A 72,089-nucleotide genomic window follows, 5' to 3' on the forward strand; every position below is an offset into this window, starting at 1 on the left:
TTTAAAATATTCAGATTCCTTGGCCAGATCCCATTTTTCCTAAATAAGAAAGTCTCTGGGTTTTTCTAGGGAATAAGTGTGTTTGATGCATTACCCAGGTGATTCTTATAATCAACTAAGTTTGAAATCCACTCCCGTAAATATCAGCACACAGTTAAATTGTACAACCATGACTGCAGGATGGTGCATTCTTCCTCAGCATAGAATCCATACATAGGTTATCTCCTTATACTTGCCTGAACTTTCCAGAGCCACAGTGTGAGGACTGAATTACCAATTAAGGTGTCCACAGTTAGCTCAAAGCCTCACATAGGAATTCTATTCCTCTAACTCCAAGAGATTTCCTTGCTTCAACACAGCAAAATAAAGATCTAATCATATCTCCTGTCTTCTTGATGCTAAAAGCTGATTGGGACAAACTTCCAATTCTTCATCCTGGCTCTCCCATCTGGAGAAGGAGAAAAACCCGAGAAATAATGTCACTCAGGACTGATAAGCCAGCTATTGCCACCAAGAGGTTTATATTGTTAGGGATCATGAAAAGGACTGCTGTTTTAGATCAATCCACCAAAAATTCATTTCCTAAAGTATGCCCCTGATTTTCCCAAATTGACTGATGTAACAAAAACTTTGTAAAAGTTATTATCAATAGCTGTATTCTCCACTGCATTTTGCTGAAAGAACACCACTGTGTCACCCTTTCTGCTCCTAGGCAAATGGCCTCCCTTCAAGTTCCCTTCTCCATTAGCACATGCTAGAGCCCTCCCTCCTCCATATGGCTCTTTTTCTCTTGTCTTTTCGGTACCCACAGTTCTTTTTTTTTTTTAAAAGATTTTTTTAGTTTTTTCCTTTTTCTCCCAAAGACCCCCAGTACATAGTTGTATGTTCTTCGTTGTGGGTCCTTCCAGTTGTGGCACGTGGGACACTGCCTCAGCATGGTTTGATGAGCTGTGCCATGTCCATGCCCAGGATTCGAACCAATGAAACACTGGGCCACCTGCAGCGGAGCACGCGAACTCAACCACTGGACCACGGGGCCAGCCCCACCCACAGTTCTTCTAAGATCTCCTAACTTGGACACAACTCTGACCCTGCTATTATTGGAAGATAGAGGACTGCCACACTTTAAACTGTGTTTAACTCCATCACATAGTTGATCATTTAAGTATTCATTCAATTTAAAAAAAATCACACAGCACCTATTAGTTGCTGGAAGGGGCACAGAGATAGATATAACACAAGCTTCACTGACAAGAATTTTCATTCTACTAGAGTAGATCTGTTTACAGATAAATAGAAAACAAAATAGTAAGTACAGATTGTCATAAGAGAGGTGCTGAGCAACTTTTATGAGAGCCTGGAGGATGATATTATTTGAATTATGTCTTAAATAAGAGTTAAAAATGGAACCCACAAAGATATCTGAGTAATGACCAGTAGGACATAGAAAACAAAAGCACAGGGGCACAAAAGCTGTCCAGGGAATGTCAGCAAGTTTGATTTGCCAATCACAACAAAGGGCATAGAAGAGGGACACAAGGGAAAAATACAAAATATAATAATCGCCTGAATTGAGGAAAGGTGAAACAAAAATATCTGAGTGTCTCTGGGCCTGTCAGGGGGAGAGTATCCTGCTGGCTCCTACAAGTCTCCCAGTATCATTGAGATGTTTTTTTCTTAGAGTAGAGAGCATTCCAAGCCCTCAGACTGAGAATCAAATTACCATGTACAGCTCCCCAAATTAATTCAAGTCCTTACACAGAATTTTTGTTTGTCTAACCCCATGATATTTCCCACTGATAAATTAAAAAGAAGAATGAACATCTAATCATGGCTTCCTTCTTCATGATGTCAGAGTCAATTCACAGAATGTGCCCTGGCATATCTCTAGGGCTCTGACTCCATACCAAGCAAGCAACTTTGACTTTCTATAATGCTTTCATACAGCAAATGCCAGCATAATGGTCTGCTTGGCTGCTATGGGTCTCATTAACTTTGTACCTGAGCATCATGTTTAATATACTATTTTTATGAGTATGGTTAGAGTTGCTCAAACCTGAGAAACTGAAACTGAGTATATTGATGCAGCAGAAACTCTGACTTAAAAAACTGATGACCCATATTAATAAATTAAAAAGGATAGAAATCATACAAACTATGTTCTCTGACCACAGTGGAATTAAAGTAGAATTAATAGCAATAGAAATCAATATTTGGAAATTAAACAATAAAAATTAAACCAAATCCATGGGTTTTTAGAAACCCATATGTCAAAAAGAAGTTACCAGAGAAACTAAAAAAAAAAAATCTTTTGAACTATACAAAAATAAAAATACTACTTATCAAAATTTGTAGAATACAGTGAAAGCAGAGAATAGAAGGAGATGTACAGCATTAAATGTATACATTAGAAAAGGAGAAGTATCTAAGATCAATAACCTCAATCTCCGTTTTAAGAAACTAAAGAAAGAAGAGAAATCTAAGCAAGTAATAGGAAAGGAATAAAAATGAGAACTTAAATCAATGAAATTAAAAACAAGAAAACAATGGAGAAAAAACTTGTTTCTTTGAAAATCTCAATAAAAATGACAAACCTTTGTCCAGGCTACCCAAAAATAAAAAAGGAAGCTACACAAGTTACTAATATCAGAAATGAAAGAAGGATCATTACTACTGATTCTATAGGCACTAAAAGAGTAAGAAAGGGAAATAATGAGAAAATTTATCCCCACAAATTTCCTAACATAGATGAAATAAACTGATTCCTTGAAAGACACAAACTGTTAAAATTCACACAAGGAGAAATGAATAGAAAAGATTGGAATATCTTTGTATCTATTAAAGAAATTGAATCAATAATTAATAGCCTTTTTGAAAAAAGGACTGGGCCCAGGTGGTTTTACTAGTGAGTTCTACCAAATTAAAAAGATAATAATACCAATTCTCCACAATCCTTTGCAGAGAATAGAATCAAAGGGAACACTTTTCGCCTCATTCTATGATGTCAGAATTACCCTAATTAGGTAATTACCATTACCCTAATACCAAAACTAGACAAAGACCTTACAACATAGGAAAACTAGAGACCAATATATCTCACAAACATGGGTAAAAAAATCTTGACAATATATTAGCTAATCAAATCCAATAATGTTTAAAAATAATTATACTCTGCAACCAATCAGGATTTATTCTAGGTATGCAAAGCTGGTCCAACATTCTAAAAACAATCAATGCAATACGTTACATCAACAGATTAAAGAAGGAAAGTCATGACTACATTAGTTGATGCAGAAAAAACGTTCAGCAAAATCTAACATCATCCATGATAAAAACTCTCAGTAAACTAGTGTTAGAGGGGAACTTTCTCAACTTAATAAAAAATTCTACAAAAATTTACAGCTAATATCATATTACTGGTGAGAACTCAGATACTTTTCCCTTGAGATCAGAATAAGACAAGGACATCCTCTCTCACCACTCCTATTCAACATCATACTAGAAGTCCTAGCTAGTGCAATAAGACAAGGAAAAGAAATAAACAGTATACCAATAAGAAAGGAAGAAATAAAACTGTTTGATTTGCTGATGACAGGATTGTCTATGTATAAAATTGCAAGGAATCTGAAAAAAAACCTCCTAGTGCTAGTATGTGAGGGTAGCAAGGTCACAGGATACAAGGTCAATATACAAAAAGCAATTTCTTTCCTATATACCAACAATGAATAAATGAATTTGAAGATAAAAATAGACATATATATACCATTTATAATAACACTACAACAAAAAAAGAAATAATGTAGGCTAACAAAATATGCACAGGATCTCTACATGGAAAACAATGAAACATGATGAAAGAAATACAAAAAGATCTAAATAAGTGCAAAGATATTACATGTTCATGGATTGGAAGATTCAATAATGTTAAGATGTCAATTCTACCCAATTTGATTTAGAAACTCTACCCAATCCCCATCAACAATCACACTCCCAGAAAACGATTGTATAGATATTGACAAACTGCTTCTAAAATTTATAAGGAAAGGCAAAAGAGGGGGCTGGCCCGGTAGCACAGCAGTTAAGTTTGCACGTTCCACTTCTCAGCAGCCCCGGGTTCACTGGTACCGATCCTGGGTGCAGACTTGGCGCTGCTTGGCAAGCCATGCTGTGGTAGGCGTCCCATATATAAAGTAGAGGAAGATGGGCATAGATGTTAGCTCAGGGCCAGTCTTCCTCAGCAAAAAGAGGAGGATTGGCAGTAGTTAGCTCAGGGCTAATCTTCCTCAAAAAAAAAAGGCAAAAGACCTATAATAGGCAACACAATTCTGAAGAAGAAAAGTAAAGTTTGAGGACTCCTACTATCTGGTTCAAAACTTAACATAATGCTACAATATTTAAGAGAGCATGGTGTCGGGGAAAGGAATAGATCCATAGATCAATATAACAGAATAGAGCGCCCAGAAATAGGCCAACACCAATATAGTCAGCTGGTTTATATATATATATATATATATATACAGTCAGGTGCAAAGGAAATTCGATGGAGAAAGGTTAATTTTTTTTTAACAAATGGCATGGGAATCATTGGCTGTCCAAATGCAAAATAGTCAATAAATAAATAAGGCAGAATAGACAAATCTCTCATGCAGAAGAATTCCAAATTATTTATATGAAATTATACTTTCAATGAGATGGACCAAACTCTCCACTCCTTTAGTGTGTGCTGTGCATGGTGACTTCCTTCCAAAGAGTACAGTGTGGAAAGGAGGGAAAAACAATAACTTTACCATAGAGAAACCTGATATGTCCTGTTGATGGTAGATATCCTTGATAAGATGTGATGAGAATGGCATTTAACCTCTGTTGTCTTCTTTCCCAAAACCTGTAACTCCAGTTCAATCACAAGAAAAATCCTCATTGAAAGGCATTCCATAAAATATCTGACCAGTGCTCCTCAAACTTACAAGGCCATTAAACAGAAGAAAATCTGAGAAAATATCACAGCCTGGTATAAAAAGGATAGTAGATTAAAAAAAGTTCAAAAACATCTCATAAAGTGTAATTTTAGTTAATAATAATAATGTATCAGTATGGATTCATTCATTGTGACAAATTTATTATACAAAAGATGTGACTTATAGTGGAAACTGGGTGCAGGGTACATGGGAACTCTCTGCACTATCTTTTTAATTTTTCCATAAATTTCTATTCTAAACATCAGAAAAAAAAATTATGATGAGAATGCACTCTCTCCAAGCAAAAGATTAAATTATGTTGTGCTTTTGTTCCCTTGACCAATATTATGAAACATTCAATTGATTTATTTTTTCTCCATTGAATTAATTAATTAAGTAATTAAAAGAAAATTCTAATTTTTTGAAAATTTGCTAATGACCAGACCCTTAACCATGATTACCCAATCAGGATATTGTTCATTAGAGAGCCTTTCTGAACAGCCAACTGGTTTCCTAAATGTTATCTTTAGCACACAAAAGAAGCAAGATGTACTTTCTTATTTTTATCCAGAAAACCCTGCATAAAACCTTTCCTCTTCAATAGATTCTATTTTTTATTATAACAAAAATGGGGGAAACTGGCATCCAAACACATTACGTTTACTAATAAAAAACTCGATTACTATATTAAAAAACATGAGGAAAGACAAGAGAAATGTTATAGACAAATAAGAAAGCACGATTGCATTGTATCTAGTCTTTTTCATGCCCATTACTCCGTTTCAGGAATAACTTAGAGTATTATCAGGGGCTCTACTGGAGTTGAGAAATTTTCATCAACTTGGTCTGGTCATTGAAAACTTTTCCATTCACTAATAACTCAGAACATGCATTCATTCATTCAACACGGTTTCCAGAACACTCATTATGATGCAGGCACTGAAGTTTGCTCTTGATATTAAAAACATTGAACCTATCAAATGCATTGGTCTCAAAGAGTTCCTGAGTATAATGCACTCAAGTGCTATAATATGCACAGAAAAGAGGACCAAACCCAAGTCCAAAGGAAGTGATGAGCTTGGAGGGTAAGCAGCTGTTTGGTCAGGAGGTTGAGAAAGGGGTGGGAAGAGAAGAGGACCTTCCAATTGTATGACGTTACCCCTGCTTCACATGGTGCTCAATTCCTCCTTAGCAGTAACCAGGTACTTGTGTGCTGACCGATCCCTCAGGGAACTTTTCTGGCTTTTTCTTTACTGGTCTGGATCATAATGATGGAGCAGAGAGTCACCTAAAGAACTTCTGGCCCTCAGACAGCCCTGATGATCAAATACATACATTTAATTCTTAACTCTGTTTTTTCTTTCTCTACAGATACATCTTCTGAATGAAAAATGTAAATACACTATCTATTCAAGACACCATCTGATGAGATTGCTTGTACCAATTGTGAATTTCTTGAATAAAAGTATTATTAGAGGTAATATGTACAAAACTTTTTCTAAGTTTGTACCCGGTGACATAAGTGTTTTGCCACTAAAAAATTATTCTCTGGAATTAAAGGTAAACATTTAATACAACTAGAAGACTTAGCAAAAATATTGTTTTAAAGCCTAAATTTTCAACTTGAAGAGATTAATTATATTATTATCCTGTATCAAGAAACTCATCAAAAATCTGATTTTCAAAGAATATTTAAGACAGAATGATATACCAAGACATGATGTTAGATGGAAACAGAGGAATCATGTACACTTTGATTTCAAACACACACACACACGACGTAGCAGAAGAAAATGCACCAATAATTGAACTATAGTTCAACGGGTAACGAGCAAAGTTTCTAGCTTATATTTTCATAGTCAACTTCTATTTTCTAAACCTTTCCTCTTGAACAAGAACAAACTAAATTTTCCCCAGAATGAAAATTTTACATGTCTAAAAAAATCATATTTGTTATTGCTTTTAAAAATCACATTTACTCAAAAGAAAATAATTATTCAAAATTAGGATTCTCCTATGTGGTTGCAATTATCAAGAACATTCTTTCAATCCACAATGAAGAGACCAATGTTTGGGGAAAATACCATTTTCTTTTTAAAAAATATGAATCCCTGCTCCATTTCATGGGTAGCATTGCCCGTGAGGACCAAATGTGGTGAATGTGTCAGTCATTTGGAAAAGTAAAATAATAAGTATTATTATTGTTATTAACATTATTATTATACACTCACTGTAAGTGGAGCTGCTAATATATGTCCCCATGCATTCTGAACCAATGAGATTTACATATTTATTATGCATTCTGTTTAAATTACCCACCTCACTTCGATTAATTCCAACTGGTTTTCCTATATTCATAGGAAACATTAAAAGAAAATGTTATCCTGTTTCACTTTTGATTAGTTGTTTTCCAGGTGGCAGCAAACTTTATGAGTGGAAGGAAAACAAAAGGATGGGCAAGATCTTTTTTCACAAGTCTTCAGCTCTGACAAAATTGCTTGGGGGGGCCAGCCCAGTGGTGCAGCGGTTAAGTTTGCACGTTCCTCTTCAGCAGCCCGGGTTTCGCCAGTTTGGACCCTTGGAGCAGACCTATGCACCACTTGTCACGCCATGCTTTGGCAGGCATCCCATATATAGAGTAGAGGAAGATGTGCATGGATGTTAGCTCAGGGCCAGTCTTCCTCAGCAAAAAAGAGGAGGATTGGCAGCAGATGTTAGCTCAGGGCTAATCTTCCTCAAAGAAAAAAATTGCTTTGGAAAACAAGTTTCACTTTGTCACCACTCCTTTTTTTGCCTCATACCTTGGCCAAACTTCACATACTTTCTTTGATCTACACTTTTGAGCAAATCCAAAGTGAGATGGTATTTAGAAGGAGAAATTTAGTGAGAAGATATTTGCCAGTGAAAACTGTCTCCAGAACATGGAAACCCCAAGCACAAACAAGACCGTTGCTCATCAGGAGCTCTCAGAAAAGAGGAAACACAAGCATTGACCCTCTGCAGCATGAACCTTAATGGCTACTGGACCCAGCCCATTGAATAGTTGGTTAGAATGTCACATCAGAGTCAATAACAGAACTGGGAACATTTTTTTCAACCTGATATTATACAAATGATACTCATTAATAAATGCTTCCATTTTTCCAGAATGTATTTTCACATAGACCTTTATTTCATCTGTCAAAGGTTGGATTATCTCCACTTTCCAGTTGAAGTGCTCGAACTGGCACAACTTGAAATGACAGGACATGGAATTCAGACTCAGGCTTGTCTGACCCCAAACCCCCTATATAGTTGAGTTTCCTATTGAAACAGCCTTCTGTGAGGGGGGAATGGTAATTGATGACCATCTCTAGTTCTCAACCCTTTAGCAGGCTCTATCTACATGGGACAAGGAACATAACTGGGTGCTGGGTGAGGGGCAAGGAGAGGGATGCAATGCAGCTGGAGGCATGCAATGGAGTCCAACTGCATTGGAGATCAAGAGTTCAGAATGTGGCTTTTAGTGTGTATGTTGTGGGATTCAAAAGGTTTCTCGAATTGTTCCTGGAGAAATGAGAATTTCCAAGCTGTATTTTAGGTAGCTGTGTGGAGAATTGCTTAGAGAAGGAGGAGATTAGTTTGAACAGTAGAGTAATCATATGGCTCCAAACTCAAGTCATCTTTGTGGGAAGGAAAGCATAAGACAAATGAAAACAAGTTACCAAGGAATTATGGATAGGAATCAATAACAAAGTTAATACAGTATTGGGGCTAAGAGATATGTAGGAAACAAAGGGGATCGCTGAATCTACATAGCAATAAAACTAAAATAAAAGTAAAAATATTATGAGATAAGGAAAGTAGGAGGTTTTGGTGGAGAGGTCATAATTCTGTTTGGGAGTGGAATTGAACACTTTAAAAAATTACAACTAAGAACTCACCGTCTAAAGACCAGTGAGTTGTAGAATCCTTTGAAATAATCTTGGTCGTGTTCTATAACGATTTTGATTTACTGGGGAAAATATAACATTAGTCATTAGAAGAGAACCTAATTATGGCTAAGAATAGTTCTAGGCTCATGGTGGGATTAAGCAAGAAGGACACTATGTGCTTAACAGTTAGACATAGCTTCATGGGAAACGGCAAACACTTGGGAAAGGACAGAGAGAAGCAAATCCTTGGGGATACAAAATAGGATCAATGAAATTTCTTGGTACTGCATTTTTAAAATCCCAAGAGGAAAAGGGGATAGACAGATGGTTCCTTAAAGCTTAGGATAAACCTTTTTTTCATGTAAGAAAGAAAAACTACTCTTGCCCTTAATTTACCCTCAAATAAATCCACAAATAGAATAATGCTGCCCTTTACTAGAGTAACATAGTAATATTTAAATTTTAATTTCTTGAATATCATCCTAACGCAACAAACACATCATTCTATCTGATATGGTTTCCTAAGTGATTTGAACAAAAAGTGTAAGCAAATAGCTTGGTTAGTAAGGTTTTTTTCCAATAATAATGAAGCGTGTTCACTTGATAACTCTGTATATATATTTTTCTTAAACAGATATACATTAAAAACTTTGCAGTAAGTCAATATGATACATTAAAAGCTTTCTTGTGGAGATTGTACTGATTGGCAGAATCAGAATGCATAGCATTGCCTCCCTTTCAAAAGCATTAATTCCTGAAGTCGGTGTGGAGTTCCAAAAATTCTCTTTCTCTGTTCTATCAAGTATTCCATATCCAACTCAGTAAGAACCTCATAAAACAAATGTAAACTTGAAAGAACCATATCTTCCTAGAATCGTATCTTCCTAGAGTAGGCAAAGATCTACATAAGTACTGCATACACCTCAAAAGTGTTGGTAGGTTCTATTTCTGTATTTTTGATTAATATCTGCATTCATGGATTGCTAAATTGACATGTGCATTTGTTCAACATGTGGCCATTTGCTCTATGCTTATGAACAGGTATTGTTCTTTGAAGAGTAGTTATGTAGCCGGTTGACAAGCCAGTCACTCCTTCTCATGGAATTTGTAATATCAGAGACTTCCTAGTTTTATTCAAATTCATTGACTCAATAAAAACATTAATTCACCAAATATTTATTAGGCACACATTGTATAAAGCACATCAGACAAATTAAGCTTTTAGATGACTTACCCAGTTGTTTGACCAAACTCACTGGAGGGATTTGTAAAAATGGTTAAACTAATTATGTGTGTAGAAACAGCAATGTAATCAATATCTGAAAAGACCTAGATGTTTAATGTCAGCGGAAATAACAATCTGGGAGTTTTAGCCTGATGATCAAACGAGTTTCAGATTATTTGTTGTCTTGAAGACAACTGATGTAATATGTCAATAATAAATCAGCTGTAGAGTAGGACCTGGGAAGGAGACGTTTGCTCTTGAATATATGCCTTTGGTGACGGGGTGGGCTTACATCACTGCTCTGTTTTGACGTGTCCTCCAACCATTTGTACAACATACTCTAACAGGCTTACGCTGCCATATGGCAGGTGAAAACTGCCTTCCATAATAAATGCCACCAACACAGAAGATTTCTATTATATAATAAAATATGCAAAGTGCATAATACATTTTCTTTAGGTGAGATTATAATCGCTGCCAGATTCATATGGTTTCTGTTTCCACAGTTCCTTTCTATTATACCTGTTAATTTCATTTATTTATTCAAATATTTATTGGCACATACTACAATCCAGGCATTATATTAGGAGCTTGGGATAAGAGGATGAGAAGAATATGGGAGAAAATGATACCTAAACAAATATCTAACCTGTATGCTACATGCTACATTGGAAGTTCACAGATGACATTGCAGGAATGTGAGGGAGAGAATGACAGTGCCAGGGAACGCCAGGATGCCGTTATATTCCCAGAGGTCCTTTTAGAACTAAGACTTTAAGAACATAGTGAATCACTGGGGTGGAGGAGAGGAGGGGGAAAGTGAAGAGACGCAGCCTAGGCATTTCACAGGGTAGTTAGTGACAAAACTGCGACTAGGACGTAAGCCTGAGACTCGGGCATCCTGACTTCAGGTCCAGTGTTACTGTCACTAAACCACATCAATCTAAAACTACTGAGAGTGCTGAGTGCCTCACGTTATATCTATCTGATTTTGCATTTAGCCAAGGTTTTCAGTGTCTTAATCCAAATTTCTTTGAAATTTTTCTTTCCATCTTTATCCCCAGTGCTTTGCATAGTACTGGTCATAAAACATAAGCTCAATAAACTTTTGTTGAGTGAATAAATAAACGAATGGACTGAGTAATGTAGGTACAAAGCAAGGCTAAGAGAAGGTAAGTAGGTAAGCAGCTAGATAGATCAATAAATAAACATAGATACAGATATGCAGATAGAAATCAGAAATGCTTTTTGGTTTCTCTCAAATTATTCCGGAAAACCAATTCTAAAGTTGATGCTGCCAGAGGTGTTCTGATATTTTCTTTTACTACGTTCACTCAAGATCGTAATATACTAGTCAATTTTAACCCTTGCTGCCAATCCCCATTGCCCAATTAAAAAATTAGGAGCTCGTCTCTTGTCATCCAGATATTAAATTCCAGATTATCGGGAATAATCCAGAAAAGTCTTAGCACCAAAACTTCTTGGCAGAAGAAAGCCCACAGATACATAAAGCTAAAACTATGGATGAAAGGGCAATATTCTGCATGGTTACAATTATTATATAGAATGAGATACTGAGATAGACTCAAGTTTTGCACTTATAATCATATTTTGGGGCAGTCAACACATATTTTTAATATTATTAAATTAAACACATACAAAAGTCTCATATAGTGTTAAGATGATTTCAAAGGAGTAACTATATCAGGTCCTCATTTTCTTCTGCTCAATACAGTTGAAGGAATACCAAAGCAAATTCATCAAACTAAGCACAGGAAAGAAAGAAACTTCCCTAGGAATCTTGTGCCTTCTTCTTTTAGTGATCCTATGGATTGGAAATTACAATCATAGGAATAAATAAATTATATTTTTCAGATTTGATGTCATTGGCAATATATCCTACTTCAAGTGAAATTTTGATTGACCTGTTACATTTTTACTTTTGTAATAATGTGAAAAAATAGTTAACTGCTAAAGAGAACATTACTTTTCTTCACTCTTTACGTATACATGTCATATGTCATCAATCACATTCTTTTCCTTTACTTAAAAACAAAAAACTTTGATAATGTTTCCAGAGACTCACAATATTTTTCTTATCCCTCACTCCTAGGAGGAAAAAATGTTTAAGTCTCTAGCTAGAATTTCTTCAACTCACTTAAAGAATTTCACCTTCTCAACACCCTTGCATTTAACTTAATGTTTTTCAGATTTCCAAACTCTATTAGCACAATGCTAAACAAATAACTAGGGTTCAAGGGTCAGAGAAAGGGACCTAGCGGGTGAAAGGTTGAATAACTTGAAAGAAAAGTCTTACGGCTTTAAGAAAGAGGTTTAACAGGTTTGGGACCTTTCCCCGGCTGGCAACAGTCAATTCGTTCTTATTTTGGCTCTTCACCACCAAGGTGTTAACTTTTTAGCTGCTGGGGATTTGAGCTTTATTACGTTTTCTCCTCCTATTTACTTATTAAGTTAGAGGAAACATTACTTCGTGGCCAAAACAATATTTCAGATTTAATGAATTAGCTTGCCTTAGGGAAAAACCAAGTTAAATTTGCAGCCTAAATTTGTTCTCATATTTATAACCAAATTAATTCTGTAAACGTGATTCTTAAGAAACACATTGAACCATTCAGGTTAAAACAGATGTTACTCATCCATGTGAAAACTCAAATGTGATTCTTTACATGTCTATCCACTCAGAAGGAGAAGAAAAGCAACCAAGCATATACCAGGCAGATCAAGGGCATATATAAAGAGTTTTACTATCATTTTTAGGTACTTGTTTGCCTCTTTTTTCTCTCCTTGAGAGTTTGGTAAAGAGGAGAAAGAAAATTTTGCTGAATCTGTTTTCAATGACTAGATGGCCTGCGCATGACTTTGTATGAAAAATAACTAGCTAGTAAATTATGAGGGAACCTTAGACTAAATAGAGAAATGGGGAGCTGATAGATTTTTACAGAGATGAGAAGATAGCCATTTGGCGCCGATGAATTCGTTCACTCCTTCATTCATTCAGCCGTACATTCATTCAACATACTAATTGAGGCCCCCATATGTGTAAGACACAGGGCCAGGTACAAAATGTGACATCCACTAATGAAAGAGCCCTTGCAGAATGAATGAATATAAGGAGAGGATTTATTTCAGATGGTTAAATGGCAGTGGACCCTAAAGTTCAAAGAAAGTTTACCCTTCAAGTTGTATAAAACTGGGCTTTTAAAAAGAATTACACAAGCACTATACAGGTTAAAAAGGATGTAGAATGGGATTTCCCAGGTTAAACTGTGGCCTAGGTGTGTACATATATGGATTTGGACCCAGATGTTCATCAGCTGTGCTGACTTCTACTCGCGGTTAAACTAAGGGCAGCCAGTGGCCACTCCCCAGCCTCACGATAATTCATGGAACTATGTCAAAGTTACATAGCTAAGTCATAGATACATTTTCATTATCCAGTGTAACAGTGAGAAAAGTTTCTCTCCTCCCTAGAGCTTGAATTTTGCTTTGAGTCAGATGGGATGCTGAGGGTAGGGTTCATTTTATCCACCCAGGAGATATTTCTAATGTATCCAGATTTTTGGAGACCTTTGAGTTGTACTTTACATATCCTTTCATATTCCATTTTCTCACTTTGTTCTTCATATTTTTGAGTATGCCTTTCTCCCCTTGAATAAGTCTCATTTAGATCTATCAGCTGGTTTAGAGCAGACACTGTCTTATTGGCTTTTAGATCCTTGAATCTCAGCATATAGTAGTGAGAAGAGTTCAGTATCTTTAACTAAATATGCCCCAGAAGAAGTTGACCACAGCTTTATAACTGGCTGGACCATCCATGATAACTTCAGACTGGAGCTGGTCTTAGGTGTATTTATAGAACAGAAATGGAGCATGGTCATGCCTTTCGAATTGAGTGGAGCTAAAACACAGACCTATATTCACAAAGTTATTCTAGAACTTATCACTCCCCAGAAGGCTCTTGCTCAACTTGTGCTTGGCTGACACTCGCAGGCTTTTACTACAACCAGAACATGTGTAAATGGTGTTGGTAAAAGTCTTTTTAGATAGGCCAATCCAGGATCAGACCACAAAGAGGCAGGGCAAGGAAGAATGCAGTCTTTCCAGCACTGTCTCTTCAGAGTGGCCAGGGCCCCTCCTAACAGAGGAACTTCCAACAGTAGACATTCCTCAAGAACCATGCCCAGCACGTTCAACTTCACTGCTGGAAGGAAAGAGCAGCTCACTAAGTTTACAAGCAGTTCTTGTATTTACCATGAATTATGTTCCTGGAAAAGGCATTGTAATTCAAAATGATGTAAGGGGAATCTGATTTTCCCATTGAAGCAATGTTGTAACAGGGGATTCTGTGTCTGTCCGAGGGTCTGTTGCTTGATGACTTACAGAAATGACAGCAAACACCACATTTAATTAAATGCGTAACATATTTGAGTGCTATAAGGTGTAAAGCTTTCCAAGGTGTGTGGAAGGCATTTAAACCGGGAGCACATCAGTTCTTTATCAAATTGTCTTTCTTTCAGAGACTTTCTGAAGAGGATAAGAGAAAAATGTGAAATTTAAATAAAACGTTCAAAGCTGGCATTGGGAGAGATGATGCACGAGACAAGCAGAGACGAAAGCATGTCGCCATGCAGAAAAACCGAGCAATATAATGGACACAGTGTCTGCGGAAAGAACCGCAATTAGTGTCATGATGTGGTCAACAGAGAGTGATGCACATGCAAATCACAATCTTAAGCTTAAGTAAGCTGTAAATAAAATCATAAAACATTAGCCTATGAGCAAGCAATCTAACTTTCTAAGATCTCAAGTTAAGAACTAGAGTGAGTGAGAAAAATGAAGGAAGGAAAGAGAGAGAGGGAGAAAGAGGAAGAAGAATGGAGAGAGAAAGAGAGAAAGAAGGGGAGAGGGAGGAAGGGAGGGAGAGAGGAGGGAAGGAAGATTGATTAGAAGGGCTGCTGGCCCAGATTTACTGCCTCTTAGCAAGGATTCCTTTGCTAGTATTTCAAAAGGAAGAAGTAAATGAAGTGTGGGCAGAACACAGAGGTGTCAGATACATTTCTGTGAAGCTGCACATATTTTCGGAGTATTAAGTTTAATGTGGTGAGTACAATGAGACAGAAAAGAATTTTAGTTATTAGTAAATAAAAGGAAACAAAAGGCCAAAGAAATTCTTTGCAAATATGGAGAAGACAATTAAGAGAGATCTCTCATGCTCCTTTATCCCCAATGTGGTTTTAAAAGAGTGAAAGGAGTGGGAGAGAATCCACTGGATATTTCCTATAAATTCCATTTGGAACAGGAATCAGAAAAGTGAGTAAAATAGAATTCTTTCTTATAGTCTGATTGAAAAACAAACCAGTATTTGTCAAAATTCTTTGAAATAGATGATTTTTTCCATTAAAGAAGTAGAATCACAAATTCTAAATATACAAAAGAGTAAACACTAAAAAATAGATACAAATACTATGATTTTAAGTTACTTAATTAAAAAACATTTCACCTTTAGGTTTAAACCATGTGTGTGTGCTCTCTCACAGGTATGTGTTCATGTGTGCACATGTGTGAGATAACTCCACCTCTCACTACTTTTTTCCCAGTCATTTGAGAAGATACAAAGATTCCTATACAAATGCAGTTTGGTTTCTGGATCCAGAAGACCCAATCTAGGGATGACTTTGGAATTAGTCTTCTACCAGCACAAAAAGATGAAATCCAGGGACTTCTGGTAAAAGTATGGAAGATACTGATTTCCTCTTCCTCCTTGACGCACCATTTGATGCACAGTCTCCATTTCTCTACCTCCCTTGAAGTTGGGTATGGGCATATGACTGTGACTACACCAAAGGAACGGCAGCAAAGTGATGTGAGCCATTGCCAGGCCTGGCCAAGAGAACCCTCTCAGGAACAAGTCTCATGCTCTTTTCCCCTTCTACAGCAACCTCAGTAGCCACATGCTGAAAAAGCTAGAGCCACAAGATGGAAAGAACCTGGGCCTCTGCCTTGCTTCTTGGAGGTCACCCCTTTGCAGAAATGCCCAATTGGAATTTATGTGATAGAGAAATAAATTATATTGTATTAAGCTGCTGACATGTAGGAGAATTATTATTTACAGCAACCATGATCAGCTTAACTAAGAGAGTTATCCCATTACTTTTATCCTTTCCCACTTTTGTACCACCAGAGGACTTGAGTCCCTGGGGCACCTGGATCTGAAGAACTTTATGCAACCCAGCCTTACCAATGTCATATCTGCAGCCAGGTACTCACTGGGATGTGTGATATCAGTCACATAGTCACTGCATGAAGGCAGCTAAGTTTTCAAAGTCCCTGGTTTGCTCCAGGTACTTTCACAGTCCTCCCAGTATCCTCACGATTATCATTTGAAGACTAGTGAAATAAGATGAAGAAAAGTTAGGGGCCATGCCCTGTGAATCTCTAGAAGGCACAATTCACATAAATTCCCTCTAAATTTGCTCAGCGTGCAACATGCAAAAACCAAATGTAAATTGATAGGTAGTATCAAGAGGAAATCAATTTTTCCCTCGTGATATCTTTTCAGTCTTCAGTTCCTGACAGTCTTTCTCGGCTTTTTCCTTCCTGGAATCTCTCAATCCTAGGGAAGTTTCAATCCCTTTAATGAGCTTTGTGGCACAATTCTCTTCCCACTGTGGACGCTATTTACCACTGGGTTGCTAGATCAGCTCTCCCGTGCCATTTACAATTCACTGAGAAATGGGGTTTCCCATTTTTCCAGCCATAAAAATTATTTTCTGTTTCTCTATGCAAAGATTTCATTAGGGGGTTTATTAATAACTCAGATATAACCTAGTAATGATCTGTTAGATAAAGACTGTGGAGTAAGCGGGAGGAAAGCACAAAGAAATTTTTAAAAGCAAATTTGTCTCCATTAAATTATCAAAAAAATGAAAGAAACAAATGGAGGCCTGATTTATCTGTGTTACATCACCTTCAGTTCTAAGGCAACTGAATTTCCAGTTGTCTTGTGCAGACCTGGCCCATTACAAAATTTCTGGAAATTTTCCCATCGGTTGTAATTATCCTCAGGGCATTATGGCCATGCCCCGTTGCAAACTTCTCCTACATGAATTGAGAGTTAAAGGGGGAAAAGATCCACTCACATAGAAAAATTAAAATCTGCCAGCTTAGCATTTCATTGCAGGCATTGCACAAACAAGCATTTTACACATTCCAACATAAGTTGAAAGGTTCTAATGATTTTTTTTTAATTGCAATGATTAGGAAGGTGTAGTTAAACAGAACCCCACTAAGTGAGAGTATAAGCCATAAAAGTCTCAAAAAGAGTCATCAGCCTGGGCCTCCTGCAGCTGGAAAGCATCAGGGAGCAGCAGCTCCCATTGAGATGCTCCAGCACCACGCACAGCTGTGGGAGACTGCCAAAGTGACAGGTTTCTCCACAGCAATCTGTAAAATGCATAATCTGTCCTCGGAGATCACTAGCGAGAACTAGATGGACTGCTGAGCCTTCTTCTGGGTAAAGAAGTACTCCGTGTTTCATAATAAAAAAAAAAAGGAAATGCATGAGAAAGATGAAACGATCATCTTGTTTGAAGAGGAGAAACAAGGCTTTATATCAAATTCTCGTTTACGTGTGTTAAGCCAGTAAGATAATGAAATATTTTTCCCTCTGCTTCCTTAACTACCTGACTGAATTACCAACATTTACAGAACACTTACGAAGAGCCAGATAGTGCACTGAGTGCTTGATAATTATTATGTGATTTAATATCAGTCAACCAAATAATATTTATTGAGAACCTACTATAGAAGAGAGAGATAAAGGCAAAATGCTAAACGGAATACAATGAAGACATCTTTTCAGCTCTCCTAAAGCTTGTCAACATAATTGGGGAAATAAGATGTGCAAGCACACACAGAGAAAAAAGTACAAATTAATATGTTATCTAGTGATAACGATTAGCAGGAGACAGAGGGAGTGATCTGAAAGGATGGGCTGGCCAGTCTAGGGAAAGTTCCAGACTGGACAACTATGGAAGGACACGTAGAGCATCCAGTTGGGAAAGTATGTTTCCTCCAGAGGGCTGAAATAATTACGGAAGGTCAGAACGGAGGCGAAAGGCCAACGCTTATCATTACGACGCCCAATTCACATATATTTTCTACATAAACAAAACCCAGACCATAACTTTCAACCTTTCATGTTTCTCCCATTTTCCCACACACACAGCAAATTCACCATACAAAAATATTTCTTTTCAGTGATATGTTGACTAATTTTGACCCCAAAAAAATCCCAGGATTTTTTTGTTTTCCACATTTGGCTATTTATAAGGATAAAACTAATCAGATCATTGTCTTTTTTCCCCTTTATTTTTAGCTAAGTAAACTCAAGTGCTTATCTGGAAATCTTGGATTTAAAAATATATATCCAGTTTTATGAAACGGCCAGATAGTTGAGGCCTAAGTAAAAAATCTATTTTGTGAGCCAGCTTGTCATGTCAGCTTTTTTTTTTATTTCACTTAAATGTCTTTCTGAGCAGGGCTGGGGTTGAGATTGCTGACATTACTATGTATGTAATTAGTTCATAGGTGTGTGCTATGTAAATACGTTGCATACATGGGACTGAATTTTTTATTTGTTGTATGAAAATGAAAACTCTTACCTTGAAGGCTAATTATTACAATTTCCCTGCAAGAATACAATACCACCAAGAAGCACACCTCAGGGAATAAATATGCATCATACTTTCATGAAATTTGCACACAATACAGGTCAGGTGGTTAATGAAGCCGTTAACTATAGTCTGTCTGAAGCGCTAAACGTCACCATATCCAGTTGGCCTCCGTGGTTAAGAGAGCAGAAGATGTTTATTGCCAGGAGCCACCCTTCTCGGCTTGCGAGGCCGATTCATAGTCAGCTCTTTGTAAATAAACACATAACCTTTGCAAAGGTAATTTGAGGCTGTGCCTTAAAAAAGATGCTAAGAGTGCATGGAGAGGGAGAGGGGAGATAAAAAATCTCATGAATAAAGTCAAAGGCTGCAGCCTAAGGTGGTTATTAAGTCCCAAGCTGTTTTTCCTTCACTCTTCCTCACCACTGAAATAAAAACAATTATTACTATGACGCTCTAAAATTAGAACACATTTGTCGTGTTTAAAGGCAGCTACAACTAAACTTGAGTTCAGCAGTAAAAGCAGAGGCAAAGAGAACAGTCTTGCCCTGGGAATGCCCTCTAGAGTGTGCCATCAGCCAGGGAGGAGAACCATCAGCCCACTGAAGTCTGGGTTTATGCAGAAGGGCCTCGGCGGAAGAGGCATCTTAAAAGGATGTAACAAATCTTGTTGGATGCCGTCCTAGGGCAGTGGTAGTTTGGCACCTATCGCTAGGAAACAGCACCACTAAAATGCCCTGCAAGAGGATTGGCTGCAGCCCCACCAGAAAGGTAAGCTTCATTATTCCAGATGGGGAACCTCCATGGAATGTGCTAGTGTGTTCCAGAAAACTGGGGCTGTTACGTTTATTCCCTGCCCTCTCCTACAGCTGTGCAAGGAGAGATTTGCCTAAACGATCAATTATTAGTGACTAAAACTCTCCACATCAGTTTGGCTAAGAGGAAAAAATCAAAATTTGTGACTCTGGTTTGATTGCCAAAATGAATTGGCCAAATGAGGTATTTACTCAGAAAATGCAAGTCTTTCCACACCTGCCCTACCCACCCCGCCCCCCCCACACACACACTATTTTCTTCAACTTATTTAGACATCCCAGTCAAAATAAGTTTGGCCGGTCCCCTTCATTACTGAGATAACTGCTTTATTTCTCTCTTCATTCCGCTCATGTAGCTCAGACTTTGAATTTTATCCATTAGATCATTGTAAGTGAAAAAAAAAACAACAAAAAGCGGGTTATGACCCAATGAATCCTAGCCCAGCCTTTTTAACAATGTTGTGAAGAGTGGGAAGCTATATACATATATATACACACACATATATATATAATGAATATATAATGAATATATACTGTCATGCATCTCAATGATGGGGATAGTCTGAGAAATGTATCATTAGGCAATTTCATTGTTTGAACGTCACAGCGTGACTTACACAAACCTCGATGGTGTAGACTACCACACAGCTAGGTTACATGGTACTCTTCTATTGGAACACCATTATATATTCGGTCCGTTGTTGACCAAAACACGGTTATCCAGCTCATGACTGTGGTATGAGTATATATATAAATATAAAATTATGTAAAACTTATATAAAATATATATTTTACATATGTATTCAATCATTACATGAAGCAAAAATAGATTTCCAAGGGAGAAACATTCTCACCGTTCCAAGCACAAATTTTGAGATTGCTTAAATAAGGAAATGTTTTCCGTTATTTAAATATTTGATTGCACTTGCAAATAATCTAGCATTCTATCGTGAACGTGTTTTTTCAAAAAAAAAAAACAGCCAAGGCTGAGGGATGTGGGCTATGAGAACCAAGCCCCCTGACTCAATGCCTTTGCTGTGTTTTGTACGTATCCGAGGGTCACAAGTTTTCCGCGGCTGTGATTTCACACTCCCTCTCCCCTCTTCCACCATCAGGAGGTGAAAGGTGAATTCCAGGCCGGGATACGAGAGACAGAGGTTGCCCTCTCTTCCATCAGCCACCAGACTCCCCTCATTTTCAGGATAAAGTTGCAAACTGCTGGCTTTTAGTGTGGACCCTGTGGCGATTCTGAGAGAAGAACTGGCTTTCATTTTAATGCTACTGTAAAATGTCTAGAGATGCTTAGCTATAAGGCACTATAAAGTTTAAGATATTATTGTTAAAAGGACACAGCAAAGCCGTTCACGGCAAAGGTTCAGCCGAGTGCAACGGCACAGGGGCCAAAAAAGGGGAGGAGAATCCGTGAGGGTTTTTGCTGTTGTTCACGTTGTTGTTCTGATTTTCGTTTTTGAGTCTTTCCGTCAATAATTTTACAGGATACAGTTATTTGAGGTTCTACAAATAAGGACTTCACATCAGCTTTTCTTTGCTCCACAGAGGTTGTAGTTTGACTGAACTGAAAAGCGTAAAAGCTACATCATGCTCAGAACAATCAAAGAAAGCAAAGCGAACTTATTAACTAACAGAGAAAATATTTTGGTCGTGATTCGGGCTTATAATTCTTTCTAACTTTTCTTCAGTCCGTGGAAATGCTGTTTTGGTGATTACAGATGCTTCTTTTACCAAATCTTTTCAAATATCTATATGATGTGTCCAGATCCATTTTCCTGGATAATTCAGATTCAAAACCCTCTGATTATTGAAAGCCGTGTTTAAATTTTCAATCATTTCCTCGTCAAATATTTCCTGAGCATCTTTTATCTGTAGGCACTGGACTGCCTTCTGGGGATGGAACACTGAGTGAAAGCGCAGTGCCTGCTCTCACTGAGTCCAAATCAAGCCATGGAGACATATATTCACCACATCAGTCACAGAAAAATACAAAATTCTAACGGATGCAGGTGCTATGAAGAAGAACAAAAAGCTATGAGTGTCTAAAATAGGGTATACGGGCCGGCCAAAGAAGACTTCTTGAGAAATAGTGAAAGCTAATATTTTTTGAAAACTCACTGTGAAGTATTGTTCGAAGCAGTTAGATTTTTCTTTCTGTCTTCAGCCCTATGAGACAGACACTATTATTTTTCCCACTTTAAAGATGAGAAAGCTGAGGCAGAGATTTGCAGGCTGAGATCTGAACTTTGAGTGGAATAAGCCAAGGTAGGCAAGCTTATGCCATTCTACGAAGCATTCCCAGAACATGAGTGTATTCCTTGAACAGGAACAATTTGTGGCAGGTCTAGATCATTCTCTAGGGCAACTCTCCTCCACCTGGTGGTTCGGCATTCCAGGATACTTCCATCTATCTCAAAATCCCCATCTCAACACAATGCTTCTTGGTTTGCTGCAACAGGGGTGAAAAGAATAGAGACTAGAATGCTGACTCTTAAATGCTTTCACTGGGGAATGAAATACATCACTACCCCCTGTATTTCGTTGGCCAAAGCCAATCACATAGCCACAGCTAACTTTGAGTGAAATCCTTTTGTATGGTCAAGAAGAGGAGGAGAATCAGAAACAAGAATGAGCACCAGCATCACCTACCCATGTAGGCCACATGCAGGAGGGAAGAACAATACAGACACAGGGGTCATCCTGCCCAAAGATCCTGTGTGGGGACAAAGCATGGAAAAGATTGTAAAGCATGGTGGAAGATCAGTTTGTAGTGTCAGGTAGGAGTCAGACTATTTGGAATCCATCCTATTAGGTCTACCATATTTAGGAAGTATTCAATAAATATCCAAGTGTGCCACGTTTTATTCTCATTGCTTCATTCTAAACACTACTTGATCCTCACCAAACTAATTCCACATTCTATTAAATCAAAGACACCATCAACTCTAAGTCAAACCTTTAGTTTATGCACTGTTACAAAAGAAAAGAAAAATGGAAAAGCCACTACCAATAAAACTATGGCACAAGCCTTCTTGTCACTTAGAGTATTTAGTTTATACTTATTGAGAGGGCACTTTTAGACCTAAATATACCAATTTTTGTCATCTATTGTTCTTGTGTGTGTGTGCATATGTGTATATGCAAAATAAATGAGTTGAGGAATGCCAACACTTGTTACATTCAGAGCATGACTCTACTAAATCACGTTTTTACTCCAAATCATAGATGTCAATGTCTGAGTTTTCATTTCCAGCATTGTCTTCTATGCCATCAAGACAGTGGTGAAATAATCTTTCAAGGAAATAACCAAGTCATTGGTGCTGGACCTCTAGGCCAGCTCTGCAATTATGAAGGGTTAGCCTACTCCTGACTCCCACTTTAGGAATGTTCCTAACCCCTTCCCCATACCTGTTTGGTTCCTAATGATTAAAAGAGTGCTCACTATAGATTCTGGCACTTTTTCCCAAATCATTAACAACGATTCTGTTAGTTTTGATGCTGGAGTTTCTGATGCTTACACATGTACAGGCAATGGCAATTATAAACAGCTGTCACCTGGACAACAGTAATTATAAGATACCATCTATTATAAGACACAGTTTGATTTCAATGATATTAAAATGGGGGAAAATCTTGGAACTGAATAAATTTGGTAGCACTGTTTATTGAGTCCTTACTTGTTCCAGATACTGAATTAAGCACCATATTTTAACTCTTTTAATCTTTGTAAAAAGCCATGGTAGGTGTTATTTCTATCTCCACTTCAAGAGAAGGATAAAGAATATAACACCTTGTCTAAATCATGGATCTTGGTGCAAAACTGTGCTCTGCACCCTGATGCATCTACCTCTCAAGCATTACAGTACATGGCTGAAGGGAGAGCTTATTACAAGCCATTTACAGGTAGCAAGGCAAAACTCAAGGCTATTGAATGATTTTTGCTTACTCTAATTGGCAGAACTGGGAATATTGTTCAATATTTTTTCACTTGCTCTACTTAGATGCAATCCAGATCTGTGTTTTATATACAATTGCCTCATACATTTCAGATCTGGATTTTAAATATTTCCCAAATGGAGAAATTGAACAGGTGAAATATGATTTTTTTTTTCCGGTGGGATTTGTTGCAATGATGATACAAAATTGGAGAACTAGAAATGTCTTCTCATTGCTGTCAAGAAGACGACCTTGGTCTAAACCCCAAGAGCATGTTCTCCAGTAGTTCTCTATCTTCAGAAAGGAGTGAACGCAGCGTGCCCAGATGTGGCTCTTCCGTGAATGTCTCCTGTCTCAGAGTCATCTATATTTGATTCACCTCTGTCCAGCCTCTGGCAAGCTGTCCTTTTCCTAAACATACATCCTTCTGGCTGGGTCAAGTGTAAAGATAGTGAGGAGGTTAGACAGGTCCAGCATACTCTAGTAAGAGTTTTTGACAGCTTCTGTTACTCCACAATTCCAGCCTACCATTCACATTACTATGAAATTAATACTTATACCCTTCAGTTAATCTCCATTTCTCTGATTAGATCCCGATGACAAGGTAAATTAGCCATTAAGAAAAGCCTAGCTAGAGGTGAAAAAACAGTTTTTCTACCTCTATGTCAGACCTCACATGAACCTGATGAGTTCAATCTCAAACCAAAATTGAGACTTTTAAGCTCAAATTCCATTTCCTTTCAGCCTGAAACTTACATCCTTATGCAAATAAAATAAGAGTTTAAAGATGATTTTTAAAAACATTCATTGGGTTTTTTGGACACCAAAAATGTTTTATTAAAAAAAAGTTCAATAAGTTAAGTTTAAATGAATCAGAAACATGTGTGTCAAATTTTCCTTAATATACACTTGGGCTTACAAATTAAGAGAAAAATACTAGGAAAAAAACTTTCTGTGGTTGTGCCAAAGTAAGAACATTTGGAAAGAAAATGGCAACTTTTGACAAATATAAGTATAACCAATTTCACCCATCTTTTGGTGACAAAAGACTGCGAACCATACTGTTATCATTGCGGAAAGAGTAGAGCGTCATGACAGAGGACGTTGGAGAAATAAATACTTTTTTTCTTCCTGAACTTGAACTCTCCTATGTATGCACAATCATTTCATTCTAGTACAATAAGATAGAGACATACTCTAAAAACGTTCTGACTTGGCTTCTCATGGTATATTAAAAGCATACTATAGAAGCATAGACTCAACGTTTGGAGGTTTAACCTCAGGGAGAGAAAATTACGGTTCTCTGCATTTATCCATGAACCCTGCAGCTGGTAAGACTGCACTCTGTTAGTAATTACACTGAACAGATGAGGGACTTTTTAATTTTTTTTTTATTTTGACCTGCAGTTAAACAAAATTTGCTTGTTTTATTTTTGGTTAAAAACTGATGAGGCAGCACCAACCCCAGTTTCACCCCAGAGCTGTTGATTTTTCCCCCCTCCTTCCTAATTTGTTTCAGACTAGGAGTGCACAGTCCCGTTTTAGTGGGAAACATTTGCTGCCAAGACCTTCGGGGGTTTTATCTGCAGTTTATTTTGTTAACTACAAGTTTTAGATTGTTGTGAGTTGAGTTTTTTTGCTTTCAAACTTTGCAACAGGAAAGTTCAGCTTCTGCTGTCAGGAAACAAATTTAAAATGAAAGAAAGGAAAGGATGGGTTTGGAGTAGGCCGAAAGTGTCAACAAACATCTAAAACCAAAGATAGTTATGAAGAGGGGTAATAAAATAACACAAATGAATTCACTGTCTTTAAGGTTTAGAGTGTAGTTCATACTCTCCACTCCCACCCTTCCCCTTGTAATTCAAATTTAACACTAATAAAAGAGAGGAACTAGAGATAATTGGCCAGAATCAAGCATTACATAGCTGGCATTTCACGAGCTGACCAAACTAAGCAACTGCAACTCAATGCATTTTAACTTATGAGTTCAGAACAAAAACACAATGGTTCATGAGGTGGAAAGAATGTAGTACAACACCCCACTGCCCTGGCTGGTATTTATAAAGTTTTGGCAAAATTTCATAACAAATTTTAAAATAGTGTGCAAGTGGCCTGTTTCCGGTTTCTACCATGCACCATGCCTGTCTTGAGGATGTTGTGGTCAGGGCAAGTGGCCAAGGATTTTGCCTGGCAACAGGAATGGAACAGACAGGCGCTAATAATCCTCACGTTTGTACAGTGCTTTCTTATTTTATATTTCAAGAAACTTCCCTGTATATCCTTCCACTCGATCCTCATCACAAGTCTGGTAGACCAAGATAGTTTTATTTTCCTAATGATGAAACCAAGATTAAGAGGGACAAGGGACTTGGTCAAGGGCATGTGGTTAATATGGATTATTGTGGAAATTTAAATCTACTTTTCTGACTCTTAGACCAAAGGAATTTTCCACCAAGATTCAAATGTGGAAAAACTACACTAAATTCTCTTTCACTCTCTTACCCCTCTTCTCTGTAGGGCTTCCAGTGTCCCTTCTCACAATTGCACAGGACTCTGTGTGTCTCCCCAAGAGCACCCCTGCAAGAACGTGGGACCCCACTGGATGTGCCACAGAAGACGATTAATCTAAAGCTGACCCACTGTTCCATAGCTCTCAATTCATTGATCAATGTTTGTTTTAAAACAGAAAAACAAATCATCTAATTTAAAGGCCAATTAAAATTAGCCTGAAAAATTCCAAGGCCTGAAAATTTCAGGCTAATGGCATCTTTTGCTGCAATCATTAAAATCCAAAGTAAGCTAGCCAATCTAGAAAATTTAGCTGAATATGTATCTTCCTGTATAATATATATTTTATCAGATGCAATGTATGCTATGTCCATTGGGTGAATGGCAACACATCTGAACTAGGCACAGTGTGCTGGAAAGAATAAAGGCTTTGGTGCAAGAAAAATCTGGGTTAATATCTTAATTCTACCATTTAACAGTTATGTGACTTTGGCCACGTTATTTCACCTCACTGAGACTCAGTGTCTTCTAGAAAACTATTCATTTAATCTTAGAAGATTCTTCTGAGGATTAAATTAGACAGTACAGATAATGAATCCACAAAATGTTAGCCCCTTTGCTGAATTCTGTTCCAGATATTTTAAGTCATTGACGCTTCAGGAGCTCATTCTTCGGTTTTGCTTTCCCAGATGTAGTCCTGGCCTGTAGCTGTATCTGTGTATCTGTCTTGTACCTAAATTAATTATGATGTAATTTGCATGGAATAAAATGGCACAGAGTTAGATAATGCTGTGATGGAGTTTTTTCCTACAGAAAGCCTGCCACAACTGATGGGTGGTGGTAAGGATGGAGAGGGTAGGAAAGAGGTAAATACATGGAGCAAGCACTACTAAATTCTTTAAATATACTATTTCATTTAATTGTCTCCACAACCTGGAGTGGAGAATTAAGCAATTATATAATTATACAGCAAAGAGATCAACTATTTATATAGCCAAATTCAGTAATTAGGACTGAAAACATTATTAACTGAGTTTGTAAATGAATCCTTCAGGTATTTACCTTAACTCTCTGCTTCTCTTTGTTCACTGTAAATTATCAGCTCTAATATAATTTATTCAGTTAACTTAATTGGCACCAACCAGATAATTCAGATCTAAATTGTTCACATTGTCTTTCAAATTATTCTGAAATTAAAAGAATATTCCCACTTAATTTTCAAAATTGAAGTTTCCTTCAAAGATATATATCATAATACAATTCTAGAAGGAAAAAAACAAGGTAGAAATAAAATTACAAAAATTAAAAGAATTTCCTATAGACTCATCATCATTATTTTATCCTCCCCCACTGAATTCTTTAAGCATCTGTTTAGATATTTTTTCATTCTTGACATGCGCTGGATTTAATATAAAAGTAATATATCCATGGATATCAATGCTTCCTTTAACTGAAGACCATTTGACAAAAGATCAAAATACATTGATAAATGCAATGGGGATTTCATGTATGCAGTATCCTTCAAGAATTGGGTAGAATTATCATGAAAGCTGGGAAGACGTGACAATAAACATGTGCCTTATGCAAAACAAAACTGCAATTTCATACACTCAAAAGCATTACTTAATTTTAGAAGCAGAAATCGAGGACTTTAGGCAACGCTTTGCCATGTCAAAGTTGTGGTTTTGAGTATTTCCCATTCAAACCTGCTTTCTATATTAAAATTAAGGCATCAGTGTACCATTTGGGTTTAGTATCCACTTGAGAGAGAAGGTGGTTCCTTCTAGAAGCATACAAGCATATTAGGTTCCCCCAACACTTAACCAGGTACGTGCCGCAAAGTGGTAGGAATTGGGCCAAGATTTGAAAATAGAGTTGCTATGTTTTCTCCTCTTCCCTAACTGCATTTTTCTTACATACACTGAACCACTGAAGGTTGAAGGTGAAAGGATTCCAGACCTACCCATTTTAACTTGTAAATTGGATCAGTTCAGCCAAATTTTCTTACATACAAGAACAGATGGTATGATATTTTATCGTAAAAGGGCTTTTCCTTTGCTTTACTGTAAAAAAAAAAAATCAACCCCAAATGACAGTATATTTTTTGCAGACCTATGGCCTGTTATAATCTGAGCTTGTTTCAGCTCCCTGATCTAATTTGTGGTTGGATATGGCTTCTTTTGTGTCTGTGGATGTACAAAACCCAAAAGTCCTTTTACACACGGAAATATCTTTTTCTGCTTCCGCAGTATATGTGTGTTTAAGAAGAGGGAAAACTGGTTTACTCACATTTGTAAGTGAGGTTCCAATTGTTCAGGGAACAAACTCACTACTTTACTTATCAGCACACTGTTCTGTGACTTCAAAATTAATTTTAGAACACACTCAACTGTATACACTCTGCCTGTATGTACACAAAGTGGACATTTGAAGAAATCGCTTGAATATTTCAGACAGAAGATACTTTATTTAAAACATACAATTGATTAAGGGAAAGTAGAGAATTTTGTTTGAATTATTAAGGGAATTGTGTGCTGTTAACTTCATTTTTGTGTGCGTAGAGTCATCTTTTAAATAATTAATGTTTTCTCATGACCAACTTTTCTTCCTTTGCTCATATGTACTTTAGAGATGGTTATGGAATCTGAGCCTGCAACATTTTACTATGAGCATTTAAGACTCTTGAATTTCATAATATCCCAGTATTTTTATTCTCCCTTCTCTCTGAAAAACATGTTCTCCCTCAGCCTGTACCACAAAATTGATAGAATTTAAAGAAATTCAGATGCGGGGCGGGGGGGGGGGCGTTCCTGTGTGAGTGTATGTGCGTGTGTGTGTTTCTTGTTTTCCCTTTGAGAAATGGAGAGTTTAGTTTCTGTTTCTATTTTGCATCTAGTTTCCTTAAAAGGGACTGGAAGCTGTTACCATCTGAAAGTTTGAACGAGGAATGGGAAAGTGAAAGTAAATCAAGATATCCATTTAGCATGAATCCCTTTACAACTGGTGCTAATTGGCAATTGTAGGTGGTCTTGGTAGAGAGACTAATAATTGAATGGGAAAGAAGTCGCAATTCCCAAAGTAGACCTGTTAATCCCCAAGCAATGTCGTGGTAACAAGAATGTACTGGGTTGTTCCGCTAATTTCCTTGAGATACCTACTTGATATACCTACTGCTGAGGTAAAGAGGATTTTCAAGCTCTGCTATTGGGATGCTGTCTGTCACCAGCACCAAATTTAGTCCCAAGAAACCAAAGGAAACTATGTCAGGCCCATCTTGAAGCATCTTTCTGATTCACAGCCAATTCACAATGTTCCATGAAGGGTTTGCAATAAAGACTAATATGTCGGGGAAATTAAATCATGAATTGGAGCTGTTAATTACACACACATTGGTTTAAAGCTGAAGCAAATACTTCTATCTGCCCTTTGTTGCCCATTTTGCATGCCTGCCTGTTCTTCTACTGCTGCTGCTCGGTCTGTTTCTCTCTAATCTTCCACCCCGAACACTCCCACTACCCAATTCCAGTCGCTAATACAAATGTAAAATGTAGATTGCGGCCTAGATTGCTGCTACTGGAGTGTGGAGAGAGACGCAGATTCTGTAATAGCCTAGTGTGCCTGGGATCAACCTCCACATCCTCCCATACTGACAAATTCACCTCTTATCCATCGTTTTCCTCTTCAGTTTCCTATGCAGTTTTGTTCATTGGCCAACTGCTTACATCTCCCATGCTAATTTACATGTGCTTTTCTGGGCATGGAAGAGAACACCTCTACACATGAGACCTCCAGGCCCACTTACTTTGCATTGAAATTTCCTTCTTTTTTTCTTCCCCATTATAAAACCTGAAGGATAATTTAGCCAACCTTTTCCTCCAGTCATCCCTGAATTGTCAAGGTATGATTGACCGTAATAGTGTACTAAACTAACTTCTATTCCTACCCTCCGAGAGCTTTTTATCAAAGTGGTTTATTCTGAACTCTAAGGTACTATCAAGTCAAAAGGAGAGAAGAACATGCACCGAGGCACAGATAGGCAGGCCCAGTGTGCCTGGAGGATGAGAAGGAGGTCATTGTGGTAAATGAGGGTGCAGGATAAAGAGTGTTAGGAGGTGAACTTAAAAGAAAGATTATGTTCCAATTATGATGGCTATTATGCATTAAGAATTTGGATTTCACTCAGTAAGCAGCAGGAAGGAATAAATGGACATTTTTATCCAGAGACATTATCCACTTCACTTTTTAGAAAGAAAAAATCAAGTTCTTATGGGGTGATAGAGAATTATGTAGGGAAGAGAGAAACGAGTGAGAGAAAAGCAGTTGCAACCATCAGAACCGGAGATTTGACCTAGTTTAAGGCAGTGGGAGTGTGTGAATGAAGAAGGGAGGCCTTATTTGGTAACATTCCCGAGGTATGGTGATCGATGGTATTTAGTGTTCTATTGATGTGATGGGTGAGAGGAGAGGGTTCAAAGTGGATAGATAATGACTTGCTTAACCAAAAGAGGGCCAAAGAAAGAGCAAATGCTGCCAAACAGTATCCAAATTTTATTTTAGTTACAATGAATCTAAGCTACTTAAGGATCCTCCAAGACAAGATGCCTATAGATAGTTGAAAACACAGCCCGGTTTTGCATAGTGGAGGCAGGGCTGAAGAAAGACAAAAGTGGTCATCAAAGCCACGAGAATTATTGGAATTGCCTACAAAGAGAGTGTAAGGTAATAAAGTAAGGAACAGAACCATCAAAACCACCAGCGTTTGAGGAGCAGGCAGTGGGAAAGAACCAAGGAGTGAATCCAAGAAGAAACTAATTGAAGAGAAGATCAGGACAAGATTCTTGCTGTAACGTCGAAAGAGCGAAATTGCCAGCTGAGAGACTGGAGTGCAGGCTGCAGATGAGGGTGTACACTCGATTGCTAAGTGGCAAAGTGGGCATTGATTACCTCTTCTGACGGTTTTTCCTCCTTGACAGCTACTATAACCCCAGACATGCTTTGGGAGTCAGTATCTAAAAGTTCCCATTTTAATTGAAAATGCTGTTGTTTTTTAAATAAGCAAAATAAAATGGGGATTTTCCAAATTATTTATGTTATTCAGTCCTTGAGAATGCACGCAGCAATGAACGGAAGCAAAAGTGTTCTCAGCTTGAATAAAAAATATAATTACATTGGTTTTGTGTTTCACTTAACAAACATCAACCTGACCTAAAGTTTCTTTAGTTTTTTTCCTTACCGATGTATATTTCTACTTTTATTTATCTGTTTTTAGCTTTGGGATTCTGGTGACTGTTTACTGTGACTAATGAACACTGTCAGGAAATCATTTCTTATGCCTGTACTGAGAAATACTGTGTTATATCTATGGTGGATACTTCTGTTCTCAAACTAATGCTTTATTTATTTAGCTGTTCATTTTAGGAACATGAAAAGCATGTTTTAAAAACCCCGAAATTAGCCTTGGGAACAGATGAATAAATATGAAAACAATTTATCCCTTTAACAGCCTAATAAAACATGTTTTCATCATGCTAACTGACCCTGATAAATTCAATAGCCATCAGTTAAATATATCCATCATCCTTGAGAAGTCTATCCAAATGTTTGCCCATTTTCTGATCCTCAGTGAGGCTTGGTCACATGATGATCATTAATTGTGACATTTATAATGTAATACTATTTTGGCTTTCATTTTTAAAAAGAATGGCATGGTATCTTTCCAATTCAAAAAAGGAAAGCTTTGAAATCCTACTTCAAGCCATCCTCTAAATTTTGGCTTAAGCTCCTTTGGTTTCCTTTGTTCAGTTCCTTTAGATTCTTTCAACAACCACTTTAATTATCTTTCGCTCTTACAGAGTTAACGGCATCAGAGTTGTTTTCTAAGTAGGAAGCACCACGTACTGACTTGCCTCTTCTGTGGTTGGGACCGCATTGTGATTTGGGGCTCTCACTAGCAGTGGCAACCACTCTTTTCTAAGGATACCCAATGAATAGCAGAGGACACAGAAGGTCAGTTTGTGCTTCTCACTCTGAGTTTCAGCCCATACTTAAGGTAAATGAGGGAAAAGAGGAAACTCTCTAGGTGCCAGATAGCTTGAGCATCTCAGGTTGCATCTGAAAGCGAGTGCATCAGTCAGGACCCTGAGAAGCAGATAACCTAGGATCGAGTGAGCCCCTCCATCACCAGAGCAGGGCAGTCACCCACCCTGCCAGCCTGGGGGACTCAGTGGGCGACTCACTCCAGTTAGCAGATATTTATGAATACCTAAACATGACTCATAGGGAGGCAACCCAAGACAGCCTTTCCAGCCATTTCTTCTTCTTCATTCAATAGCCTGTCCCATGGTTTTCTTTTCCTCCCCTCCCCCCACGGGGCATTGCTGCTCCAATCCCTGAAACTAGGAACACGTGCTCTTGTTTGCACATCTGGCCTGGGCAAGCCTGGCTCCAATTTAAAAACCTACATGTTGGTCCAATTCCATTATTGGACAAGGAAATTCTGTTAACTGGTGGGCTCATTTGCATGTCATTACCCAGAATGCCTACCCAGCTCACAGATGTTTCCCAGACGCGGGGTGGGGAGAGGGTGGGGGAAAGGTGACGCTTTGGAAACAAACAGAGAGATTTGTGTATATGTTACTTGAAATTCTTTTCTTTCTGTTTTATATCAAGAAGCACAATGTAATACAAAATTATGAATTTTTACCTGGCTTTGAGAGAAAATTTTCACCCATTTTCAGGAAATTTAAACAAATGGAAACCAGACAAACTAACCACCAAGTAATGCTTTATTAATTGATGCAGATAAAAGAGAGAGTATCAGACTTCCACACTCTATTTCCAACATTGGCCATAGAACTTTCTTTTCCTTGGGGATTAAAACACCTTTTTTTTTACTGATGTTAAACTGATAAAGGTGTGAGGGTCCCAGTGGGATCAAATTTTGATAAAAGCCACAGTCTGTTTGGAAGGTTTTTAATTGGATAAATGACAATCACACCATTCTTGTCTTCCAAGCTGAGCTCATTTAGTCACAATGTAAACTTCTTTATTGTTTTCTGAAAAATATCTAATCGATTCTGGGCAATAGCGATGAGACTGGGTTTTCCGCACAAAACATCATGGCTACTTCGAACGCCCACAGTTAATGATTTCAGAGTTGGTTTTCTCATTTACATTTTAGCAAAGGAAGGAATGCTTCACTCACAACAGAAAGAACAAAAAAATGAAATGAAATGAAATAAAATAAAATAAACTATAATTGCTTTGGGGACTGAAGTTAAAACGCAGGTGTTTTGAGGGGAACATAAACATTTTTTCCTAAATGAGGCGTTGAGGGCTGGGAGAAGGGCAGTAAAATTAGTGGAATTACTGCCTGATTTTAACCAGATGATTGCTGCAGACGGACACCAGCGAGTTTTCATTAGGGACTCTAATTTACAAGCCATTCAACACATTCCAGTGGAACACAACAACTCCCCTAGGTCCTAAAGAATGCCAGCTCTCCCACTTTATGGCAGAGATGCTGAACTGCCAGGCTTTTAAAGGCCAGAAGGACTAGGGAATGGAGCACAAAGTCTGTGAACTGGAGATGATCACATCGTCTCCCTGGAGGAGATTGTCCCAGGGAACCACCTTCTGACACGTAATTCACTCACAGTTTCCGAACATATGGTCACTAGGTGTTGAGTTAGCGGGAATGGTCTGTCAGGAGATGTCCCTGTGATGCTCAATGAATGTTACTTGTTTGCACATACCAGTGATAGGTTTGCTTCTAATTTGCGTCTATAAAATGATGTCTAGGGACCAGTCCGTTGGCATAGTGGTTACATGCACCCCCTCCGCTTTGGCAGCCCAGGGTTCGCAGGTTCAGATCCTGGGTGCAGACCTACACACCACTCATCAAGCCGTGCTGTGGTGGCATCCCACACACGAAATAGAGGAAGATTGGCACAGATGTTAGCTCAGGGACAATCTGCCTCAGTCAAAAATAGGAAAATTGGCAATGGATGTTATCTCAGGGCCAAGCTTCCTTACCAAAAAAAATGGTGTCTAACCTGTTTCCTCCAACACTTAGGCTTTCTGGTCATGCAAGCACATTTGATAAATCACTTGCTAAGGTTCCACAGTATTTGCATTCCAGTTTGGAGTTGGGATTTCTGTGGCCTACGTCTCCTGTGGTCCACCTAGACAGTTCATGTATTTTTATTGTGATGTGTCGGCACATGGGGTTGGGAAACAATGTGACAAGGTCAGGAGTTCAGGGTCTGCTCAAACTCTCAAGCCTGCTCTGGCTTCAACAAGGTCAATCAGGTGAGAATTTGTATGAAATCATGAAATGCACCCTGCACAAATGAACACAGTGCCAACTGGAAGAGTTGACCGAGGTCAGGCACCTAAATCCTTCTAGAGTCACAAAATCTCTACAGCCATGGAAAGTGACCTAAATTTTGTGGGAGTGTAATCTATTTGCCAAGCCCTGGTTAGACTTGGCTATAACATTAGGAAAAATTGACACACTCCATTTATCAAATCATATTTTCCATATTGTACCAGCCTGTTCATGTCCTTCAGATATCCAAACGCGTCTTGATCATCTGGATGTTACCATTCCCTGTCCTGTTTTTGCCGTGGCTGGTGGAGGGTAATAAAGACTGTGACCTAGAGAATCTTAGTGCTTGTGTTGTTTGTAGCTTAGCTGAATGGTATTCTATACTGTGATTGAAATTGAACTAAAAGTTGTTTTGCATACCCATCAAGTACTTCTTCGGTAATGGGCCAAAAATCATAATAAACAACCAACTGAGAGCCTCTACTGGGATGAAAAAACCTTAGAGCTTCATTTTTTAAAATCTGTATCTAGAGAACCAATACTACAAGAAATAAACATTTAATATTTATCTAGATAGGCCATTGAGGGTACGGAAGCACTTTCTATAATTCATGACTGAAAATGATTTGTTTTATTTTGCTTTATGTTATATTGGAGTGAGAGAGAAGGTTAAAAGGTTTTCATTTTTTGGTTTCTCCAGTTCTATACTAAAACCAAACAGCTTTTTTTCTAATCACATCAAAGTAATGAACCATTATCTTTCATAAATTCATGATATCTGACTTCTAACTTATGGTCAAAGATCAGATTGTCATGATTTTCGTATTTGCCCATAAAATGGTTCATGACTTTTAGTAAGAAAAATTCTAGAAAGTGAATTTGGGGATTATCATTTCCTACTACAGATGACATGAAAAAGACAATTAACTTGAGGAGAAAATCATCAGATGTCCACTTCACTTAATTCTAATTGAATGGTCTGGCCACTAGAAGTTCCTTTTAGGCACCAAAAAAAGTCCCAGAATATCCTGTGGAATAGTTTTTGATTAGTCATATTTCTGGAAACATCTTTAAAATACTTGCCAAGACTTTATCCATGTTGAACTTGATGCCTTTTTGCGATATCTTATTTAGCTGAAATATAAATCCAGCTGTTCACTACAAAAAAGAAAAAAACTCAAGAGCTTTATAACAATTGTGATTCTGTCCATCATTTTGACAATTGTAATTTGAATTAGGTAATCCAGCTGTTAGGAACTCTCTACTTTTACATTTTTACCATAGCTATATCCAAAGATGTCTAAGCAGTAACTTAAGTTCCTGGGAGTCGGGGTGTGTGGAGGAGTAGGGTGAGGGAGTGAGGGCAGTGAAGGAACCCTTGAAATTAAAAAAATAACAATATCTATTTTTTGTGTTCCATTTTTAAATGCCTCTATATAGAATTTGTTAACTTTTTTAAAAAGAAAAACTCTAAGAAGAAGGTTAAAATAACCTGTAATGCCACCACCCAGAGAAATTCCAATTTGGCATAGATTTTTCTGGATTTTAAAACCATTGCTTTCATACAGTATATGCTTCTTCATAATAGTCTTTGCTTCTTTTAATTTAACAAAATATTAAAAGTGCTTTACCTTGTTGAGAAAGATTCTTCTGATCTTAGATTTCTACTAACTATAAAGCTATTCTATTATGTGTATAAAATCCATCATACTGTGTTGGACTTTGTTTTTTGGATTTTCACTGTTATAAATAATACCACCACATAATGGGAAAATACATGGTGATGGATATTTTACATTTAATCTTTGTTTGTACTTCTGATTATTTCCTCAGGCTATCAAAATTTGAATTTTTAGGTAAAGTATATGCATTTGCTTAAGGCTTTTGATTTGTATTGACAAATTGTCCTTCAGAAATGTGGTACTGCACCAATTCCACACTCATCTATGTCTGGGAGAACATTTTGGCCCACATAGGGCTTTTTTTTTTAATCTGTATATTTAGTAGGAAACCTACAAATGCTTCAGAAATACATTCTTAACAGGATAGGCTATCAATTCTGTTAGATCAATAGTTATTTATTGCGTGCTTACTCTTTGGTAGACTATGTTGGCCATTTATTTCACATACATCACCCAATGTCTGCTTACAAGAGTCCGTGACACACACTTTGTCCTCATTCCCATGCTCTAAGATCTGAGAGGGTAAACAGCCTGCTCTAAGTCACACGTCTACCATGTATCAAAGCCTGGCCTTGAACCGTGATCTGTTTTACTTCAAACTCCAGGTCCTTAACTAGTACTAAACTGCCTGCTTCTGTCTTGTACTGATAACTACCTATTAACCACATACTGAGCATTTTGTTCTACCACACTCTTTAGGTTTTCCACTAACTGACTCATAACCTGGGCAGAGACACTCTTCCTAAAATGAATGTCAAAAGGCTGTCTACTCAATCTCTAGATTCATGTTTTCATACCCCTCAAATTTTTGCTTCAGCCGGGGCACGGGCTACGTCTGGGTTCTGTTCACGCTTACAAGGGCCCGCTGAGCGCATATGACCACAGGAGAAATAAACACACTCAAGAGGCTTCTGCCAACAACACTCTCTGAGCCGCTGAAAGAAAAACATACCACCAAAGGCAAAGGAATGTTTAGCCTGAACTTAAAAATGGAACTTTCCTCTCCTGTTTTGAAAGTCGTTCGCCCAGTGTCACGGTTGATATTTAAACTCTACCCAAATGTGTGTGCAGCCAGATGGACTATGAGATTATTGGGATTTGATTTTCAGATAAACCACAAACCTGGATGAGCTCATGTTATTGCAGATGCATTATCTCCTAATCTTCAGGAAGAGGCTCGTTCAGCGGGAAGGACCATGGAACGATGGTCCCTGAAAGACGGTAATAGCCGTGTCTAATCCCAGCTCTGCCTGGGAAGGAAAGAACTCACCTACCTCCCATGTCAGGGCAAGAATCAGAATTCCTCTCAAATTCTTAAAACGCTGCAAAGACAAGACAGACAGTAACCCTAAATATGATTCATCCCTGAGTTATTAAACATGGAATTCACTGTACCAGAAGGAAAATGATAAACAATTTTAAATTCCAAAGGGAAGAGAATGTTTCTAGTTTAGTAACCAAAAAAAAATACTGCTTCTCACAAGAGCTTGGGGAGTGCACAAATAATGATTAAATCTAATTAATTTAATCATCTGAGTAATGAGGTATTTAAAAAAATAAACTAAGTAATCAATTGCAAAAGCGATTTGCCATTTAGAAGAGGATGTGATATGTGTGTGAATAATTTCAACAGCAGAGATTCAGTGGTCTTCTTTATGAGTAATTTTTACCATTGCTTCGTTTCAGTCTTTTCATCCATAAAGTAAAAAAAGTATTCGTTGATTCAACAAGAATTTTTTGAAAGCAGTGTTTTCTGATCGAAGTTCTTACAATCATGCAGACTGTAAATTTATTGAAGAATGTTTTAGGGAAAGTAATTGATAAATTCTCTAAGTTTCTCAAATCTGGGACGCATGGCCAACAAATCCCTTGAGAGAGAGCATCGTCTAGCAGAGGGATCCTTACACCAGCCTGCCATTGAGTCTCACAATTTTCTCAATTTCTATTTCCTCATCTTTAAAATAATGAGGAGACAGAAGATGGGACCAGCAGATCTCAAAGGTTCCTTTTAGCTCTTATAAAATGTGATTTACATATTTGGTGAGCAATCGCATTGTGCAAGGTGCTAACCTGGAGATAGCTCAATTCTTTCCAAATTTTGAGAACAAAGCAAGATGGAACCATGAAGCATGAAAGGTTCCATGGCAAGTTTTAAAGGATTCCACAAGCAAATGGTTGTCTAGTCATTCTTTTTTTTAAAGATTGACCCTGAGCTAACATCTGTTGCCAATCTTTTCTTCTCTTTTTCTCCCCAAAGCCCCCCAGTACATAGTTGTATATTCTAGTTATATGTTCTTCTAGTTCAAATGTGTGGGACGCACCTCAGCATGGCCTGAGGAGCAGTGCTAGGTCTGTGCCCAGGATTCAAACCAGTGAAACCCTGGGCCATTGAAGCAGAGCATGTGAGCTTAACCACTCGGCCACAGGGCCAGCCCCTCTGGTCATTCTTAAAGCAGCAAAAGCTCCATGATGCTTAAAGAAGAAGCAAGTTGTATTTCTAAACTTTCCCAATTTTGATGATTTGCATAATCTGATAAAAACTTTTCTGTTGTTATATTTCTATTTTCCATTTGTGAACAATTTCTCCGTGGGTATAATCACTTTATTTTGCTAACTCATTCTTCAATTCTTTGTTGTTTTTTAAGTGTCACATTAAGCACTTTTTGGGTACACGAGGATGTTTATTCAGCACATTGCTGAGTTCAGATTGATTGAATTTGATTGTCATCTGAATGGCCCATTCATTTATTCAACAAGGATTTATTGAGCTCTTACCATCATGTCACCACAGTCCACACATCAATCAGCCAATTAGAGTTATTACACTCGGGGCATAAAATAGATACTACATGTTAGTTGTTAGTAACTTCCAGTCTAAATTAACTTGACCCAATTCAAGTCTTCCATCAGATTTCTAGAAACCTTTCCAACTACTTTTCCTATTCCTACTTTTTATTCACTTCCCATTGCTCTCTTGCTCTCATTTCAATTTTTGTTTTTGGTGAGGAAGATTGGTCCTGAGCTAACACCTGTGCCAATCTTCCTGTATTTTGTATGTGGGATGCCACCATCACATGGCTTGATGACAGTGTGTAGGCCCGTGCCCAGGATTCAAACCCACAAACCCCGGGCTGCCAAAGCAGAACACGCGAACTGAACCACTAAGCCACCAGGCAGCCCCTTGTTTTCAATTTTTTTAATCACAAAGGATGTTTTTTACTCAGCTATAATCAACACGTAATAATACAGTGCATTTATCCTACTATTCTGTTACTCAGAATCCTCAAACTACTTTAACTCAGGATGAAAATACCTGGATCTTGTGTTCAAGCCTCTTCATAATCTAAGACAACTCAAATTTCTAACCACATTTCAAAATATTTTCTTCCAGATTAGTCGTATAAGGCTCCTCCTATAGGTGTCAGAGGCCTCATGCAAAAGGAATCTTTTGGGATTATTAATGCAATTCCTCTAGCAATCTTTTAAAAGCCAAAAATACTTCTGAAAATAAAATTAACATTGAAATATTAGTCTAAATATTGATAAACTTAATAGACTATAAAGATACTAAGGTTATTAGAGTGTTAACTTAATAAAAGAATAAATAAATGGAAACCTATCTCAAACTGAGCCATCGTTTGCTATTTTCAGTATTTAACTGTCTTTTAAGAAACCTTCTAACATACTTTCAGCCTTTGGAGTCTGATTGTCTTTCTTCCCCTGAATCAAAAGCATCTGGGAATATACACACTTTGTTCTTGCCCCTAATAGCTTTCCCAACAGTTGACCCTAAAGGTTTTTTGGTGTTTGGAAATCTGGAAATATATTTCCGTGAGCCTTGACAACCTCTATCGAAAATCAACAGCTTCAGTTGTTTCCTCCAGAGTCCAAGTTGTTAATTGGATGCTCGTCCAAATGTCTCTATCTGAGACAGCCTTCTACAAGGCCCATGACAATCTAAAGAACAAATATAGCAATAACTCTAGCTGTCTACCTCATATTCATTCTTCCCTTCTTCCTTGCTGAAAGAACCCTGAATTTGTTTCCGATACGTTCCCAGTTAAAGAAACTGCGTTTCTCAGTCATGCTTACAAATAAAGATAGCCATGGGACCAAGTTATAGACAATAAAATATTAACATAAATTATTGAGTAGAGCTTGGTGGTGGGATTTGATTCAACAGGGATGCACCTTTTTCCATATCTTCCTTTCCATTCTTGACTGTAATGTAGATATGATGGCCATAGTTGCAGTAAGTCATTTTGCAACCATGAGATAGCCCTGTGCTAAGACAGAAAGGCAGAGCCAGGTCCCTTTTGGTTTTATGGAAGCACCGTCTTGTGAGGAAAAAAATATCAAATTGTTTAAACCATTGAGTTTTTGAGGTCTCTGTTACTTGAAGCCAAGTACAAATCTTAAGTGATCCTAACAAACCCTAATATATGTGTGTGTGATATCACATGGGGATTTATATCTATAGCATGCATTTATCAATAGATAGATAGATATAGATAAATAGACAGATATAGTCTTACAGTATACAAAGTCTATTCTATCTCTCTAAATGTCTTTCATATTTATCAAAAAAATATAGACACCACTGTGAGGTCTCCAGAAATCTGTCTTGTGCCACTCAATGTTTATTTGTCTAATTAGTTAACCAATTAATAGAAACACCATAACCCAAAAGGACCTTAGTAATTTTATTTTCTTGATATCTTTAGCCATCGTTTAACAAAACATGATCCATTGATTACTAATCTTGCTGAAACTTCCTCAAAACCTAAATGGGCTCCCTAGGATTTGAGACTCATGATTTATATTAAAATCTTGGAGGAAATCCGCACTAGAGAAGCTTGTTTAACTTTGCCTTTCCTAACTTCTCTGATTATAAGACACTTTTTTCCCTGAAACCCCAAACATCCCTTAGGGGCAAGTTGGTAGCAAACCATTTGGGGTGGGGAGTGGCGAGTGATGCATAGACCTCTTTGAATGTCTAACAAGAGAGCGCACAGTGAATGGTCACAGGTAACGGTGTCCTGGAAGTTTTCCTACAGAAGTCAAAGGATGGGACACACTCAGGGAGAAAGGGCCGTCCAGATGATCACATTGTCAAAATCTACCTCAGGGAGCTCAAGGACCAAGGCTGAGAAAAGGTCATCTGGGCACTAATCTTTTATTTGATGGCCCTGTGTCCTCTAGCCTAAGTTTAACCTATTTTGAGCCCCAAACATCTAGCTAATCTGACCAAAAACATTTTCTAGTGTCTCCCTTGGGAAAGGATAAAGAAATTGTAATAATTTGCATTTTGAATAGTCTTTTTTGCAAGTTTCCCGTAAACATGTGGAACTTGAGAGTGTGTTTCTCTGTCTTTCAGATGCCCCGCTCTGCACTTGGCGTGCTAGTTAACCTTAGCAAAAAAATTATTGTCAGCAATAAATATTTACTTTTCAAAAATATCCTGAGGAGACTTGAAACAATATGGGCAAATCTCTCTGGTACTGTTTTTTCATTTAAAGATGACAAAAAGTCTGGGGAAAAAGTGACAGTTTTAAGGGCTTTAAAAATATCTAATGCTTTAGGTTTGAAATTGGCAGGGAGCCAGGTCCTGTCTTAAAGGGACAGGCACTTTATTATACTTTCTAATTCTTCCAAAGTCTGTCTTTAGGATATATGAGCTGCCTCTAATATGACTACTCTATTCTCATCCTCTAGTGGTATACTCTGGTCTCAGCTCATAAATTGAAAATTGAGGATCTGTAAATCAGCACAGACTATTTCAGAGAGCCATTGTGAATTTCCAGTCAAATCTTACAGTTTATCTTAAATATTTCATCTTAATGTCACCTTAAGAAAAGTCTTTCATTCTAGTAAGTTACAACATCAAGTTCTAAGCTGATTACACTTCTCCAGTGACCTTCTGCTAGGAGACTGCTTTTTGGCATCAATGTCACTTCTGCTGACCTATTATTGAACTAAACAGAGATTTTTTTCCCAAAACTCCAATTATTTGACTATAAACAGATAAAGAATAGTAACCCAAATGTTGACAGTCTCCTAGCTGCTCTGCAGGAAGAAGCAATGGAAAGGATCACTTTCTGTTCATGATTTGCTCTTTCCATCTGTGTTACCGTTTTGTTTTAAATGTCCAAGCTAATATTCAAACTAGTCTGAGGTCTGAGGTGATTGTCTTGGGTTACACATTAAAGCTTCTACTCCTAATTAGCTGCCAAATATCTGTTGTAAAAATTAAGTTTATTCCTTTTCCCCTTCTCAGTATATTCATAAGTAGGTGAACTTCTGCCAACTCTGATTGTCCTTGGATGCCTTTTTTAAAAAAATTGCTTCCCTCGTGTTTCCTTCATTGAAACCACTATTCAACAGGTTAAACGGAGTTGAGGATACTGCCATGTCTGTTTGTTGATACAGGAATCAACATATCCCACCCTTACCCACCCACTAACAAGTTTGATGTTGAACTCTCCTGTCATTTGATCTAGCATTTAATAACCTGTCAGTTGAAAGGATTTTAAATAAACATTTTCGTATAATATTTAATACAATTCAGGGGTACGTGCCCTGAGACCAAAGATGAATAGACAAGAGAAACAAGCCTTCGTCTTTAGTAATATATATACATATATATATATATATTTCCACACATCCTAATCCTTTAGTCCTTGAGACTTATAAGCAACAGCCTTGAATCCACAAAAATCCAAAAATAAATAAGGTAGTAATATACGTTATGATTCAACTTCCTGTAGAAAGGCCTCTTAATTGCTTCTCTCCAGTCAGCTCCCACCCAGAGAATCAACAGAGAAGCAAGGAGCAAGGTTATTCTATTTTTGCCAGAATAACTTGAGATTAACTTGACATTTAAAATTAAAAACTTGTCAGGTATCCAGAAGCAAGGACTCCGTTCGGGACAAGGTTGGAATGGTGGCTTAACGAAATTAGTTCACACCAGAGCTGAGGATGAGAGGCCAGCTTGATAGCCTGTATCAAGTCAGAAAATCTCGAAAGACTGAGGTTGGGATGGTAACATTCATGCATGAACTGGGCAGGGATAAGATAATAGAGAAGAGGAAAGACTAATGGCAAACTGGAATGCTCAAACTCTCACCACCTAAAAGCATTCTATTTCCAATTTTAAAACAACTGTGCCAACCAATCAAAGAGAACAGAGGCAGAATTCGTCTCTGCCAATATAAGACCCTGGTCTTCATGATGAATGTGAACTAGATAAATGATTATAAAATGCAACCCACCCGACCCAACCAAAGAATGTAATAGATATTAAAAATGATCTATACAGAGAATAAGATGGGCCATATTTTCATACAATTGATTCAGTATTTTTCTGTGCTATCAAGAAACCACTTACAGAGAATTCAAAAAATGGAGCAGAGACAAGATTTAGATTTTTGTCTAGTTCAAAAGTTGAGCTGCCTAATAGTTGCTTTGGCAATGAAAAAAATGTCACTGACATCACCAGAGGATACACAGAGCACTTTTAAAACTAAAAAGAAAGTATATGAATCAGAAAAAATGCCAATGGAATATCATTTGTTGTCATCCAGTTGTCTGAAAATCTCTGTAGGTTTCATTCCATACTGTTTGCTCATTATAGGCATTTCAATTTTATAGTGTTGCAGTGTTTTTTCACTCTCCTAAAGGCCTTTGCCAAACTTCTTGTCCTTAAATTGGGCCAATTGCAAAAAAACACCTCTTTCTTGTCTCTCCTAAAGTTAGAAGAGTGACAGCACTGCTTCCTTCTGACTGAGTTGGCACAGCAGAGAAAGTGTTCAGTCCATCGGTCATTTGAGGTTCCACCATGATCTCCACAGTCCTCTTGCGTTTTGGGACAAATATTTTTCAGAATTTATCTCAGATATTGGATAAGATTTCATTTTGGTAGTGATGATGTTAAGTAAATTTGTATTCAAAAAGGTGAAGAGATTATTATCCAAATTCAACAAAGTATAAATTAGATAAAATACATCAAATCCAAATTACTAAGCTATTTAAACAGACATTGAGGATTTCACCACTGACCTACAAACTCGTCCCCTGTTCCTTCGGTAATTCTCAAAGCTCAAAATTCAAAAATTTGATACGATGCTGACATGTAAAGTGAATCAATTCTTCCCTCCTCTATCGTATAGTCAAATGGTTTTTACCTCAAGAAGGAGCCCAGAGTCATCTTAACACTGTTCCCTGCTGGCAAAGATACAGTTGGCTTCAGAAGTGAATCCCTATCATGGGCCACTTCTAGTATGGCAGCCGAAGAGCATTTTTCTCTCTTAACAGTAATATTTAAAAGGACTGTTTTATACTAACAGACCTTGATAGCTCACCCACCACGGTTGTAGATTTCAGAGTCACGCCCCACAACCAAAGGCTTGAAAAAAATTGAAAAGCCCTAAACCCAACCTCCAATTCAACAAGTTTGATAGGCTGTTTGTTTAATTAAATACATTACAGATTAGATCTGTCAAAACTTGGATTCCTTAGGAAGAGCAACGGCAGGATAAGTTAACACTGAGGCTTAATAAGGATCCTGGAAACTCCCACGTTACTCATTAGGCAAAAGTATGTGTTCAATAAACAAAAATGCATGTCTCTCTCTCAGTTGAGCATTGTAACACCATTAGTAGTTTCTAGTATGAATTATGGACAATATTTGAGATTTTCTCTTTCCGTCTCCCAGGCCCCTCACTTCTGAATTCCTTTAATAACTTTTATATTAAAAACTAGAAAAGATGTCCTATTTTATACACAAACATATATTTTTCCCTTTGCTTTCTTCTGCATGGCTGCTTATTGCCTTCCCTGTACAGACATGGCTGCATAACGACGTTTTGGTCAATGACGGACCACACGTAGGATAGTCATCCCATAAGATTAGTACCATATAGCCTAGGTATATATTATGCTGTATCATCTCAGTTTCTCAATGTACTCAGTAAGTGCACTCTATGATGTTTGTGCAACGACAAAATTGCCTAATGACGCATTTCTCAGAACACATCCCTGTCGTTAAGCAATGCATAGCTGTATTGTGTTGAATCAAATACCCTCCCACTCTCCCACGGCACTAATTCTGCAGTTACCACAGAGCTCTCTTCTTCCTGGAGAAGATCCTAAGCTCCAGAAATGGCTTTAAAATCTCAAAACACCTTATGTCAATCCCACCCAAGGCCCTTCATTCCTTCATAAAAACATGCTACATTATTAGTCCAACGTACCATACCAACAACTCATGAACTGTAACATGGAGCTGCTGGCAGAGAACACAGCAGAATCCTTTTTATGAGGTTCTACCTCAGCAGGAAGGAGCAAAGTGACCCCCAGATGCAAAACTAATGGGCAGCGAACAAAGAGGGTAAGACCGGGTTTTCCTTACAAATCAACAGGCTCTTGTTCCCTCAATTGGTATCTGCCTCACATCCCACTGGCCAAAGTGTTATACCTGGCTGGGTTTAATTTGTTATTTATGTCAGCTTTGCATATTTGTAAGGTTCAAGGGTTTATTGCCCTGGCCTGACCTTGCCAAGTCAGAGTTAACATGTGGTTCTCTAGTAGCAGTTTCTTTCTAATAAACTTTACTTGAAAGAACATGTGTGATAGATTTTGTTCGTGATTAAAAAGAACAGTTCCATGTTCATTGTTGCTCAATTTGGTTTTGAAGTTCTGTTGAAAGTCACCTCTTTGGTGACTTTAAATATTGGATATTTAAAAGATTCTCTTTTAAAAATCATTGTACACTTTTATTGTACTTTATGTTTTAGAATCTCGCCTTATTTGTGACGGTTCTAAAAGATTAATGTGATCTTGTAAAGCTAAGTTAAATAATGTTTCCAAATGGCTAATAACGTTTGATAAACAGTTCAATTTTGGTTGTGAGAATTATTAGAGTTCATTTAGCAATCTTTAGTTTAAAAAACATCGAAAAAGTGTTCAATTAGTATGCAAGTGAATTTTTTGTTTGCCCAACAGTAGGCTATAAGAGAGCAGGGAAATGGAAGTTATCCTTAGGGTGCCTAGGTCCAAAGCATCATTAATTCTTGGAAGCTACTTTGAAGATAGACTATATCTAATCTGTGGCAATCATTTCAGGTCTTCCAGGGTAAGAACTCAACTTCCATAGCATTAGGAATTGGCAACAAGAGAGGGACTCTCATATCTAGAGTGACCAAATTTGATCTGATTTGCCCAGGACTCTCCTGGTTTTAAAATAGAAAGCCCCATATTCCAGGAAACCCCTCAGGCCCAGGCAAACTGAGATGATGGGTGACTCTGAAGCCCCCATGTCTAACTGGAGAGGTTTCTGGCTGCTTTTTCTTTAGGTTGATCCAGAGTGTCTGTTAAATATAAATATTGTCTTGAGAGTTAATGGACAGAGACATTGCTCAAAATCTAAATAAATTCATTGATCTGTTCATCAGAGTGAAAACGAATAGAACTTCAACTTAACCTGCTGAAGTGGACATCAACATTAAGTTGTTTGTCTTTTCTTTTTCCTTTTTTTGGTGAGGAAGATTGGTCCTGAGCTAACATCTGTGTCAATCTTCCTCTATTTTGTATGTGGGATGCCGCTATAGCGTGGATTGATGAGCAGTGCACATGTCGGTGCCTGAGATCTAAACCCAGGAACCCCAGGCGGTTGAAGTGGAGCATGTGAACTTAGCCATTGCACAACAAGGCCAGCCTCCAAATTGTTTTAATTCATTTCAAAATAATAAAATAAATTAACCTAGGTAAAAAGCATCTTAAATATTTTATGCTCATTAGTTTTCTTTCTTTTTTTAACACTTTTCTGTCCTACTTTTCATTTTGACTTTGAAATCCTGGATCCTTCATGAGGACTTCAAAAAATGGTGGAAGCATCATTTTGTTTCCACGACATTCTAGGCAGTAGGGGACAGTGAGTGGGCTTGTCTGGACAAGGTCATGTGTTTTTTTGGTCACAAACTATTCCATGTTTTGTCTTACTATTTAAAAGTGAATATATGATTAAAAAGTGATTATATCTTCTCTAGCACAACAAAAGTCAAATTAGTTCAGAGTCATGTGATCTTGGATTCAAGAAGAAAGTCATTGGAGATATTTAGGAGATTTAGGAAATACAAATATTTATATATTTAGGATGTCTAGGAGATACATATGTGTCCATTTCTATGTATATATAAATTTTATATATATATATAAAATCTGGAGCTATTTGAAGCTATAGATACGTATATCATATAATATATGTGATAAATATTTGTGTATCTATCTACAAGAACGAGAACAGGAAAGTGAGCGATTGAGCTGAGAGAAGAGAATTAAGCGGATTTCTGTTTCAAAAGCCCTAAAAAAAAAACCTGTAAGGGATATTGGAGGAATATTTTTGTCTGAGATCTCTGCATGATATGGGAGCATCTATGCCTTAGCAGGGGAACTCGGTGAGAGAACCTCTCCACGTCCCACCAGCCCCACAACCTAGGCTCCTGTGGCCTCTCCTCTCCTCCCTTCTGCTGGTGTCTATTTCCATAGCTGGAGTGCAAGCACACACACATACTTCCTCACTAGAACCCTATGCTCAGTACAGGGCATATTTGAGCGTGTCAAGGAGGTGGGGCAACACAATGAGGAGGTGAAGAGCTAGAATGTGAATTGGACATAAGTACATTATTGGGTGTTTATATCTTCCTCTGAAGTATACAGCATTAGCCACTGTCAGGGAGAAGATACCGAGCCAGACAGTAATTGCAATAATGGAACAGACAAATGGTCTATGTCCCCATTAAAGTCATCAACACCTCTAATTTTTGAAAGGGGCCTCTCTGAAATACAGTAATTGTGATTATGTTGTCCATAAAGGCTACGGGTGATCAGCAATTGTCAGCATTCCCAGTGCCTTTCCAATATCCTTCTGAACAGAGCTGGCTAAATCTGAACGCTAAAGCATAATTTATTTCTGAATAACCTTACAGAAGGGGTGTTTTATAATGTTTAAAAGTTTAATACAGTGTCTAAGTAACACCTTCCATTTGTAGTAATTTCTCTTTTTTTTCTGATTTGTTTTTTTAAATCTCTGCTTTCAGGTCCTTTAATAAACAGCATTTGTTCCCAAACCAAATAGGCTGGTCCGCCTTCTTCATTCTAGCGCTGTGTCCAATCTTTTTTATAATTCTACCTCTCCACATTTCCTTGATGATTTCCCCCCAGGCACTTCTGCTTTCCCTGTGAGGTTCTCTCCTTTCTCCTTGGCCTGCCTTTCTCCCTCTGAGCCTAATAATTGTGTTTCAACAGGATCACAGTTGGAAAACAATTGACAATATAACATTCATAACATTTTGTAGAGAAAATCCTCAAAGTTTAGCGCCAAGAAGAAAGGAGCGTTCTCATCTTTGGAACAAATCCTTAGCATCTTTCTCAAAACCCCAAGGACCTAATTTTGGTGGTAAATATGCTTACTCTCAGGGAGCCAAAAATGCCAGGAAAACCAGTCTCATTTTGGAGGCCAATGGCTATTTTGAAGTGATCATTTAGAGTGAAGCATGAACCATGAAGTTCTCAGTTCTTGCCAAAGAATGGAATCATTCCAGTTCAGAGGAGCTTCATCACGTAAATGATGTAAATAAATCGTATAAAAGTAACTTGAAGTGAGGAGCCATCAGCTTCTTCTGTTACCTTTCTTTTAACAATCTAGTACTTAATCTGAGAATAACTTTTGAAACTACACCCCATCTACTAGAAAACCTCATTATTAGCAAGATTCCTTTGTCCTGCTTCTCTTGACCTATCCAAAGCCGAAACTCAACACTTTGCCATTTAATCTTTAACAAGGTCCTAGGCCATTGAAACCAGTATGAAGTGAAATTTATGGGCTAACATTTAACTGTTAAATTATTATTCAAATCTTCCCAGGTTACTCTCCACTCCGGTGAACCATCTTTTATTAGCAAGAGTAAATATATAAAACCCTACTGTTAAAACACTTAGCAGATCTCTGCTGTCAAGGCCTTGAACCGCAGTGTCCACTCCATTTGGAAGCCTCTGCTTCTCTTTTTCTCTCTTTGTTTAAAATATGCTGACCACACAGTGACCCCTTCTAACCCATCGATCGAAAATTACAACCAGCCACACAAACAAGCAGCTCAGGGTCAGAAAGAGCAGGGTCTGCTAAAAGTTAGTAATCATACATTAATTCCCTGACATAATTAATCAAAATGAACCACTGTTATCTAGCAAGAAACCTTTAACCTATTACAAAGGGGTCAATTTGCGAACCACTTGAGCCTGGGAGTTTGGTACAAATAGCATACGCCCTTCATCCGGGATGCCCTAAGTAGGGAAAAATGCCTTTGAAGCCCCAAATCTACTAGATTTAGATATAATTTCATCAATCAAGTTAAAAGCCTGCCTCCCTCCAGAAGGATTTCGTGGAGCTCTGTCAACCAGCTTCATTGAGTGGTGACTGAAAATCCATTTGTAAGGCTTTTTTAGTCACAAGTCGGCTAGAGTTTGTCTGACCTGACAAACGAGCCGAGGGTTTATCAAACTGAAGAGGAAGAAGAAAGATTTGTGGAAGAACCGTGTTTCCTCCTTGCAGAAAAGTAGTAAATTAGATGTTTGTTATGCACATGAACTCGTGTGTGCTTCCTTTTACCTTTCTTCTCAATATCTACTGCTCAGAGATGAAGCCCGCCAGGTGTTTGGGATCCACACTGACATGTGCAGTCAGAGAGTAGGGGAAAAAATTAGAAAAATTCAAGCTGTTTAGCTGTAATTCAGAGAATTTTTTGCCATTTTGCATGTGTATAAATGAGAGTTTGCCCCCTTGCGTAATGCAAGCACCCTCATGGAATACTCACAGGTATCTGTTTGCAGAAAACAGGTAAGCACAAACTGTGGTCTTCTTGATTGTATTCCTCTCACCAATTACTTCTTACATCTCCAGACGCTGAGAGTGTTTCCAAGCCCCTCAAAATACCTTCAGTTGCAATTGCGGCATCATTCATGTGCCTAGCAACTTATTTCTATCCCCTCATCATTTCAGGGTTTGAAGACATTGAAAACCAAGGAAAGACAGGGTGAGGCATCATCTCTGTTTTGAAAAGAGTAAACAGATCAGTATCCGTGGTCACACATTTCAAAAGAAAATGATGGTAGTCAGTTTAGGAATTACTATCTGCCACAGCATTGACACAACTCCAACCATGGTCGTCTGAGAAACTTATCCCCAGAAAAGCCATCTCCTTTGTAATCATTCACCTCAATCCTGGCCAGAAGGGTCTAACCATTTTGAACAGATTTTCAGTCAATTGCTCTGTTTTCTTTCACTTTCCTATTCTGTGAACAAGTGCTTTCCAATCACATTAGACACATATTTCACTGAATTTGATCATCCTGGGGACCCCAGACATTTGTTGGGAGGTTCTTCAATATGGTGAGTACTCTCACATAAACCTACGGATAGGACGACTTGAAGGAAGCATTTAATTCTTCCAAACCAATAGGTGCTTGGAGGCACTGTAACACTAACTTTGCTGTTTAAGTTTTGAATCTATTTTCAAGATGAGGAAACCGAGGCCCAGAGATATGAAACACCTTAACCAAGAACACCCATTGGTAAGCAGTTGAATAGGTGTTCAGACCCAGGCCAGTTTGTCTTCAGACTAACCCGTTCCCACCACTCCAAGCTCCTTGTATAATGCAGCATCTGTGGTGCCCATCCTTATATCAAATTCATTTTTAAAAGTTGTAAAAGAGCAATTTTCAAAAAAAGATGTTTGAGTGGAGATGAAACATAAAAAGAATGAGCCAGAACATCCCATCCATTTTTCAAAGTATTACCACCTAGAACAAGAACAAGGAAATACCTTTTCTTCATGCCCCATCTAGTTTATTTGCTCAGCTGGAACAGCAACCCTTAAAACTCGTCCCTCTTTCAAAGCTCAAGCTCTACTGGTCCTCTTTCTGTTCCTAAGAAGTATCAAGCTTGTCTCCTCCTCAAGGACTCTACCCATGCTCTCCCCTCTCTATCTGGAATATTCTTTCCCCTCTCACAGCTCTGCTGGCACCTTTGCATCCTTCAGGTTGCAACTTAAATGTCCCCTCCTCAGATATGCCTTACTTGGCCTCTGCATCTGAAGCCATTCTCTCCTCTTTCATCCAACCACCACATTATTCCCTAGTCAGGTTTTGTTCACAGCTTTCAACACAATTCAAGTACACTGTTTATTTCGCTTGTTTAACATCTCCTTCCTTCCCATCTCCCCCACCAAGAGCAGGCATCTTAGCTGTCTTGCTAACTATCACATTCCCACTGCCCGCCACAGTGTCTGAATGAATGAACAAATGGCTTCTGGCAAAGTTTTGGCCCGAAATGGAGGTTTTGGAGGCTAATTCTTCATTCACTTGCTGTTGGGGGTATTGTCGAAGGGGCCACTAGGGCTATGGAGGATTCTGTGACTTGCTAACAGGCAGCAAGAAAGCTTAATCTCCTCCTTTGACAAAGCCCTAAGGGACATCAGTCCATGGACTTTCTGCTCAGCACAAATGTTAGGAAAATGGATTCTCTCTTCTCCAAAGAGATCTCTGAGGATGTATATGTCCATTTTTATAGTTTCTTTCCTATTAGCACTCTGCTAGGTGCTTTCTATAGACAATCCTGCTTCAAAAGTATTTATGACATGGCAGGCTGGGTGACACAGAGGTTAAGTTCACACATTTTGCTTTGGCGGCCCAGGGTTTGCTGGTTCGGATCCCAGGAGTGGACCTACCACCACTCATCAAGCCATGCTGTGGCAGCCGTCCCACATATAAAGTAGAGAAAGATGGCGCACGGATGCTAGCTTAGGGCTAATCTTCCTACAAAAAAAAAAAAGTACTTATGACAAAGAATACAGAGACTAACTCTTGTTGAGGGGCGCTGTGTGCCAGGATTGTGCCAGACACCTTTCAGGTCCTCCTAAGAACCCTCAAGAAGTCCCTTGTCCCCACTCTGTAGATAAGAAATGGAGGTTCAGCAAGCATCTGTGACACCTAGCAAGTAGCCTAGCTTCATATTCCATGCCCACCCCCAGTCCGTGCCATCTAGTCATCACACAGAACAGGAGACAAATAGCACTAACGAGCACATGAATGTTAGACACGCATAAAAGACTTCATGGAACATGTTAATGAAGTTCATCATCTGTGAATAACCCAGTAAAAACCAGTAATGATTCATTTCAGAAAATATCCTACTATCATTCACCCAACTAATGAATATAAGAGTAGAATTTCCCTTTCAAAAGGGCTGACTAATAGCCAAAAACCATGTCATCATGGTCCCATGGTGGCCAGTCTTAGGATGCTAATGGGTTTGTAAGCAGAGCACTCCTGCTTACGCATCCCATGGGTCCCTTCACTTTCTGTTTGTGAATGTGCAACAGGGGAGTGTGGAGTACAGAGTGGCTTGATGTCACCTACCAGGGTGTGGAACGTAAAGACACGAGAACCTTGACTCACACAGGATCCTGGAAGCCCTTCCTCTGAAACTTCCCTGGACTCCAAGATGAGGAAAACCCATGGCTGTGCTCCTTCTTGAGACTGGGAGATCACACATGTCTTGGCTGCTCCCATCTCTGCATGCCTTCTTCCTTGTTGTCTCTGGCAGGAGCCAGGTTTTAGCCAGTGCCAAGTTTTCAACCTTGTTAGACAATGGTGAGAGCCTCCGCACTCCAACCTCCCTGGGCCTGTGCACCTCCAAGTGTGCGGCTATCCCCAAGCATCTCTGGTCCTGTCACTCCTGGGAGAGGTGGCCCTGCTGGGGATGTGTGAAACCTGTGCCACCCTGCTTGCCGTTCAAATTGCAAGAAAGATGTGTGGATGAAATGCAATGCTCAGTGGCCTGTGCCTCCACAGGGCAGTCCAAACAGAAGGGAAGCCAAAATGGCCCCAGCGGACCTTGACAAATGACAGGAGAGGCCGTTATGATCTTGTGAGCTGTCTGCACATTCGCTCGTGTTCATGTTAGGTACTTTCCAAGCATACAAGGCAGACGATGTGATTTTATAAATTTGCAAGGGCTTCACACCCTGAGACAAGATCCCAGTTGTATAGTGGCTATGCAAGGAAGAAAAAAGTCTGGAAAGAAACTCTAAAATTACTACTATTCTCAAGGAAGATACAAATCTAGGCCAAAAAGGCTACTTATTACAACCAGCTCATCGGAGCGCTTCTAAAAATTTCTAGTCACATGTTCACCCTTAACAAGAAATGAGGGAATCATATTCAGTTAAATTTATACCTTCCATATTCTCCCACTGAAACAATTTATTTAGTTTTGGAGGGGAACAATCTTAGGTATTTATTTTACAAAGTCATTAAAACCAAACGAAGGAGCCTTGCTGTTAAATTGTGAGAACCTTTACATATATTGTGGATGAAGTCTTAACCCAAGGAAGAAATATTTAGAACTTCACAATGGGTCAGGGTCTCAAACATTATTAAATAAGATGTGCTGATATAGTATTTACTCCAAAAAATAAATGCTTTCTGCAGACAGAGTCAGGGGGCTTCAAAGCAATTTCAACACTGGCTCTCGGGGGACCTCCAGTAAGGCAATGTATCTTCTCAGGAGAAAAGATAAGATATTGGTAAGAGATTTGCTAAAATCAGAAGAATTTAGGTTCAAATACCAGCCCTCCTTTCTACTAGCTATTTGACCTTAAGATGATCTAATAACTCTACACCTTAGTTTCGCTGTCTACAAAATGGGGACGTTAATCCCTACTTTATGGGATTATGAAGATTAGAGGGTGTGTGTTACATCTAACAAGTGGAGACTATTTTATTCCTTGAAGGTTTACCCAGGACAAATGCAAGATAGTCTTCATTTCTCAGAATTGTACATTTCTCGGAATTGTACATTTCTTGGAATTGACTAACTCTCCCGGTCTATATCATATTGTTCAACCTGTTCATTGATGAGGAATTTGGATTTGAAACTGAGGCCAGAACCCAAAGGGAATTCTTCCTAAGACGAATTGCCTCTGGTTATTAAAAATACTTTTTTTTTTTCTAGGACAACCATCCCTAGGTGAGGTTGCATGACACCCTAGCATGTCTCAAATGATCTCCAGAGATATTGGAAAATTCTCAAATTATTCTCAAATAAAAATTTTTTTTTTAATGAATTCACTTGGGTTTTAGAATTAGTATGTGCCCTATATGGGCTTGAGTATTTGCTTGGGTGATAATTCTATGGAATGTACCAAAAAATTGAGAACTCTTTTAACATATGACTCTTAATGGCTTTCTCAATTTCTCATTGTGAGGATTCCAGATTCTTCAACCTGGTAAGTCAAAGGTAGGATGTATTACGGGATTAAAATCATCAGGGAAAGCCAAGGACTTGTGCTATTTAAAAGCTGGAAATGTTCATTTTTCTCACTTACACAGTGTGTAATCATTAGGGTGATTCCTACAATGGTCTTTCACCAAAGCTCAAGCTTCTCTAAAGTAATCCTTAGCCCATTTTTCAGCCCCCTGACACTCACCACTCCCAAACACTGGAGACATCAATTTTCCTAATTAAATCCAGGACAATTAAGAAAATCATGCAAATGCCTCTCAGAAATGAGAATGGGTTTTCCACTTTACTCTAAAGATGTTAACTTCAAGCAATAATAATCTATCTAAAATTAAAATCAATGCACAGTACAAAGATGCTGCCAACGTTTTCAGAATTTGTAGATACTAGAAAAAGAAAGAAAGAAGGAAAGGAAGGAAGGAAAGAAAGGAAGAGAGAGACAGAGAGGAAAGAAAGAAATAAAGAAAGAGAAAGAAAGGAAAGAAAGGACAGACAGAGAGAGAGAAAAAAGGAAGGAAGGAAAGAAGGAAAGAAGGAAAGAAAGAAAGAAAGAGAAAGAGAGAGAGGGAGGGAGGGAGGGAGGAAGGAAGAGAAAAAGGAAAGAAGGAAGGAAGGAAGGAAGGAAAGAAAGAAAGAAAGAAAGAGAGAGAGAGGGAGGGAGGAAGGAAGAGAAAAAGGAAAGAAGGAAGGAAGGAAGGAAGAAAGAAAAGAAAAGAAAGAGAAAAGGAAAAAACCTAAAAGAAACAGAAAACTACTTTTCTCCAAAGATCTTCTTTAATGGTATAAGCAAAACAATGACTCCCATCGTTTTTAAATGATTTCCGAAATGAAAACATTCCTAACCTGATTGGGTTGAAAAATCCACCTAGGATCATCCTTTTTCTGACCGGTAAGAGCTGACCAGATTTCCCACTTGAAAATGTACGGAGAACACTTCTTTGTCAGTTACGGACACTCCTTTTCAAGACACTCAGACCCTGCAGTTTTAACAGGAATGGGCAATGAAGGGATTTTAAAACGACTATTGTCAAAATTAAATGTAAGACCAGATGATTGGCACCATAGAGAGCACCAATTTGGAGGGCAATTAATTGCAGAATTTTATAGGAAAATCCATTTCTGAGAGAGGGCAGGAGACTGTCGATGGTGAAATGTAATAAACAACATTTTTATGTTTATGAAGAAAGCTATGGATAGAAAGAGTCTGCTACCAAGTACTGGAGATGCTCAATCTATGTGGGTTGCTGTTCATCTTCTGAAAGTTCTCATTTTATCCATCAAAAAATCCTTGCATTTTTTCCTCCACAATCAAGTCTCCTGGCTTGTGTCACAAGTTCAATTAGGTTATTTAGACACTTCGGACATTTAAATTCTTTGTTTATGTATGTTTAAAATCAAGGAGAAATGTCATGGAAGGTTAGCAAATCCATGTAATTTACCCAAGAAATGAGTCTACTGGGTAAATACATATTGAGGCAATTTTTAAAGTCATATTTATTTACTCTACACACCTCGGTCTGTGGAATAAATAAATATTTGAGCTGTGCACTCTCTGTGTTAAAGCACCTCATGAAAATGTATGTTGACACTAGATGTGCAAGAAGAATCTCTCTTCTGAGTTTTATATGTGAGCCATTTAATTTTGGGGGTAGAAAAAAGGAGCAAATGGAACCATTTTTATGGGTGCAATTGCCTGCTTTCATTCTTTACATCCCCCCCACCTCTCACCAACCCCCATCAAAACATATTTAAGATGAACGTCTGAAACTTTCCACAATTTTTCCCTTTTCTTTTCAAAGCAGTTCGATTGCACCAAAAAGTGTGCTTTATAATTAATTCCTTTCAATCCTCCCCACATCTCTTTCTCCAGGAGGCATCAAATCATTTCAGGAGCGTCAAGTCTCAGAGTTAGATACGTTTAAATGGCTGAATCTTAAACTCTCTGGTTTTCTTTCTTTGTTCTCTTCTGGAGACCTGCGAGTACTACCCTTCAGACATTTTATTGATCTTTCTCCCCCTTTCGCTCATACATGCTAATTGTACCTCTGTAGCAAAACAATCTTATTATCATGTTAATTAGTGGGAGGGCTGTTGAGGTTTTCCACTTCATTACCTACTAATTTCAAGATAAATGAATCCACAGGTTACTAAGTAAATAAGGTCACCTATCAAGCACTTGTAAACGTGTTTGTAAACAGGGAGGGGGAGGCAGAAGGAAATATGTTTGGCTTTCAAATGAGTGGGCTGGTTGGGTTTGGCTTTCCTGGAGCTGGGAGTCCCACCGGGGGTGGCCCTGTCCCTGAACTCATTTGTAATGGAAAGGGGACGTTTGCTGTCCACCTGGCTTCCCAGTGGGGCATTTCCTTCAGTGCTCTCAAAGGGCTCTTTGTCGCCTGATTCATTCTGTGCATTGGGCGCTCATCGTGGTCGCTTTTGTAGAGAAAGCCAGAAGTGAGGTTTACACTGGGCATGAAAACTTTGAAAGGGGCAGGCCAGTGGGTGGTGGGACTGCAAATCACACTGGTCTGGCTTCCCATCTTTACTCCCGTTTTGGGGTACGTTGTTCCTGATTTCTCCGGCTTCAGAAGTGGAAGAATTAGTTACAAGGGGAATTAGAAAGTGAGGCTTGCCAGAAGCAAAGATTTTTTTTACCAGGTTTCATTAAGGCGGAAAGGAAAGAATAGTGTTAGGAGCCTTTCACCTTAAATACCAAAGACTTTAAACAAAAGGGTGGCTGGGAATGACTTTCTTTACACTTTTATCCATTTGTCTTTAAAAAAAAGTCAATACGAACAAGTTACTGTTTTGCCTTTTAACCTGTTATTGATGCTTAGCACTTAAAAAATACACACTAAAGAAAAAGAAAGAGCTTTTTATTTTTATCCACCAGGAGCTTCCAGAATGGAATCTTGCGAGTGTTCAGTTTTGTATCTGGAACCTCCAGGGGCGTCCTCGTCCAACAATCTAACTGGCATCTGAAACATCGAATTCTCCCGTCTTTTTTTTTTTAATTAAGATAATAAATTGGTCTTAAATTATCCCTGAAATCAGACCAGTGTTGATTACAATGGGGCTCACGCTGTGACAGCTCAAGATGATGTTATTTTTATTCCTTTTCAACGAGATCTTAATCTCTCCCTCCGTGTAAACAAATTGTCAGTGTAACCTTGTTCTAATCTCCCAGCCGAAGACCTTTAAAGCATTGGGAGATAAGAGATCCAGCCAAGATTTCATCAGCTCTTCAGCTTGCGAGGATAGGCCACGTTTCACTCCCACTGGCTGGGTCTTTAAACATTGAAGGAGAGTTAATAACTACATCTTACATGAAAAGCTCCACAGAAAGCTTTGAGAGCAGTATGTGTCGTGTAGTTAGAGTCCTGAAATTGCAAGCCGCTGGTCTGGATGAGAATTTCCGTTGTTTCCAGGAGAACGACATGGGCCAGCTCTTCTCATCTTCAGCGCTGGATTACCCATGGCCACAGTGAGGGGAGAGGCTGTTGGGGAGAGTGTCAACTGGGAAAGACACAGAGAGGAACCACAGAGCAGAGACATTCAGAGACAGAGACATACAAAGAGAGATAAGGAGAGCAGGGAAATACAGAAAGGGAAAAAAAGGAAAGAAAAACAAAAGGAGAAGTAGAGAAACAGAGTGGAAGTGAAAAAGAGGGAGAGAGCTGGAGGAAATGTCTGATCCGGTAACTGGTAAACACAACGTGACAGACCACTTTGCTCTCCTTTCCAGTTCGCTTAGGTGCAAAAACATTCCAGAAAGAGAATGGATCAGATTACCTTCCCAGCCATTTCAAGATATCCGCATGTGACTTTCTATTTGAGAATGTTCTTGCATGCAGTGAAAGGGAAAGTCTGAAACACACACCACCAAACACTGATGAGCAAGAAGCAATTAAAATGAGATACTTGGTGAAGCCCAGCTGAGAGCTCCCATATGAACTGTTTGACTGGTTTGTTTTGAAATTAGTGACATGCCCAGGATGTCGCAGATCCTCAGGAGAGATTCCAAGAGAACAGACAGCTACAGTTAAGCTTGTGGTGAGGAGAGAGAACTTTCTCTTTGGAGGATTTGTCCCAGACTTCAGCAGAGGCCACCATCAGACATTTTCAGACTCAGTCTGCCCTTCTTTGGTCTTCCCAACCTAACTTCCCCTGTCCTGTGACTCCCAAACCCTTCTTCGATAATTTGGTTACAAAATAGGACAATGATGCTTAGTGGGTGATTTTTTCTTCAATTAATGGGGGATCTTGATCATCAAAAGGGTGACTCAAAGTAGGCAGGGTAAGCTCTGAGTATGCCTGGCTCCTAGAGAAATTTTTTGGAAACTACGTGGATTTTTTTTGTGCCAGCATTTTTGAGTGGAAAAGTCATGGTCTCTGGTTCAGCTGTACGAGGATCTGTAAAATGGAAAAATAGTAACACCTTCCCCGTGGGCTGTTGGCAAAATTTTAGATGAGTCAATGTAGATAATATGAAAGACAGTGTCTTACACACTCAAAATAAATAAAATATAGCTTTTCAATAAATATTAATTTTCTCCACCAGAACACACCACAACCTGATTTTAAGTACCATTCATCATAGAATAAAAGCATTTGCTTTGAGGTCTGAATAAACCTCTGCCCCAGCAGACAAATGAGTCGTTTATAGGAGGAACTGCTTAGGTATTTTCAGGCATGCTGTGAAAAATAGTCCTACACATACAAAATTTCTTCCTGGGTCAGGAGCTGCTTCTTTCTCCAGTTTCTCCAGAGACATTTTTCCTCTTTAAGAAACACTGGCTTTTATAATATTAGGTGATGTTTAAGTACCTGCTGGGTATTAGTCTGCTTAATTTTATTTTTCATTAAGTCAAAGGATTTGCACATAATTGGTTTCCCTCCGGGCTTCCATACCCACCTGTGGTTAGCAGCCACAATTGGGATATAGCATCCAGACAAAGGTGGCTTTGCTTCTTTTTCTTTCTTTTTTTTACTTTAAACAACTTTTGGAGAATTACGTCAGGTCATTGGTTTACTTCATTTTTGACAATAATATTTATTGCACTTTCTCTGAGTATAAGAATAATATGTTCATTAAAGAAAGTTTGGCAAACAACGTACACATATATTTCCTACCATTTATTGAGCACTTACTATTTGCAAGACCCTTGTAAAGCTTGTGCCTTGCAGGCATATGCCACTAATCTTCATAACAATTCTATGAAGTAAGGAACTTACCCAAGACCACAGAATTATGGAGTGAAACAGTCAAGACTTGAACGTGGCTCTGTCTTCCTCTAAAGTGAATGGCTTTTATCCCTACCTGTAATATTCTCTGTGATAGGTAGGTTGCCGGAAAAGACGCATGTAGTTGTATAAAGAGGAAAATTAAAACCAGCATATCCACGGTTATCCACTGCATAAGGGGATCTCTCCTTCTAAACTTCAGTCTATTGGAGCATGTATTTAATCATGCTGACTGATACCGTTAGTTTTATGTCAACAATGTAAGTGTTAAAATCCTGGTCTCACCACTCATGAAGAGATAGGGCTTGAGTATCTCAGTCTGTTCGGGCTGCTATAACAAAATACCATAGACTGGGTGGCTCATAAATAGCAGAAATTTATTGCTCACAGTTCTGGAGGCTGGAAGGTCCAGATCACGGTGCCAGCATGGTTGTGTGGGGGCTATCTTCCGGTAGCTGACTTCTCCTTACATCCTCATATGGTGGAAGGGGCTGGAGAGCTCTGTGGGATCTCTTTTATAAGAGCACTAATCCCATTTGTGAGGGCTCCACTGTCATGATCTAATTACCTCCCAAAAGCCTCACCTCTTAATATCATCACCTTTGGGGGCTAGGATTTTGACATATGAATTTTGGGGAGACACAAATATTCAGACCATAGCATTGAGTAAGTTACCCTCCTTGTCCTCTCTTTCGTCATCCGTAATAAAGCATTCAACTCAAAGTTGACGTGAGGATTCAATGAAAAAAATGTATAGAACCCATTTAGCACAATAACATAATAACTAAAATGTGAGAACTTGTTATACACACAAGCATACATACTATCCACACACATAGATTACAAAATTATAATGGCATTCTTATTCTATACAGCATTCTTATTCTAGCATATCTTAAATTTGGTATCACATCCTAAATATTTCCATTTTAGCTATTATTCTTTTAATAACAATATATTTTTCTTTTTTTGGAGGAAGATTAGCCCCGAGCTAACTCCTGCCAATCCTCCTCTTTTTGCTGAGGAAGACCGGCCCTAAGCTAACATCCATGCCCATCTTCCTCTACCTTATACGTGGGACGCCTACCACAGCATGACTTTTGCCAAGCTGTGCCATGTCCACACCTGGGATCCGAACCTGCGAACCCCAGGCTGCGGAGAAGCAGAATGTGCGAACTTAACCCCTGCGCCACCAGGCCAGCCCCTATATTTTCCTTTTGTCTTTTTTACGGTTTCACCATATTAATTTAATTTAACGATTCTCTTATTGTTGGACATTTAATTCATTCCACAGTTTTGCTGCTTTGAATAATGCTTCAATGTAATCCTCATATAGGATTCATTGAGCATCTTCTGTATGTTTTCTCAGAATTGTCCTAAAAATCATTGAGTAAAAATGTACGCACATCTTTGAGGCTTTCTGAAAACACAGCCAAGTGCTCTTCTGAAAGAAATGAAAATTTACACTCTAATAAGAACGCGAGTTGTAAATCTTTTCACTTGGCCAATAAAAAATTGCCAATTCAATATATTAAAAAAGCCTCTTTGATACTCTAATTTTCTTTTCCAAATAAAAATCATTCTTATTTCTTCAATTGCTGGTGTCAGTGAAAATTTTTCGTGTTTCCATTGGATAATTACATACATTTTCTATTATCAATATATGTCTTTTTTCCATGTTCTGTTGGTTTATCTACTTGATTTTTAAGAACTCATTATAGATTATGATTTTTCAGTTTAATTTCCTTTTAATCATATATGTATCTCATACATATTAATGTTAATGTAGTTAAATATGTCTATTTTTATACTTTCTCACTTTGCATTTATACCTAGAAAAGGAGAGAATATATTAATCTGTATTTTTTCCTAATTATTTTATGATTTTATTTCAATGGTTACTGGTATGTGAGTTTAGTTTTCCTTTTAAGGAAATATTGACTTAAGAACCTAATACTATGTTCTTGGGTATGTGTATACATTACCTCATTTAATTCTCAAAAAAAAACAAAGAGTAAGACAGCTGTTAATATATCCTTTTCACAGATAAAGAGTTGTACTTGGTGGGGTCTAAGAAACATCAGTTGGTTGATTCATGATTCAAATTCAGATGTCCTTATTTAAATTGAAATAAGCAGAGGGTGGGACTTGGAATCATGAAATTGTCTAGAATCACTAAGAAGTGATAGATAAGAATAGGAGGGGTGTATGACTCAGGAAAAGCTGGAAGAATGGATGAATGGATTGATGGATGGATGGGTGGATGAATTAATAGCCTAAAAAGACAATTCATCAGCCTGACAAAATGTCTTTCTCTGCTTGGTAGACCATTAGTCTGGTTTAGCCTCTAATCATCTCGCCAGCCTCCAGCCTCCAGATGAGGCTATATCATTATGGGGAGATTCATAGGGTCAAAATAACTGGCGTGGATGAGAGATTCCATACTTCCTGGACCAACAATGCATACTTTTCTGCCAAAGTCAGTCCAGAGGCTGGCGCTTTGCATGTTCTGTAGAGGTTAAGACAAGAACTCACAAGGCTCTTGTCCAAGTTTGAATCTCAACTTCCTACCTCTGTGACATCAGGCAGGCAAGTTATATAACCTTTCTGTGCCTCAGTTTCATCATTTGTAAAATGGAAATAATAACAGTTTCTGTTCCAGAGGGCTTTTTTTTTTTTTTTTTTGCAGATCAATGAATTAATAAATGCAGGCCCTCTAAACAGTGCCTGGTACACAATAAGTGCTCAATAAATGTTATTAATTATTATCATTATTATTTTCTTTCTTAATAAAGCTACCTGTGATTCATAAGGGTAACTTGCATAAACAGCAGAAAAATTGCACAGGGATTTTCCTAGTTCAGTAATATAGTCCTACGTACTCTGAGAAAAAATGTAAGAACGCAGAACTACTCAAATGGACTACAATTAACCTTAAGAATTCAATCTTTTGGGACACACATGATTATTCTGAGGTCATATAAGTTATGTGTAAATTTCCTAAAATTGCTAGCCACAGCATAGTTCATATAGAAAAGTCACGATTACTGTACTTGTCAAGATTGCATCATAAGGATTACCTCATTTCGAATCTGGAATAATTTTATAATGAATACATCTAACAGGCTTTGGCAGTGTCTACCACTTGTTGGAAAGTAAAACTTAAGAAATGAGTTATTCAGCGTCATTAGGAGTCTCTAAACCTAAGTGTCTGACAGGGACCAGTGTGCAAGTGTCTGTGTGTGTGCGTGCAGCATAGACACAATCTTAAATTGCCTAATGTTGGAAAAGCAGACAGTGACAGCAGGGGCAGTAATATAGTCACAGGTTTAAGAGCCAGGAGACTTTATGGTGCGAATCCTTGAGATCATACATCCAGAAACGCTCTCCCCTATCTTATCCCGTAGAACCTTGGCTGCCCACCGTGCACAGAGTGCAGCCGGCACAGTCAGAGGGGAGAAAAGACACCCACACAAACAAAAATGGCCCAAGATAACCACAGTTTGAAGTTTACAATAGAGAAGCATCCTATCTCGGGATAAGCAGAGCCTCCGGGAGACTCCTATTTTTCTTCTCGGATTTCTGAAATCTCTTCCCCTCAAGCGTAATCTACATTTTGCTCCTTCCACCCACCTCACCATCACCACTATTCCAAACAAACGCCCAGGAACTTTGATAGTAGGAGAATGTTTGCACTGGTGAGAGGCTGCGTGATAAGTCACTTTACGCTCAGCTGAGTAAAACCAAGAAAGTCACATGTCCCTTGTTAGTGATTTAATTTATAAAAAATAAAAAGCTTAATCATTTCATAGCTTCGATGAAACAACACCAGAGTGTTATAAAAACAATCATCCATGTCTTATAAGAAATTGATTTCTTTCTGGTATTCCATATGTATCAAATTGAAACTCTGTACTAAAAAACTTACAACTGCTCAGACAATGGCCAAAGGGAAAAGGGATGACAACGAGTAGTTGTGTCTGTATTTTAGCTGCAAACACACCTATGTTTATTGGAACATGAAAAAGCTATCAAAATAAAAGACAATTTTAACAAAAATATCTGGTATATTCCCTTTTAAAGACAAATATGATGCCATGAAAATCAACTAATATATATTGTAACTGGACCATTCAAACAAACACAGATGTGTGGAACATCATGTGATGTCTAAGAGTGGGGTGGGAAATCAAAACATTCTAGACTCGTGCACACTGCTGAACAGTGAGAGAGCGTTTCATTTTTTAGGCAGAATCTCAGAGGGCTGGGTATACTAACAGGTTGCTTTGGGATAATGGAAAATATGATCTCATTAGCACCAGGTTTGTTATTTGTTCTATAACAAAAAAGTAAATTACAATGTATTAATGCAGTTAGTGTTGTTTTTAATGTGCATGGGGATACAATAAAACTTTTATTAGGGAAATGTGATGGCATGCTTGTGCTTCAGTATCAGCGTCCAGCTCTGTTTCAACAGCCAATCATGTGGCCCAATGGAACATTCTCATAATGATGTAATAAAATTTGACTCTGATATTGTAAAATATGTTTATGGTGAGGCTGTTGGGATATTTTTATGCAATCTTATTAGAGCAGGTGCCTAAACCTATTATATTTTGTAGTCCAATTTCGGTGGAATTTTTAAAATGTCAAATTCCTAATCTGGAGTTTGAATGCTGAAATGATCACATTACGATGCATAATATAATATGCAGTCCCCCTCCGCCAGGCCTCGCTCATATGAGTTAGCATGCAATTGCCATCTGAAAGCAGAGGTCTAAAGAGACATTTTGTCAGTTAATACAATGCTATTGGCCATATTGTGGAATTTTTTTCATGGGCCAATGGGCAGATTCTGAAATAAGAACTACAAGTACGTGTAACTCCTTAATGTTTTTCTGGGTCTTCTCTGCTGAATGGAGTATAGTCTTAGTGATTTTGTTACTCCTGTTGTTGACCATTTTTCCCCTGTGACTCGTCATCTTTTTAAGGCCTCAGCAGCACGTTTTGGGAAATAAGGCGTGCCTGCCAGGGGTCAGTTGACCAGGAAATCTGAAGGCAATGCCTGAGAAGGCAAGAGGTCATACAGCACTGAGCTTTGAACTAGGAGCTGCGTTTGTAAACCTCCTCTTACTCAGGGTCGCATGAGTTGCTCAAAAGTGGATATCATTAATTCATGTTTTTGAAGGGGAGAGGACCCCTAGACCAAATAATTGTTTCCATGCATAAAGCACAATCAATATGTACAACGTACAAGGATAATAAGTAATAGGATGGTGCGAAGGGTTCAAAACTCTTCTTTTTTAGACTGAGATGAGCATAGAGCAGTTTTCTGAAATGTTGTTTCTTAGAATACCAGCCTTGAGAGGTGTGCTTCCAAAAAAAATTATACCAAAGCCAAATAAATTTAGAAAACTTTGCATGTAGTACTAATTATTAATTTGCTGTGCACCTTCACACTGAGACATTCTGAAACAAAACTTGAATACATTAATGGAGTTTATTTTAAAATTATTTGATCATGCAATCAACATTTTTTTTTGTTTTTTTTTGCATAGCACATTGAAAAATACTGTAACAGAGGAAAAGTATAGCCTACATAAACCATTAGAGAAACGATTTAGGAAAAAAATGTTTAAAATTCTTTGTTTAATTAATTAACTAGCTAATTAGCATTCTAGAATTTTAAAGTTAGAAAGAATCTGCCTCTCTTACCTATGTGTCACTTCAGGGAAAACAGTTTATTTTTAAAATAATATTTTGTAACTTCTCCTTTCACCAAAAAATTTTCATTAAGCCAATTTTATTACTTTTGTCTCCAAAAGGTAAAATCCTTGAAAATTCTCTACAATCAAATCTAAATGAATTGCTGTCCTTAGGGAATTGAAATTCTGGTTAATTAAATTTTTTAATTAAATGGGAAAGCCTTTTTGTTTCAACTTATCGAAAACTTTTTTTAAATGTATGGGCATGCTTTTGTATTTTACTATGGATTGCTCTTGATTATAATTACGTTTTCTTCCATCATTTAAAAATTTCTATGAGCCCCTGAATTATTACCCTAAAGATCATCATTCTAAAGATCTAAAGGACCATAGTAATAGACACTTGACACATAAGAGATTGAATCAAAATGAATTGGTAAGGGCCTTGGCTTTCATTGGCCTGACTTGGGACACAAGCCCATTGTTGTAGCGTGTGCATTTTGAATGAGGTGGAGGAGGGGCTGTCCTACCATAACTACATAGCAAGGAAGTGGAGAAATGTTGATTCCCCAAAGTTAAAGAGAAGGCCCTCCAAAGAAGAAGATAAAATGATATCATATACCTGAACGCATACACACGTGCCCATGCATGCACATACACACAGCTGATTCATACAATAAATAATATTAAATTTTATTATTTGTTTATTTTTTCTATTAGTTTTAGACACAGAACTTCTCAATATGCCAGGTCACAAATCATAACAAATTTCTTAAAAGGAAGGGATTGAATTCTGCCCATAAATTGGTCACAAATATTTCAAAATAGTGGAATTCCAATATTCTTCAAGCTTGATATGTCTGTATAGTGGGTGTAGACTATTAACCACATGCAACTCTCTGCCCCAGTCAAGTCATCTCATTGCATCTGTGCTTGGGCTACCAGGCATGGATGAAGACATGTGTGAGATGTCCCATACTCCACTACAACTATGTAATGAAGCCACTTTGAAAGGAATGGGCAGAGAGTTTAGAGGTAGATGAATCAGAACAAAAGGATTTTCCCTGCATGAACACGCAAACACACTCTGTGGCCCCTCATGGAACGATATCAGTAACTCATCATGCATCAATGAACACAGTTAGATGTTTCAACCTTAGTACACTGGAATGCTCCCTAGGCTGGGAAGCAGAGGGATGAGTTTTAGAACTTTCCTTTCACAAGTCCTTTCACCTCCTAGTCTGTCTTCTCATCTGTACAATGAGGTCTTTACTAGCAGAGCTCTAAGTTCCTTTAAATGGACAATTCTCTACATTGATTTATATATCCCATCACATTTCCCTTCGTTCATTAGCTTCTGGGAAAACCCAAACTGAATTTAATGTTGATTCAACAAAGAACGATTATATATGAGCACACACTGATGTCTAGACGCTGATCTCCACACTGGGGATTCAGTGGTGACCAAAGTCCCCGCTCTCACGGAGCTTACGTTCTAGATGATTCATAGAAATCTATCTACAATTTAGGAAAAAAGTTAATATCCATCTCTCACATGGCTTTGGAGCTCTCTTTCTATGTAATTTCATCTATTTCATCATTTAATTATCTTTTTTGTAAACAATCTCAAATTCTTTTTAGGAAAGCAGGAAGGATCTTAAGTAAAAACACGTAATGACTTGGGACACTATGGAGAGCAATACACATGTCTAAAAGCTTCCAAGCTAAGAATAAATTACAAAGAGAATCCTGGGGAAGAATTGTGTTGTTGGCAATGGCATTTGCAAAAAAAGACACACTTCTTTAATTGATTAAAGTCATTTTAATAGAAGAGAAGAACAGGAAAGTCAGGGTAGAATAGTTATTGCAACTCATGCCACTGAGGAAGGTCATTTAGGAAAAAGTATCAATAAGGCTTTTTAAATCCTTCCTGCTTATAATGCACAGAGCAAAGCTTACAGGAAAACCGGAGCTACAAAAATTACAAATGGTAATGCTATTATTTGGTACATAGTTGCCACAGGCATTCTATATAAAGATTTTACAGAGGTGTCAACTGATATATAGCAAACACACAAACAATCTCAAACACTGTAAAATATGCAAAGAGAGCTGGGGGGAAATATTAGGCATATGAATTATATGTTTTGCAATGTAGGCTGAGAAAGTGCTTGCTAGGCACTGTAGTTAAAATGAGCAATAAATACCAGCACTAATGCTGCCAATTACTTGTTGGGGGGGTTTCCATCTACTGTAATTTTGGTTTTCTAAACCACGGTTCCAATCCATATTTTGGATAATGAAGTGATTAGACATCTCTTCCTGGTCTGTTACCATTACAAACAGGTTTCAGGGCTGTTTCTCTCTCTCCCTGTTTTTTTCACCATCAGGATTCGTTTGGGGAGCCAGACATCAACAGCTTTTAGGATCCGCCTTCCCCCACACACCCTCACTCTCCAAGATAAGGCCTTGCTGTGGAGGCCAAACATCTGTCTGCTTTTCTCCTCCCGGACATTTCTGGATAAGGAGAAGATGGAGGTACAGCCTCACTGGGGTTGCAAAGCATTGCAACAGAAAGAACAGAAAGAAATTGCTCACTTTCTCTTTGTGTAATTCCACTTTCTGGGAAACAGGAACTTGCATTTGAGTCCAATTATCTAGCGTCAAAATAGCAGAGTCTGCAAACCAGGCACAGCCAAGGCAATGAAACGGTGAAGACTGTCCATTTAACTCTCATACAGATCAGTCTTCGGTTTTACCCTGTAAACCTAGTTAGAAGACACCATCTTTCTTTAAATTCCGGTAAAACTGATTTTACAGTTAAAAGTGTAAAGTTTGGAGGAGGGGAATTCAAATCAAGGAGACCTAAGTGGGAGAGAGAGAGAGGAAGATCAAGATCCTTCTACGTGTTGGCTATTTACTCTGGATTTTTGCAGGAAATTATGATGTGTATAATTCCAAATAGAAAATGAAGTCATGTTTATTTAATTTTGGAATAAACGTGGTCTTCCTATTTGTCTGTCAGTATATCTTCAATTGTGTTTTATTGGGTCTAAGCTTAATTAGTGAACCCTTAGAATTCATCTAACTCCAAACTCTCCTTTTGCAGATGGAGAAGCCAAAGTCAAGTCAAGGAGAGTGATACGATCGCAACTTAACTCAAGGGCAGTAGCTTCCAACTGGAACTCTCTCCATGCAAGAGATCAGGCAAGGACTGGGGCAGCAGGACCTGGGAATGTTGCCTGGGGACTCTCTGACCAGGGCAGGGGACACCTTCAAACTTAGCATTTCAGCTTGGATCTTAAACAAAACTTGAATTTTCAGATGTGACCAATTACATGAGCAGCCCAGTAAGGTCACATACACAGGGCGGGAATGGTTCAATCAGCTCTGAGTGCTTCACAGACATGGCCTTCTGTTCGGTGTCTCTACAACGTGACAGTCTGTCATTCCAGGCTACAGCAGAGGTCCAAGGTGATTTACAATCCCTGGGCCCTTCCTGTAATTCTGAAACTTGGGCACAAGTGTTCCCTATGTATCCGTGCCTCCAGGGTCCCACCTGAGAATCTCACTCGCAGCAAAGGCCATTGTCTGTGTTCGTACAGCCGAATAGGGTTTATGGAGCACTGTCATCACTATCACCAGGACGGCTTTGACAGAGGAGGAAACTGCAGCTCAGACTTAGAACTCTTCTCTTGGAACTACTTTTCCAACTTCTGGCCCTCGGCTCGCTAACTTAAACAAGTGATCTAAATAGTGTGAGTTCCATAAAATGGAAGAAGACGAAATTGCCTCTTCTAACTAACAATTATTATTCTAGATAAGGCTTTCTAGAAAGGCGAACAGCATAGGGAATAATACTTTACATAAAGGCATGGATTTGCAAAGCAGATAAATTTAAGAGTAGATTTATTGGACTACAAAGGAACTCCAGCTCCAAACCACCACTGTATTTTTTTAAACAGTCACTTTTCCTCAAAGTTTGTCTGATTTAGGGGAAAAAAATCTTAGTTTACTCACGTTTTATGAGCATATCTCTCATGCTAATTGAAATGTAACTACTGGGACTTGAAGAAATAAAAGCATATTTTTATAAATCCAAATTGACCACCTACTATGTGGTAGATTCTGTGTTGGATGCTCTGAATCTTGAGAAAATAAAACAGTCCTCACCCACAAAGTCTTCAAAATCTATCGTTATAGCCGTGTTCAAAAGCTGCTGTTGCATCAAGTATCATAGGATGCAGATATTTACCATAAAGAAAGTCTCAGTGGCTTAAAAGTTAGAGGAAATGTCTTATAATGCTTAAGTATTCATCTATAATTATCAAAGTCAATTTTCATGAGCTTCATATGAGAGATACTTACTTATCAGCATGAGTTAAGAAGTTTTTAAAAAGCATATCAAAAAGCAAGTAAGTGTGAATGCTGCTATTACAGGAAAAGGAAATCTAATTTATAAAATCACTAAGCCATCCACAGACTCTAGCACTGTTTTTTAATCAATAGCAAATGACTTCAGACACTCCTCGCAACTGAGGATGGGAATGGTTGCACAGTGGCTGTGAGATCCAGGGTCCAAGACTGTATTTTTTTTTTTTTTTAAGATTTTATTATTTTCCTTTTTCTCCCCGGAGCCCCCTGGTACATAGTTGTATATTCTTCGTTGTGGGTCCTTCTAGTTGTGGCATGTGGGACGCTGCCTCAGCGTGGTTTGATGAGCAGTCCTATGTCCGTGCCCAGGATTCGAACCAACAAAACGCTGGGCCGCCTACAGCGGAGCGCACGAACTTAACCACTCGGCCACGGGGCCAGCCCCCCAAGACTGTATTTTGCAAGTTCACCTCAGGCCCTGATTAGCCATTTCGTTTTAAGATATTTAAAATTTATAACGCACACAAACCCCTACACAGGGACAGAATGATCTCTCTCCACCACCTCCTGTGGAAACTCAGGAAATACTGCAGCACAGAAGTCACTGTCCCTACCAGTCCAGACTCTCCCCAGCTTTGTCTCTGGCAGTTCATCTGTTAGGTTCACAAGGGGCTGGAAGAGCCTGTTAGGCTGGTGGTGAATGAAGTCTGAAGGCCCACAACATTCTTATAGCAGGTGAACTGCTGAAAACTCGCAGTGCTCCAAGTCAGGGGCCAACAGGAGTTCAAGCAAGGGTGGGGTGTCCGCTACTCAGCTCCCTGTGGGCAGGACTCAATTCTGAGCCTGGCCCGCAGGGAACAGAGAAAGAGGGATGCTCAGAAAAGGCAGCATCTCTGACTTCCTCAACTCCTCTTTATTTCTGGTATTGATTATCAGAGTTAGAGCCAAATTAAAGGATAATAATAATAATTCAAACCTCTTCAAGCCATTTCCCGCTCCAAAGAAGATTAATGCCATTCTGAGAATTGAGGAAGAGCATTTTAAGTTGACTTCGTGTGTGTACGTGCGTGCGTGGTTGTTTCAAAGAATTATTACACTTAATTTCAGAAGACGTTGACCAAATATTTTCTTATAATTTTATACTTCATTTTGCCCCATTGCTGTTTATATTAATAATATTTTGGAAACTTAAAGTTTAAATTTGATTCTTTTCAATTTCCTTTTTTTCCTCCCTTCACTTCCTTCTTCACTTCCTTGTAGAAACTCACTGAGTTACTATTGCTGGATGTATCGTGGGCAGTAGCGACTTCATCTTGGGAACTAAGAGTTGATCAGGTGGGAGGTGAACCTGCTATCTTCATCTTCCTATTAAATAAAGTTGATTCTTGTATCTACACAGCAAGAGAATTATCTAGGAAAAGAGTCGCAAGAATACGTGGACATGAACGCTTCTGACGAGTGAATGCATCCAGCCCTACAAAATGTATTGCCACATTTTCAGATCTGCCATGGAAAGGCATTTCTGCCTAATTGTGCCATGTCAGGCTATCCCTGTTTCAAACACATTGTGCTTACCCACTGGGGCATTGCAAAGAATCAATACAGGAAAAGGGAAAATGTCATAGAACAAGAAATATGGTTTGGGATAATTTCCTTATATACATGCAACCTAGTGGATCAGCTATGAGTGCAAGGTTATGACTCAGATACCCATTTGTCCATGACTATTTTGGTTTAAAAAAAATAACACACTATGCAAACCAACGAATACTCATACTATTAGCACTAGACTCTTTCAATGAGTCAGCATTCCAATAGATGGGTTGTTTTCTTTGTTTTGAACTCATTATTGTCATCCTTTTGTTTCTTTCAGTTGGACTGACTAGAGATGGATTTATTTGTTTTGTTTTGTTTTGAAGGTGGTAAGAACAGTAACTTGGATCTACCTTCTTAACCAATTTTTAAGTGCACAGTACTGCTCACTACAACACAATGTTGTATGGCAGATCTCTAGAAGGAGAAAGCCCAGTTTTAAATTTTCCCTTTGTTATACCTAATCTATTTAATAAAGGACATCTCTGCTTGTCTATGCCAGTTCTTCCATTTCTGTAGCCTCCAATTTGGTAGATGAGTCCTTCAGAATCCACCTTCCACTCATTCCTATTCTGAGGATATTTGAACCTAGAAAGGACGGCTCTGCTCACCATAGTGCCTTGTGTCATTTTGACAGAAGAACCACTCTGTCTCAAAGCCGGACTGTGAGGGGAAAAATTAGTCAGCTGGGCTGGCCAGAGAGTCCTTATTGGTAGGAATGCCCAACATTAAGTTCTAAGCTGTTTTTTCTG

This window comes from Equus asinus, chromosome 2 (assembly GCF_041296235.1).
Source record: "Equus asinus isolate D_3611 breed Donkey chromosome 2, EquAss-T2T_v2, whole genome shotgun sequence".
NCBI lineage: Eukaryota > Metazoa > Chordata > Mammalia > Perissodactyla > Equidae > Equus > Equus asinus.